The sequence below is a fragment of the Haliotis cracherodii genome, unplaced genomic scaffold, assembly GCF_022045235.1.
Source record: "Haliotis cracherodii isolate W230 unplaced genomic scaffold, xgHalCrac1.p SCAF_18, whole genome shotgun sequence".
Classification (NCBI taxonomy): Eukaryota; Metazoa; Mollusca; class Gastropoda; order Lepetellida; family Haliotidae; genus Haliotis; species Haliotis cracherodii.
In genome coordinates this window covers 27,656,530-27,717,477 of record NW_027266273.1, presented here as the reverse complement: position 1 = coordinate 27,717,477, position 60,948 = coordinate 27,656,530, and the positions used below count along the sequence as shown (strand labels likewise).

The 60,948-nt window shown below is 42.2% G+C and overlaps 1 protein-coding gene across 1 annotated transcript; it reads left to right on the top strand.

Annotated features, from left to right (window-relative positions):
* The first annotated feature begins 1,588 nt into the window (after window positions 1-1,588).
* On the top strand, window positions 1,589-38,095 carry LOC139465950 (zinc transporter ZIP4-like). The gene is made up of 15 exons (XM_071247962.1): window positions 1,589-1,916; window positions 24,441-24,839; window positions 25,282-25,390; window positions 26,400-26,504; window positions 27,003-27,199; window positions 27,411-27,591; window positions 28,265-28,434; window positions 28,895-29,003; window positions 30,031-30,089; window positions 30,649-30,705; window positions 31,179-31,230; window positions 31,863-32,015; window positions 32,661-32,848; window positions 33,154-33,283; window positions 36,137-38,095. The coding sequence occupies exons 1-14, from the start codon at window positions 1,671-1,673 to the stop codon at window positions 33,280-33,282; spliced, it is 2,154 nt and encodes a 717-aa protein (XP_071104063.1). The 5' UTR covers window positions 1,589-1,670; the 3' UTR covers window position 33,283; window positions 36,137-38,095.
* The last annotated feature ends 22,853 nt before the right edge of the window (window positions 38,096-60,948 follow it).

Sequence of the window (60,948 nt, the reverse complement as noted above, 5' to 3'; positions counted from 1 at the left end):
AGATGAGCGCTTATTGAGTTTAAGGGCATACCCTATTTAGGAACTGTTTCTTTGTTCCTTTGTATTTCATTATTTTGGAAGCCAGTTTGAGGATGCAGGTGGCTTTGGCTTTGACACTCATTTTTCTGCTTGTAATTTGGATCAATGCCATGGCAATGAACTCTACAACTTTGTTTGTGTTCTGAGCCTTTTGTTTACCATGAGCTGGTGTTTTCTATGCCTGACTGATTCGTTTGCTGTGTTCCTCAGTTTGAGGATTAGAAGGCATGGGGTTTGATTGGGGAGCTTGGGTCTTTTTCCCCTTGCGTTTTGCAGTGGCTTTGTGCCTGTGAGCAGGCGGATCAGTGCTCACAGAATTGTAGTAACTGTGTAATGGTAGCACATATATAGTAATGAACAACAATGGGCAGACAAAGAGACAATGACGTTGCTTTGGACATTGGACATATGGGCATGATTAACCAACACAGTTTCATGGGATGATAAATTAAGGCAATAAATGTCATACTATAAAAAGCAGTAGTTAAAGGGAAGTGATATGGTAGTCCAGGCTGACTGACAGTCAAAATACAATGAAATGTTGGTGAGGATTAACAACGGGGATTAGCGTCTTATAAATAATGACAATTAAGTTACGGAGACATATACATGTCATGGCTACAGGGTAATTAGCCTTTGCAATCAAATGTACTTCTCACAATGGTAAATCAGTCGCTATAACATACATATCATAGCCCTAGTATTACAGGATTAGGTTTATACCCCATTATTTATAGTTTTTTGGGTATGGTGATTTAGTTATATTTAACCATTATTATGTTTTTATTTTCCCCCACTTACCCCGACTGCGAAATTGCCTGTGGTAGAAGCGGTTGTTAAACTCCTAACATAGATAGAGATATTGAATCCTATGCAATCATGGCACACGCACAAGTAAACGTCGATTACGGCAAGGATGTCAATGTAGTGAACATTTAGTTTATAATGGGTAGTTTAGAGTTGAGAGAAACGTCACCTCAGAGGCCGGCAAACAGCAATCCAGTATGGTGATGTATCCTCCCTTGTTTGAATTCTGACATAATCATGATGTAAATATGTATGTGTTGTGAAACATAAAATATATGTGATCCGTATGGTGTTAAACATAAATTAAAACAAAATATATGTCTAAATGTTGTAAAACATGAATTGCAACAAAATATATGTGATATATAATTATGTTGTCAACCGAGACTGGTTACTGTTACTCAATATCTGTCATAACACCATGGCCTACGTACCGTTTCATCTGGTACTCTATTCTCATTTTAAAGGTTTGATCGTGATATAACTAGCTGCTCAAACAGAATATCTATTTGGACTGACTGTTGAGATCTCAAATTCATAAGTAGCTGTAAACTTATTTAAGCATATTTATTAGCGCCTGAATGGTGAAATGTGACACACCTGCGGCGCTTTGAGTGCAATAGGTCATGACTGAATGCACAACCCACCCCGTCTGACGAGTCATCTGTCACGTGACTGATTCACATTTCACCTAGTCACGAGTCTAGTGGTCCGCCATCTTGTGTCGTGAAACGTTTGCACACGGCTCACAGCTATCATCTCCGCGACAAAGTGTCTAAGTCGTCAGATGCAAACCCGACACGCAGGTGTAAACACGACCTAGGATGGCTTTTACTTTACTGGATATCGTTTTGATGGTTGCCGTTTTTTCGTCATCACAACTGATTGAAGCCGCAACCGAGGACCACCCAGAACACACCCGTCTTGATGTTTTTGAACAAGTTCTTGCTATAACTCAGGTTACAAATAGTACTTTTCTCAATGAAGCTAAAACAGAACGGTTCCTGGAACTATTGCTGCACAACTTTAAGTGTGAGACAACCCAGACGGCAGCCTGCGAAGATGCTGTGGTAAGTATTAGCTACTTTATTAAATTTCTTTCTTGAAGTTTATCAACTTTAATGTGAGAACACGACCGCGGAATGACGCAGCCGAAGAGGACGGGCTCGGTAACGTAAAGGTGAAAATCACCTGTTAAACATGATTTTATTTAACAAAGTACGATTGGTTTCTAATTTAGATCGAAATTCGTTAAGATACATAAACTATTTTTATTTATTTTGGTCAGGTAAATGAAATTTAACCTAAATTTATATATTTAACTACCAACAAGGGCGGTATCCTAGCAGTGGCGGGAATATATATCAGTAACGCCAGTGTGTATGCATGTTTAATTGCCACACACAGAAACACCTTATAACCTGGGCCCATCGTTCCGCATCAGTGATCGTCCTCAAACGCACTATGCAACCTGCCGTGTCACGTTTCTCCTGACGTCCCACCGTAAACGAGGATACACACTATGTAGGAAGATCGTGGCCCAGCGTAATGACGGCACACATCTCCCTTCGTTCGCCCAATAATTGTACCGTCAAAATGTTTAGACTGTTGATATGGTTGAATAAAATAAGCGTAGGTCTTGAAAATGCACAAGACTATAATTCATTATTTCTTAGTCGACATGCTCTTTTGAGAATTTGACAGGAAAGTTTATATATTTTTATCCTCTGTGACCCTAAACAATGAGAAAACATTACAGCTGTGTCTTTTAGGTAGCAAAACATTTAATAAATATGACATATGTCTGATAGAAATGTGACACGCCCTTGTGTAGCGCCACATGTTAACATACGTTTGTGGAATATGTCGGATATAAATGTAACACATCATTGTGAAGCACATCTCCAATACGTATAAAATATTGGAATACAGAAATGTGACAAACACCATGCATAAACGCATGGGCGGATACAGCTTTTTTTAAAAGGTGTGTGTGTGCGTGCACAATTAAGATCTATTTATTGTCTTTGGTGGTAACTTTTACAGAAATAAAGATTTTGTTCGAAATAAAAATTTTAATAAATAGAGGCGTGACAACACCATGCATCGTACTTATTATTATATTTGACTACTGACACGTGACAGAGCGCTAGACCGTTGACCCAGTCAGTTGACTTGGGAACTGAATGAGTGTCGGTGTTTCAGTAGTATCTGTCCGTGGCCAGGGTTGACATGAGAGTCAAGCAAGTGGTTGAGGCCGACCCACTCTGACATGCACTCCCTCCACATAATCCAGAGTGTCGTTCTTTCAATTTTGCCATGGCTCCACATATGCCATCCAACTTTTGATTTGGGTATTCTGGGTGTCGAGGTGAGGTCTGAATACTACACGATGCTTGGATATGTTGTCATACGAATATCATCGAAGTATGAATTTTACGTGTTTAGCTCCGTTTCATATTATAAACAACATAATCAGTTTAATATCAGTTTTGTTTATTTGTTTGTTGTTTAACGCCGCATTTAGCAATTTTCCAACTACATGACGACGGTTTGTATATAATCGAGTCTGGACCACACAATCTAGTGATTGACATCATGGGCACCGATACACGCGATGGGTAACGATGATATGCATCAACAAAGTCAGCGAGCCTGACCACAAGATTCCTTTAGTCGCTTCTTACGACAACCATACTCGCCTCTTACGGTAAATTGTGCTGAAATCTATTCTACCTCGGATCTTCACGGGTATTTATATCAGTATAAAGTATGTCATTATCCTTCTTATGAGTGGTATACTTACACGTCCGTCGACCAGCGTTTTATTATTTATAGTGATACAGTCTTATCGAATTCCACAGTAAGTACTGCTCTGGCAATATGTTACGCCGAGGCCATATATAATGACGGCACGTCTGTATTGAGGCCCCGTGTCTGGGGTATGTGTGTACGTAGCAGTGATTTGCCACCGACCGGGGTGTCAGCAGATTTCGGGAATCGCTACACAGAGACAAGTAGTTGTCCATGCTACATGACGGGAACTTGTGTTCTGCTCTGTTACGTGTCGTCAAGTGGCGGCTGGGTCAGCCGTCTCGGCGAGGCGGGACGAGGGCTACTGGTCTGTGGCAACACCCGTCTCGGCGAGGCGGGACGAGGGCTACAGGTCTGTGGCAACACTCGTCACACTGCCTGGCTGGGTCCCCAGTCTCGGCGAGGCGGGACGAGGGCTACAGGTCTGTGGCAACACCCGTCACACTGCCTGGCTGGGTCCCCCGTCTCGGCGAGGCAGGACGAGGGCTACAGGTCTGTGGCAACACCCGTCACACTGCCTGGCTGGGTCCCCCGTCTCGGCGAGGCAGGACGAGGGCTACAGGTCTGTGGCAACACCCGTAAAACTGCCTGGCTGGGTCCCCCGTCTCGGCGAGGCAGGACGAGGGCTACAGGTCTGTGGCAACACCCGTCACACTGCCTGGCTGGGTCCCCCGTCTCGGCGAGGCAGGACGAGGGCTACAGGTCTGTGGCAACACCCGTCACACTGCCTGGCTGGGTCCCCCGTCTCGGCGAGGCAGGACGAGGGCTACAGGTCTGTGGCAACACCCGTCACACTGCCTGGCTGGGTCCCCCGTCTCGGCGATGCGGGACGAGGGCTACAGTTCTGTGGCAACACCCGTCACACTGCCTGGCTGGTGGCGACATACTTCCTGAAAACCACAGACACAACATGCCTTCTGTATACACTGGATATGTTTATTGTTTGTGTGTGTGTGTGTGTGTGTGGGGGGGGGGGGGGGGGTGTAGCGGAGTAGCCTAATGGTTAAAGCGTTCGCTTGTCACACTGGGTTCGATTCCCGACATGGGTACAATGCGTGAAGCCCATTTTCCGGTGTCCCCCGCCGTGATATTGCTAATAGCGGCGTAAAACCTTACTCATTCATTATTGTTACTCACTCACTATTGTCTGTGGTGTCCTAACAATATCTATATACTTTATATTTGGCATGACTCAATTGATATCGATCGTATCGTTTAGTTTTGATGTTTTTACTGATTATGAATTCGTAATGAGGGCTAAAGATATTACGGCACTGTCATTGAAAACAACATCCTGTCCACCCTGTTATGTGTTATGTTAAGTTCCGAGTACAGGAAACACGCCATGCGGACATTTTTTAAAACAAAAGAACAATTTGATTAAATCCTGTATCAACCCATTGTTTTAAACTGAACACGTTAATTTATTTGATCATTCAGACGTGTGTTCGCTTGTTAATAGATGTCTGTTCAGCCTTGCAAGACTTAAAAATAGTGATTTACAATGCCTACGTATAGATCACCTGTTTCCTTAACATGTGTCTGACGGGGATGTCTTTGGCGTTGTTGTAAAGTATCGTGTTGAATTGAATGTTCTTCTAATCAATATCGAAATGTCAGGACTGGTCTGTGTGTTGTTTAACACCACAAGTCTGCGGTATACCGGTGCATGTCAATCGCGTCGAGACAAAAAACAATGTTTGGCATTATAAACAAAGTCCTATGCACGACGACACCTGGCCTCGCTACCCGCTCCTGTCACTTCGTGCCGTACGCCAGGCAACAGAGACCCGTTCTCGCCGGGCCCAACTGACGGGGCTGTCGGTGGGTATACGAGTTGGTCAGAGTGAGTGAGAATGGTTTTACGCCGCCTTTAGCAATATTCCAGCAATATCACGGCGGGGGACACCACAAATGGGTTTCACACATTGTACCCATGTCGGGAATCGAACCTGGGTCTTCGGCGTGACGAGCGAACGCTTTAACCACTAGGCTACCCGACCGCCCCCGAGTTGGTCAGATGCTTCAGGACCTTCCTTTCAGTTCTATCTTCCAGACTTCTTCCAGTCCCTCCTTTCTTCTTTTCCCTTCTTCCAAACACTCTATTTAGATATTTGTTGATGATATTTGTTGAAATATGTTAGAATATGTTAGAATATGTTAGAAATGTAAAAATAGGTTAACCTGTATCGAAGTCATCAACCGCCGTGACTCCTGGCAACTGGTACTGGGTTAAAATATGCATCTGTGCCAGATAACAATGTGAATGATGCACTTGATATACCCGGAAATATCCGACCAGGGTGCTGATCTAACAGTTGCCTTATCACCAGGCTCGTCCCCTTAACGCCTAGCACCACCACTCTGTGTGTGACAGACACACGTGTGTACATTACGTGTTATATACCTATGCGAACTATACAGATGACGTTTCTGGTCAGAGTACAGGATCAATATTTTCAAAACGATCGTCATGTTAAGTCCGCATCAGCGTCCATTGCTTCATCAACACGTTCGTTTTGTTACATTGTGTCTAACTGCGCATATTGGGTTGCAGCGGTGACTCATCCTACCCCACGATGAGGCGGATGTATGTATATATACCACACGTGTCATCGGAGAACCCTAGCCTTGCTGCAAGACTCTACGGAAGGAGACGGTCATTAATTCCGTTGTTGTATCATGATATTTAGCAAGTCTAGATTTGAAATGACGACAGTGTTCTATAGGAACAAAAAAAGTTCATTCATGAAAACATATTTAGCTGTTAAGTTTGATAAAAATAATTTCATGAACAGCTACTACTAAACAGCCTATTATAACTATCGCCCACTTTTGAGAGTTTATTGATGTTGACCCGCACCAACATGCAAAATTAATTTGTTTACGGCAAGCAGATTAATGTTTAGACCCGAGCTGTGCGTGCACAGGGAAAAAAACGTTTTCCCTATTGCAGTGCTACCTTGACACTCATACGTCTCAGTGACAGGAAACACCCCGCCCTTGTAATAATGAAGCATGATTCAAAAGTAGGTATGAGAACGTTATTCACACACACGTAATACATCATTGTGTGGCATGTGTCGTGCACTAACACAATACATATAACTCAGAGACCATATAATACATCATAAAAAATACGTCGACTGACGTGCTGCGATTCTAGAAATTAAAATATTCATTGACTTGAAGCACAGCGTGACACGCTAACTGACTCATATGCACTTAGATAGAAATATTTACTAGTGGCTTTTGATGATTTGATTGTTTATTTTTGTACCCGTCATAACGGGACCCCGTGTAAATGGGGCCTCTCAATCTGGTTTGTCAAATGTCTTTTAAGCCAAACACGAATTACCACGGACGGCATGGTTGCCCCCCCGCCCCTCACACACACACGCACAGATTTGACCCTGGTTAATTCGACCTGGCTCATCCTGTCCTAGCTCTGTAAATCCGGTTACAGTGTAAGGGCGACTTGACTTAATACGAAGTTTATGCCTCAGGGCGCTTTAATGCGGGGAATCTGTCTATCTTGAAAAGCCATATTGTTTAGCAAAGACGCCAATGTGTTGTGACAGTATTCCGTCTCACGTGTGTCACCGACTTCCCCACACCCACAGTGAGGTTGAGCATCTACTACTACTACTGCTACTACTACTACTACTACTACTACTACTACTACTACTACTACTAATGACGTCGATGGTGATGTTGATGGTGTTGAACCACGGGCCTTCCGCTCTCTGTGCAGACACAATCATGACCACTGAGGCGGTTTGATTTGTTTGTTTGTTGTATAACACCGTACTCAAAAATATTCCAGATATATGACGGCGGTCTGTAAATAATCGAATCTGGACCAGACAATCAGGAGATATGCATCATGAGCATCGATCCACGCATTTGGAATACGATGACATGCATCAAACAAGTCAGCGAGCCTGACCACCCGATCACCCAAGTCGCCTCTTACAAGCATAGTCGCCTTTTACGGCAAGCATGGATTGCTGAAGACCGTTTTGAGACGATGTTATTGCTGCTGATGATGATGACAACAGAAACAACATAAAAAAAAGATTCTATATCTGAACTTCGGTACATCTGAACTTCGGAATATCTAAACTTCGGGATATCTGAACATCGGAATATCTGAACTTCGGTACATCTGAACTTCGGTACATCTGAACTTCGCTACACCTGAACTTCGGAATATCTAAACTTCGGGATATCTGAACATGGGAATATCTGAACTTCGGTACATCTGAACTTCGGAATATCTGTACAAGGGACTATTTGAACATCGAAATATCTGAGCTTCGGTATATCTGAACTTCGGTACATCTGAACTTCGCTCCCCCTGAACTTCGGTATATCTAAATAAACTTCGGGATATCTGAACATCGGAATATCTGAACTTCGGTACATCTGAACTTCGGTACATCTGTACAACGGAATATCTGAACATCGAAATATCTGTACAACGGACTATTTGAACATCGAAATATCTGAGCTTCGGGATATCTAAACTTCGGTATATCTGAACTTCGGTACATCTGAACTTCGCTCCCCCTGAACTTCGGTATATCTAAATAAACTTCGGGATATCTGAACATCGGAATATCTGAACTTCGGTACATCTGAACTTCGGTACATCTGTACAACGGAATATCTGAACATCGAAATATCTGTACAACGGACTATTTGAACATCGGAATATCTGAGCTTCGGGATATCTAAACTTCGGTATATCTGAACTTCGGTATATCTGAACTTCGGTATATCTGAACTTTAGTATATCTAAACTTCGGGATATCTGACCTTTGGCATATCTGAACTTCGGTATATCTAAACTTCGGGATATCTGAACCTCGGGATATCTGACTTTTGGCATATCTGAACTTCGGTATATCTAAACTTCGGTATATCTAAACTTCGGGATATCTGAACCTCGGTATATCTGAACTTCGGTATATCTGAACCTCGATATATATGATCTTGGGTATATCTGAACTTCGGTACGTCTTCAATACTTATCTCTCAGTCTATCTCCCGTGAGCATCCATAGAGACCTGGGTGTCGTTGTACAAAACAACCTTAGTGCTACGACTATCGTAAGTCTGTTAAGGTATGGGAGTTAAGATCACCTTAGCGCTAAGATCGCTTTGTACAATGGCACCCATATCTCCGATTTAAGATGCATTTCGTCAAGATTTCACAGTGCCTATATACTTCTAGATAACGGCAGTTAGTGGCAGTATCCCTCTGCTGACTGATTAGTGTGTACATCATCATCACGGGAACAAAGACGCACTTGACCCGACTGTAACGTCAAGTCTTTGAACGACATTTAGAAGTGACACACGTAAGGAAGAGACATTCATGGATGTCATGTTCATAAATTAGGAACACAACGTTGTGTTCCTCATAATAAAGAAGTTGACATCCATAAATTTTCTCTTCCTTACTATAAAGTCAATTTTGGTTTCTTGTTTTGATTACATAACAATCTGACACCTGCCTCTGTGCTGAACCCGTTTCACACATATACGTCAAAGGAATACCTTCCCAAATTCTATAGATTTACCAGCAAAATGGTTTTCCGCAAGTACACGATAGAGGTGAAAGAATACACTGAGCATGCTCGGGAGAAAGTCAAAGGTTACAGGGAACGTGCCATCTCCCGCGGCGTGTCTCGGACATACACCATCTCCTTGAGCAAATACTCGGACACCAACGGCCGTTACTGTCGTCGCTCGGCCAGCTACTGTAGCAAGGACAAATGTTACCGACGTGTGGACATTGCGGGGGAATTAGACTTTTCACGCATGGCGTATTTACCTATAAAAATCTCCTCTGTCTTCAACACGTTCTACAACAAATACTACGTCATTACCGTGCGTGTAGCGATATAAGCTGATTACCTGACAAAGGTTCACAAGAAACCTGTGTTTGTTCTGCGGATGAAGATAGATTTGCCTTTGTCAGCAGTGTGTCCATCTCATACATGTCAGTTCTTTTCATATTTTTAAACACGATATGCTTGAAATCTGACCTTATAAAGATCCGAACTCAAATAAACCGCTTACGTCAATGGAAGATTATTCAGCGTTGTTCTTCCGTCAATCTGTTGAACCGCTGCCTCAGATATTGTGAATACTTCCCTGGGGCTTGAATGCAGGCGTTCGTTACGTTCTAAAAAAGTCAAAAGAAACGAATGGCCAAACACAAGTCTTTGAAAAACATTTAGAAGTTGGAAGAACATGAACACATGAATCTTTTTGTGGATGATAAACTTCTTTTATTGTTTGAAACGACAAAATCTTCTGTTCTGAGCTACGTTTTGCTCCTTGAGCAGGTGAATACTGGGGAAGCTCAAGGAGTTAATATATATTTAAAAAATAAACCACGAGTGGGCCGCGCCTTCATGGTTAACTCTCCCTGCATTGTATTGTTGTACGACAAACAAACGAACACGAGTCGTGTATTTCTTGTACATTTCAACATTTTGTACAGCCTCTTTAAGGTTCTTAATAAAATGTATATGCTTTTAGTTTTTTACACTTACTTAAATAACGATGACTCCCTGAATACAATCTGACTTCGGCAACGTCGGAGAAGTCTATGTTATGGACAGGGGGCTTACGTTTGGTATTTCTCCGATATTCTCACAATTGTCAAGTCGATTATCTGTACTTTTTCTCCAAACACCGGTTGTCTTACCTGTCCCACGTTTGAATGCGATCGCTCGGCCATTGCATTTATCTGCGTTACCTAGCTTCGTCTATGGGGAACAACTCTCTCAAAAGTAACGTCGTCCAATCACGAGCGCATGTTCGAATCTCCAGAAATAACGTCATGATAGAATAATGTTTTATCGTGAAATATAAGATAGCTACGTGATAAATCGCTAAGAACAATGAAGAACGAACCGTGGTTTATATCACAATAAAACATCGTTCTATCAAGACTCAGAGATTCAAATATTCGCTCCAAACTTGATGACGTCATATATTAGACCACGATTTCTTTTTGTCTAGTAAGTCTCAATGGATGTAGCTTGGCCGAACGATCGTATGCTAAAGTGGGAGAGATAAGACAATCGGTATTAGGAGAAAAGGTACAGATGGTCGACGTGAGGATTGTGAGAATATGTGGGAAATACTAACCATTAACCCACCTTTCGTAAAATGGACTTGGCCGACACAGCCGAGGTCGGATTCTATTCAGGGTGCCATCATTATTAAAATTTGGGTAAATATTTTTAACTTGTACTTTTTATGAACACCCTTTTAAGAGATTGTACATGACTGTTGATACCTCACATAAGAAATAAACAACTCGCAGTCATTGTTTATCGTACAATAAAACACTGCAAGGTGAATACGCTCTTCATTGTTCTTCGCGTATCAGCAGTTGGTGCATATCAGGATATGGTGGTATGGAACGTGATATACATCAGATATTCAGTCATGGCCACACAAGTAACTTGAACTCTCCGTCATGTTGTTAATGGTTCAGACATTTCCACAAGAACGTGTCGCAACATTCCATGACAGTTACTGGAACGTGATAGACGAAATTAAAATGATAAAAAACTCACAACTTTTAGATAATGTCATTATGATTTTATAAGTTGTTTTTTTCTGAATGAAAGGAAATGTTAAGAACATTTATATTTGCTATACATAATGAAGGTGTTTGAGGTTACCATTGTACAACGCTAGAGAGGTGGGACAAGATTGTCATGGAACGTTACCATGGTTACCACGACACGTTAATAATGTAGATGACTGTTAAACAAAACGAACCCGGGAATTAACTGACGACTGAATCGGATGGTCGGGTTCTGTGAGTTGGTAGATTGCTTGTTAACCTACTTCATAATATCAACCACTGGTCGAGACCGCCGTCATGTAGCTGGGCTATCGCTGGATGCGGCGTAAACCAACAATCAGACGGCACATAGATAAGTTCATCTGAGATTTTCGATTTTGTCGTGTTTTTGAGGCATACTGGTATTTTGAAGCATCGTGTTGGCTACTAGCCGGTCGGGCACCTTGGGTATTCCGGGGCCAAACACAGGTCGGCTGAGGATTGGGGGGTCACGATGGACGGGCTGGAAGAGTCAGTGTCGCCGTACCCCGGCGCGTGCATCGTCTTTGATACTGTCATAGCACTTGTTTGCTGGATTTGCTCGACTGTTCACAGGCCGCTGGCTACAATACTGAAGCGCGGCATAAAACGCCATTCACTCACCCACTCAACATAACATCGCCGTGGCGAAACAACAGTTCGGAAAACCAACAGCTCAAACTTCATTAAAGAATATATTCGCAATAAGTTTTAAGATGACACGTCGTCGTTCAAGAGGATACCCCTGACATAGTTGAATCTGTTTGGTCAGTCAGAGCTCAGAGATGTTATATTATACGTTGGTGGAATTTCTTAGTATGGCCGGTTTTTTGCTTTGCGCGGAGTGTTTTATAATTCCAAGTTCGTTTTTGTTGTTCTGCCAACAAAGGTGTCACACATACATGTTCACATTGCAGCACGGAACATAATTTAATGTTGTAATGCGAACCAGAAACACTGTCAAGCATGGTCTGGGAACAATGTGTCCACGCCAACATCAGGGTCAACTTGTTGTGTACAACGTCTGTACAACGGTTAAAAAGAATGAATGGTATTGATGAAAAGTGATACTGGTTTATTTGAGAATACGTTCCACATTCAACATAGTAGAACCAACTGCCTGTTTCACAAAGCTTGGATTTGCCAAGTTACGGTAACATCACGAGTTAATGTAATTCTTAGGAGTTTTTCTTTTATGTAGGTCGGATTAGTTTGGGTTTGAGAAATGAACCACACTTAAAGCGTAATCATATTTCGGATTTCTTCTTTGATAGGTTTTACAAGTTTCACTTGCTTGATAACGGTGTTAGAACCTACACCGAAACGTCGCTCTTAATTGTAATAAAGAAGCTGTTCATCCATAAATTCTTATCTTTACTTAGTATTTCGGCTTGGCAGTAAAATACGAGAAATACAATAATGCAAAATGTTCTCAAGGAAAACAGACAAACAAGAAAATTCCGTAATGAATGTTTAGTGTTTTATGCCGCAGGTGCGATAGCTCAGCCACCTCACGGGACACCAGGAATGGGCCTCACACATTGTACCAATGTTGGTCTCTCTCCTCAGCGTTAAAGATTCATCAGAAAAGCTGATGTCTTTTAAATCAAACACTGTATAATACAGTATCGTCTGAAAACCATAATGCGACTCACGATCGTCACGGCTATGTTGTGGTTGGCAGATGACGTCAGCAACTGTTAATACCAGGTAATTGACCTATGACCTCCCCATTAACAGCTGACCTGGCGGGACACTTATTGATCGGTGCTGTCATCACAAGCACCATCAACCTCTTCAATACATGATTTACGTCAAATGTCACGTCCTTGAAGGTCACGTGTCAAAGGTCGTAGAAAGTGAGTAATTTCCTTCTTTGTTGTTCGGCGGCGTCCGTGACAACACGTGAGAAAACGGCGACAGGGGAGATTCACAGCCCTGGTTTTACAGCTGAGAGTGGTGTTCTTATGTTCTACAATGATCTTGAGCTTTTTTACACTGACTTGAGTGAGTGAGTAAACGGGCTTTAAGCTACTTACCGCCGTCACGGCGGGGGATGTAAAGTATGGGCTCTATAGAATCTACTCATTTGGAGGAATTGAACCCATGTGGTCGGCGTGGCGAGTAAACACTGTCCCCACCGGGCCACCCTATTGCTCACTACCGTTACGATAGAAAGTCAAACCATCTGTCTATCACACCTATATTGATTTCATCTCTATGTTTGACGTTGGAACTTTACTTTTATCTCCCCGTGGTCGTGATGAGGAGTTCGCATGACTGAATTTCATTTAGTAGTACGTATGACATATTCCATTTAGTAATTCGTATGACATATTCCGTTTAGTAGTTCGTATGACATATTCCATTTTGTAGTTCGTATGACATATTCCATTTAGTAGTATGTATGACATATTCTATTTAGTAGTTCGCATGACATATTCCATTTAGTAGTATGTATGACAAATTCCATTTAGTAGTATGTATGACATATTCCATTTAGTAGTATGTATGACATATTCCATTTTGTAGTATGTATGACATATTCCATTTAGTAGTATGTATGACATATTCCATTTAGTAGTATGTATGACATATTCCATTTAGTAGTATGTATGACATATTCCGTTTAGTAGTTCGCATGACATATTCTAATTAGTAGTTCGCATGACATATTCCATTTAGTAGTATGTATGACAAATTCCATTTAGTAGTATGTATGACATATTCCGTTTAGTAGTATGTATGACATATTCCATTTTGTAGTATGTTTGACATATTCCATTTAGTAGTATGTATGACAAATTCCATTTAGTAGTATGTATGACATATTCCATTTAGTAGTATGTATGACATATTCCATTTAGTAGTATGTATGACAAATTCCATTTAGTAGTATGTATGACATATTCCATTTAGTAGTATGTATGACATATTCCATTTAGTAGTATGTATGACATATTCCGTTTAGTAGTTCGTATGACACAATTCCGTTTAATAGTTCGGGTGTATAATGGCCACGTCTGTAAAATGACCTCGGGTGTATAATGACCACGTCTGAAAAATGACCGCGGGTGTATGATGTCCACGTCTGCAAAATGACCGCTGGTGTATAATGTCCACGTCTATATAATGACCACGTCTGTATATTGTCCACGGGTATATAATGACCACGTCTGCAAAATGACCACGGGTGTATAATGACCACGTCTGCAAAATGACAACGGGTGTATAATGACCACGGGTGTATAATGTCCACGTCTGTATAATGACCACGTCTGCATAATGACCACGTCTGTATAATGACCACTGGTGTATGATGTCCACGGGTGTATAATGACCACGTCTATATAATGACCACGTCTGCATAGTGACCACGTCTATATAATGACCACGTCTGCATAATGACCACGGGTGTATAATGACCGCGCGTGTATAATGACCACGTCTACATAATGACCGCGCGTGTATAATGACCACGTCTACATAATGACCACGTGTGTATAATGACCACGTCCATATAATCACCACGGGTGTATAATGACCACGTCTATATTATGACCACGTCTGTATAATGACCACGGGTGTATAATGACCACGTCTATATAATGACCACGGGTGTATAATGACCACGGGTGTATAATGACCACGCGTGTATCATGACCACGCGTGTCTAATGACCACGGGGCGGGTGTATAATGACCACGGGTGTATAATGACCACGTCTGTATAATAACCACGCCTGTATAAAGACCACGGGTGTATAATGACCACGTCTGTATAATAACCACGGGTGTATAATGACCACGTCTATATAATGACCACGTCTGCATAATGACCACGTCTGTATAATGTCCACGGGTGTATAATGACCACGGGTGTATAATGACCACGTCTGTATTATGTCCACGGGTGTATAATGACCACGTCTGCATAATGACCACGTCTGTATAATGACCACTGGTGTATAATGACCACGTCTATATAATGACCACTGGTGTATAATGACCACGCGTGTATAATGTCCACGGGTGTATAATGACCACGTCTGCATAATGACCACGTCTGTATAATGACCACTGGTGTATGATGTCCACGGGTGTATAATGACCACGTCTGTATAATGTCCACGTCTGCATAATAACCACGTCTGTATAATGACCACGTCTGTATAATGACCACTGGTGTATGATGTCCACGTGTGTATAACGACCACTGGTGTATAATGACCACTGGTGTATAATGACCACTGGTGTATGATGTCCACGGGTGTATAATGACGACAGGTGTGCAATGACCGCGGGTGTTTAATGACCACGTCTGTATACTGTTGACGGGTGTATAACATTTTTATGCAACCCAACATCCCAATTCATGGCACATCTTTCCTTGACACTCCTATCCTTTTGTATCAATGCGCAAATTTATAACTTTTGTATTTGAACTGGTTAAACTTTTCATTTTTCATAGTTGTGATACAGCTTGGCGACCCCCAACTTTCCTCGTCATCTTGTCACTCGCAAGTCCGCGAGGTGTCACGTGATATGATGCAGCGGCCAATCACGAGCGTTGTTGTCAGGTCTTCTCCTCGCAGTCAGTGATGGAGACATTGCCGACTTAATACGAACACATTAGAAACATTCGGAATTGCGACTTCCGGTAATAGAACTGTTCAACTGACATGTTATTGATGATACAAATTATCTCTACCAACGTATGTCAATCAGAGTTGTGTCAATGTTGACAGGTTAAGTGACGTGGAGGAATCTATAGTTTACGACGTGTGGCATATTGTGGACAGGCCGTCATGCTTCTTGGCAGGTGATGGATTTGACCCGGAGGGCCTCAGTGTTATGTAACAACTAAACCTGGACAACAGAAACCTAGTGTATTCTTAATGCTTAAAACATTTCACGGTAAACACCACTGACTGTGCCGCCGCCTGACACACACAGGCACGCATACACACGCACACACATGCTTTTGTCGGTAAATCGTTACCTCGCGTTTCCAATTGTTGCACACGTGCGTGTCAATCCTACTTGTGAATGATATTCCCTTTTCTAGAATCTGAAACTGACTCCAGACCCAACTGTCTGATGTGCATTATTAAATTGTGACGAGGCAGGGCGCGATGTCGTTCTGAGAAACCGAGACTGACGTCTACCGTGTCAAGAATGAACACGAAAACAAGACAATATTTTTTGTTTCAAGAGAGACATTTAAAAAGTTCAGTGGCATGTGCCCGCCACGTTATAGGGTTGGTCTATCCGGATGTCAAGAAAAACAAGATCGGGACAGACTCGCTCTTAAATGGTTATGCAGAACAATAGCCACAAGTATGTTTGTCAACAAGGACGTTTATGTCGACTGTAGGGTTGAGGTTTATGGTTATGTCGAGTGTTGAAGTGAGATACATGGTTATGTCGAGTGTTGGGGTGAGGTACATGGTTATGTCGAGTGTTGGGGTGAGGTACACAGTTATGTCGAGTGTTGAGGTGAGGTACATGGTTATGTCGAGTGTAGGGATGAGGTACATGGTTATGTCGAGTGTTGAAGTGAGATACATGGTTATGTCGAGTGTAGGGGTGAGGTAGGTGACTATGTCGAGTGTAGGGGTGAGGTACATGGTTATGTCGAGTGTTGGGGTGAGGTACATGGTTATATCCAGTGTTGGGGTGAGGTACATGGCTATGTCGAGTGTAGGGGTGAGGTACATTACTATGTCGAGTGTTGGGGTGAAATACATGGCTATGTCGAGTGTTGGGATGAGGTACATGGCAATGTTGAGTGTTGAGGCGAGAAACATGGTTATGTCGAGTGTAGGGGTGAGGTACATGGTTATGTCGAGTGTAGGGGTGCGATACAATAAATTGTTGCAGGATCACTTATGGTACATGGGGTTTAATATGTCCTGCGCTTGGTTTTATACCACTAGCCGCATAGGGTTTTATGTGTCCCGCGTCAGGTTTTCTGCGTCGGGACGCTTAAAACCCCATGTACCCCGAGTGATCATGTTACAACAAATATATCTTACCGTTTACCACTACAGTGAAAAACACGAGCACGGGTATGGTGCTGACAAACCTAGAAACATAATCGGGGCGAACCGTGATTCGAACCCACAATCATAGGCTTCTGGTGTCCCAAGGGACGCAACTCAGCATAGCGAATCACGGAGCTTTAGACAACTGGGCCACCCGTACCCCCCATTGTCAAATAATTCAAACAAATTCAGTATTGATAGAAAACAGCTGTTTGTTTGAACTGAGGTTAACATGCACAATGGCACTCGACTTCCACTGACTCAGAAAAAGCCCGCGGTTATTGCTTTGAAGCGGGGTATAAGGGATTTTTTCTGCCTCTGAGAAATCCGGGTGCAGCCTGATTTGCTCGGGGCGGGGTATACGAGTTTGAGTCCCCCGTTCAGAAATCTATTTCTCTCCATGGCGGGATACATGGTATTTGATCAAGATCACGTGGACCAATCAGATCTTATTCTGACATGGAGGTATGATAAAGGATTGTGTCGAGTGTGGGGTGAGATACTAGTTTATGTCTAGTGTAGGGGTGAGATACTAGTTTATGTCTAGTGTAGGGGTGAGATACTAGTTTATGTCTAGTGTAGGGGTGAGATACTAGTTTATGTCTAGTGTAGGGGTGAGATACTAGTTTATGTCTAGTGTAGGGGTGAGATACAAGTTTATGTCTAGTGTAGGGGTGAGATACTAGTTTATGTCTAGTGTAGGGGTGAGATACAAGTTTATGTGGAGTGTAGGGGTGAGATACAAGTTTATGTCTTGTGTAGGGGTGAGATACAAGTTATGTCTTGTGTAGGGGTGAGATACAAGTTTATGTGGATGAAGTGCAGGTTTCCTCATGCTCGTTACGCCCAGCTTCGTCATATCCGAAGCTGGTATTCTGTGACTGAGCGACTTCAAACTTCAGAGAGCTTTCGTGAAACACTTCCTAATTGATTTGCCCAAGCCTGCATTCTACCTCAATATGTAGCGCCCTGACAAGATAGACACAATTTTTATAGATAACAACTTCTTTAATACTGTAAAAGGCGACGTGTATTAAAGAAGTTGTTATCCATAAAAATTGTGTCTATCTTGTCATCCGTCAACTTCTAAGTAATGCCTATCAAACAATGTAGCGCCCTATTAAACATTTCTTATTAACCTTTGTTTGGTCTTTACAACATAAACTTATCATTCATGGTATCTACACGTGAAATACTCCCGAACAGGGGACACGGTAATCGCCAGCCCATTGATCGTGACAGACAGTGCTCACCGCTGCTACCCTCCACAACCCGGTAGAGCATGGGTACAAAACTAAAATGTAAAAGGAATTTCACTGTTTCATCGCCTCAGGGAGCATTTGCATTTGAATACGCAACTCTAGTCACTTTATGCCGAGCCGGGATTGTAGTCGAGGGGTAATCCTGTTTCAGTTGTTCAAAGGAATGTTGGGCGTTGGAGATATCCCGCAGGGTGCCATCGTTTAAATAACATTTATATATAATAGAAGGTTTGATTCAAACACGAATGTATTTTGCTGTAGAGTTAGTTGTGTGGAAATTGATAAAACCAACATTTCGCGACGTGTTGGGTATGGGCGATGTTAAACAACCCTTATCATTATATAAGTACTCCTTGCTAAAAGTAGAGTGGCTGTACAATTCCTACTGTATCATGTGTTTGGGAATGAATCACTGTCAAATAGTGATGATACCAGGTGTTCGCTAAAAGGTTATGTCGAGTGTTGAGGCGAGATACATGGTTATGTCGAGTGTTGAGGTGAGATACATGGTTATGGCGAGTGTTGGGGTGAGGTACATGGTTATGTCGAGTGTTGAGGTGAGATACATGGTTATGTTCAGGCAAAGACATTTTCGGCAGATTGAGTGGCACATTTGGGTACATTTAGCTCGTTTCCATGGGTCGAGATCGCGAGAATGTCCCTTACAGTATTCAATACATAATACAGTCACAATCATTTTTGCCGGTATTTGCAAATGGACGACACTTAGTACGCTTCCCAGTTATGATGACCTCCCTCGTCTTGTATACAGAATACCTCCGTAGGTGATTGATTACGCAAAGTGTGAATATATATATAGGGCTATCGGTGGCTGTTGAACGCGAAACCACACACGCCTCCCTATTGTAAATATTAGTGTCTTAAACCTATCGTTAGTTGTTTTTACCACTAATGTACAGACATGTACAGAGGTGTCCTTTGTAATCGAAACCATTATAAAAGCAATAATAGAGGAATATACGTATGAACATTAAATAAAAGGATTTCAAAACCACAAACAACACGATCTTCTTCATTTCCGGTATAAATAATCGTCAAGTAGATACGAGTATGTTTATTCCCTGCTGTGAATGGGAACCCGGTAGGATGGGAGGGTAATGTGACTGTTAAAATATTTAGCGCCTCACGTGCAGCTTTGATCATCATCATTAATATTTTGTACAGATTAAATTAAAAAATGCAGCAAAGAGATTTTGGGTGATCCTGGCACAGTCAGACTGGTTAGGCTTATCATCAGCTCTGGGCCCTTGCGAATGTCCCGAATGTGACTTCTCCCATCGAGAACTGTTCAGAGAATGTGAAGACTCCCCATCACTGCAGCCTTCTGCATTACCCAGATTGTCAGAAGGGCTGTATTCCAGGTAGCAAACCCGGGTACTCTCACGATGTCAGTCAACAGATTGGGTGCTACCAAACCTAAGGCACCGAAAACAAAGGGGAGTCGGACAACTTGGTACTTGGGATTCAAGCGTGACATTTCGAAAGCGAGGTCCGCATATTTGCGATGTTTTTCCTGAATTTGTCAATCACATTAGTGTCAAACGGGACAGAAAATTAAGTGATATAAATGATTTCATTTGATTTATCAAAAAGGACAAGATCAGGTTTGTTGGCCTGGATACGTCTGAGGCTGTATACGGGCCTATTCCAAAGTATTTTTTTTTTATCATTTTCCATGACGCCCTCTACATATTCCGAGTCGTACCATGGGTGGACCTCTGTGTCAAAACCACATGCATAGCGAAGACGGTAATAAAATGATAAAATGATCGAGCTATACCATCATGTCGCTTAAGATACAGTGTTTGTGCCTAAGCTGGGTTTCCACTGACATGTGTTGGCCTGTCTCATTAAATTCATTACATAAACTACGTTTCATATTTACATTTTGATACAAAATCTCACATTGACGGTTTCGAGTGGGATGTGATTTTTGGGGCCAGCCGACTTCATCCAAGCGAAGGACTCTGCAGGGTTACTGAACTTCTCAACACACTGCACATAAACTCGATGCAGTGGTCGTTCAGATAACCTCTCCTTGAGTCTGGGCCGACTTGATATGGCACTTCGCTTGGTTAACACAGTGACTCATTTCTGTACCGTCCAGCAGTACAGAACCATGAACATAATGAACACTGACATTGAGATTATGTCCCGTATCCTTGGCTCGTTATAGAAAACTGTGGAATGCCTTGTTTTAACCATGAGTCTTGACAAGCTTCACAAGAGGATCATTATTATTATCATTTTTATTACAACAAGTGCTATTTATGAAGGGAGAGGCCATTATATACTACTCAACAAGTCGGGTGTTCTTAGCTTCTTTTGAGTAGTATACAATTTCGTCAGACTGGCTTGCTGCATGTTATAGTGGCCCTTCCCAGGCCCGCTTCCAAACGTCAACACAAAATACACCGTCTGACCCCTGGAAACAGCCAGACAACCTATCCCTGTCGCCAAAGCGGATCTAAGAAAAACCGTCACGGTGTTTTCCCTTAACAACAACAGACCAATCACTGCGTCGGCGTCTTGATGTACGGCCTTCCCGTTCTCCGACAGTAGCCAGTAATAAGACAAATGAGTCGTACATGACCGCACTGGTATGTACAGTGTGGCTAGAGAGGGGACATATTCCTTGACATCAGCACTCCGACACGTGGTTAATGTGTTTGTAACCCGGATGTCATGATCGACTCCGTAAACAATGACATCATACTCATTAGCACAAGGCGTGACCTCTTTGGCAGAAACGTGACGTCGTACTCATTAGTGCCATCATGCTCCTCATGTTCATGTGCTTGTTGGGGTAGCCTAGTGGTTAAATGTTCGCTCGTCACGCCGAAGACCCGTGTTCGATTCCCAACATGGGAAGCCCATTTCTGGTGTCCCCTGCCGTGATATTGCTGAAATATTGTTGCACTCTTGATCAATACAAAGAAGACACCAAGGGCTGCAGCTGCTGGAATATTGCTGGTCATAAAGTTAAAGTTGACTATAGGAAAGCTGAAGTCATCTGGTCATACAGTCTTTTGGAGAGCTTTTGTCACTCCGAATATATGAAAGGTGGGAAGGAAGACTTTTTAGAGACCAAAACACAATATTATAAAACCTTAGGACAAATAACTTTTTTTCAAAATTTTAAATTTATAGTATAAGTTAAAAATATATTAAATGGTTAAAAAGCCTTCTGAAGGTCTTCGTTGACATGGGTTGCCAAATGTCGTTTAAGCGCATGTTCAATTGTTCAGGATTCTATGTGCATGTCATTTTAGTGGGTGTGGCAGACTTTAATTGAAACTATTTCAATTCATGTTCAAGAGGCAAGATATATAATAACGTCGATACATAAGCACGAATAGCACTGCAATTAGTTTTTAGCTATTTTATGGTTGAAATGATGTCTCAGAATTGACAAAAACACCTGTGGGTTAGCACAGCTACACTGCTAAGTCATTCCACGCTATGTATGTATTCATGCAGATAGTGAAGCTATTGATAATATTAATTCAACCGAGTGACCCAGAGCTAATTGAAGAGGTTTACCGTGATGTTGTCTACCCCTTTTGAAGGTTAAAGCTCTTTCATTATAATACACATCTACAGACGCATATAAACACTACCGATGGGCGCGCTCAACAAACAATGTAACGATGCAAGTTCAGGTCGTAAAACACATGTAGCAATCACACGTAGTTGAAGTTACACAGTGCATGGCTTTGTTCAAACACCAGGGCTGTTTTTCGTGTCCAAATTAGGACGCGGGGATTGAATGACATTGATGGTATCCCGTGATATTCAGTGGGGTACACATCCATTTACAGTCGACGAAAACACTGATCCACTTCCTTATTGCTATTACTGGGTATAGATGCACGTCTGATGTTGACCAGTGAAGAATCGGGGTAAATTGGTCTTCAGCAACCCCTGCTTGTCGTTAGAGGAGATTAACAGGAGCGGGTGGTCAGGCTCTCTCACATGGTTTATATTCAATAGAAATCTCTGCATTAAGCAGAGTCGTTTGTACGTTTCCGACTACATCATGAGCATGTGTTTATGAATCACTATTAAATAGTGATGATGCCAGATGTTCGTGAAAAGGTGAGCGTATCATACCCCGCCGGAGGAACCCGTCACAAACGCCCGCCTCCGTGGTCTAGGAGTCATATCAAAAGACGTAAACAGATGGTACTTGTTATTACCCTGCCTAGCGCTGAAATGCATCAGCGAGCCTGACCACCCGATCCGGTTAGTCGCTTCTTTGTGACAAGCATAGTCACCTCTTACGACAAGCATGGATTGCTGTAGACCTATTCGCCACTTTCGGATGTTCACGGGTCAGTCGGGCTAGTACAAGCAGCCGCACACACACTTGCGTGCACGTCGCTGTATAAGTGCAACAATCTTGAACGCGAAGTTAAACCTCATAGCAGCTCACTTTTCCTCACCCGCCACAAACCCGTGTAATGGCGGGTGTTCACCTGAAAACAACCCGGGAACACTTAGAACAAGCAAAAAATGAGATCTGGATCAGATATCCTTTTTGTCACTGATGCGTCAAATTTGTCTACCATAAAACGTGTTGAAAGCATTACTGCCTTGAAGCTGTATTCTCTTTGAAATCTTCATAGCAAGCGCATGATTGATCAAGCAGCAAGCGAGGGCCTCAGGCCAGTTGCATGCATAATATGTAAGTTGTATATGCAATACCTTTATGTTTCTATACCTTACATAAGGTCGCTAGTAGTGGTTAAAGCGTTCGCTCCCGACATGGGTACAATGTGTGAGGCCCATTTCTGGTATTCCTCGCCCTGATATTGCTGGAATATTGCTAAAAGCGTGTAAAACCATACTCACTCACTCACCATGCCTTACATTGAACTGATCGCTAACGTCCGCATAAAAGGGAGTAATGTTTGTTTGTTGTTCAGCTCCGCACTCAGCAATAGTCCAGCTATTGACGGTTGTCAATAATCGAGTCTTGACCAGACAATACAGTGATTGACATTATGAGCATCGATCTACACAAATGGGATACGATGACATGCATCAACCAATCCAGCGAGCCTGACCACCCAATCCCGTTAGTCGCCGCTTATGACGAGCATACTCGCCTCTTACGGCAAGCATGGGTTGTTCAAGACCTATTCACGACCCGGATCTTCACAAGTATTGTTGTGTGGTTTCAGGCAACAAACAAACATTTACTTTTAAATGCAAATTGTGTGAAATATATGTGACTCCGGTGGGGCAGGACATGCTTACCTATTTTGCCTTTTGCTTCCCATACTAATTCTGAAAGCCTATTTCTCCACTAACTGGCCAGTCTCTGAAAAAAGTATTTACAAAGTTCCACATGCTGTTTTCATGGGTAAATACAAACTTGAAGGAAGATAAAATGAAAAAAAAAATGTTTCGAAACTCAAACTTTAAACCATGCGTGGGCAACCCATGGGCGAGAATATTTTCGTTTGCTCAAAAACTTGTTTTTGTTTTGCAAATACCTAAATATGTGTCTTCAAGTACCATGACACATTATTCACCTCATTCTAACTTAATTCAACTGATTTATAGGCGAAATAACCTGGTATAGTCCGACCTAATGCCGGTTTTATAGCGCTGAATCACTGAGATACCATGCCGCAATTTCACAAAGCCCAGACACAGTATACCAGTCCTTGTTTTATGCCCTTAATCCCGAGCGCCAGGCAGGGTAATAACAAGTACCATTTTTAATGTACTTTAGTATGACGCGACCAGAGGATTGAACCTTTATGTATATATCACATTGTGTTATCAAGCCCTTGTCTTGGTTTCAGTGCCTCAATATCTCTGGTCTGTTCAACGTCGTGGGTGCCGACATCAGCAAGGGTCTGACCGAGCAGCAGTTCCACAACGCCAGCCTCGTCATATTCTACTACATCTACAACATTACCAACTACTGCCGACAAAATGTCAACCCAGAAACCAACACGTTTGAGTTTTATCTCCAGAAGGTCAAGGCCATCCTCTTCGAGGAAGGTCATGGTGACATCGAGGCAGAGCCTATTGAGCATGCGTTGGAACACATTGCAAAGTCGATCAAGCTTCGGGAGGACCACCTTCAGGAGGCGAACCACTCCCAGTTCGAGCACAGCCACGAGCACGGCCACGAAGGGGACGAGCACGGCCACGAAGGGGACAACCACGAAGAACCCGTGAATGTCATTGATGCCGTGGTAAAGTTCAACATCTTTTAGATAGACACATATAAACACGTCTACAATAAAAACCTGGTTAACTCGAACATGATATCTCGTTTAAGTCCATATAAGTTACACTCCGCTTGGCTTCAAATGAAATCGATGAATTGCAAAGTAACCCAAATTTGGGAATAGTCTCTGTGTTCAGATATGTATACGTAGTTCTAGGAATGTATGTCACCACTTCATCTGACTCAGTGTAAGGATGTCAATACATGTCCCCCTTGGCATGTCAATACATATGGATGTTTCTCAGTACATTTTATATAGAAGGGTTGTCGATAGCACTGCCTCAAACAATGTATGTATCCACGAGTGCATCCTTGTGCATTTAGGAATGTATGTCTCTCCTTGTGCATCTAGGAATACATGTCTCTTCTTGTGCATCTAGGAATATATGTCTCTACTTGTGCTTCAGTGTTTGAGCCCGGACGCAGTATTTTACCAGCTAGGTGAGGAGGGGGAGCACATCGAGGGCGACAAACTTATAGATGTTGCCACCTTCATCGTGTACCACCTCCTGGAAGGTAAGTGATTATGTCACACACAAAGAGCACACTGTCACTCATTGTCACACACAAAGAGCACACTGTCACTCACTGTCACACATAAAGAGCACACTGTCACTCACTGTCACACACAAGAAGCACACTGTCACACACTCACACGCAAGGAGCACACTGTCACACACAAGGAGCACACTGTAAGACACACAAGGGGCACACTGTCACACACAAGGAGCACACTGTCACACAAAAGAAGCACACTGTCACACACTGTCACACAAAAGTATCACTGTCACACACTGTCACACACAAGGGGCACACTGTAACACACTGTCACACACAAGGAGCACACTGTCACACACTGTCACACACTGTCACACACAAGGAGCACACTGTCACACACAAGGAGCACACTGTCACTCACTGTCACACACAAGGAGGACAGTGTCACTCACTGTCACACACAAGGAGGACACTGCCACACACAAGGAGGACACTGTCACACACTGTCACACACAAGGAGGACACTGTCACTCACTGTCACACACAAGGAGCACACTGTCACACACTGTCACAAACAAGGAGGACACTGTCACACACAAGGAGCACACTGTCACACACTGTCACACACAAGGGACACACCATCACACACTGTCACACACAATGAGCACACTGTCACACACAAGGAGCACACTCACTCACTGTCACACACAAGGAGCACACTGTCACACATAAGGAGCACACTGTCACTCACTGTCACACACAAGTAACACACTGTCACACACAAGAAGCACACTGTCACACACGTGCATGCATGTCGCTTTTTAAGTACAATAATCTTGGACGCGACGTTAAACATTTCACCTCGCCTCAGAAATCTTCACAAAAACGTTTTTTTTTGAAAACCTGGGCTACAGTAGAGAACGTCGTAGGAAGATGAGTGACATTGTGTAGGTAATATTTCTGGTCACCGCGAACCGACATTGATGAAGTTAATACTAAAATCTTGTCATGTTGATGTACCCTGTAGGGTCGCCGATCAAGGAAAAGTGCCGCCTCCTTCCTTCTCGAAGGAACATCCTCGACGACCTGTTTTCTCGCCTCAACGCCGTCAATAACACCCTCACCGACACACGTACGTTATCTGGTATTTTGTTTGAAACGGAATATGTTTTCAATTAGAGTCCAAAACATGAAGCAATATAAATTATTTCAGAATTTTCGAACTGACAGAAATGATTTTGTTTAAGATAATATCCCAGGGCAACACCTTCCGATCCAGAAAAAAAGACAGTCTTCATGATATATCTGTGTATTGGGATTTCTTCTTTGTAGAAGCGGGCACGGGTGGCCCAGTCGTCTAAGGTGCCGCGGTTCGCTGTGCTGGGTTGCGTCCCTTGTGCACGCCAGAAACCTATGACTGTGGGTTCGAATCCCTGTTCGCCCCGATTATGTTTCTAGGTTTGTCACCACCATACCCATGCTCGTGGGTTTCACCGAAGTGGTAAACGTCTAAGACCTGCATCACTTCGGGCTTTCCTCACACATTAAGCTGACAGGCCGCGATATAACTGGAATACTGTTAAAAGCGGCGTTAAATCCAACTCACTCACTCACTCACTCTTCTTTGTAGAGCTAAGTGCATTGCTAGCTAAGTTGAACCTCGCTGGTGCCAAGAAGGAGGAGGACCATTCAGGCCACAACCACCGGAGGCGGAGAAGTCCTGGCCTTGTGTCCCGTGACCTTGTGTCCCCCGACCTTGTGTCCCCCGACCTTGTGTCCCGCGTGAAGAGACAGACTCATGACGGACACGACCATGGCGCGGTCACGGTAAGTTGACAATCTTAATCATAATTCAGATAATGTCACAATCATTAATAATTACGAAATACGTTACAGTGATGAAATGCGTTATGGCGATGCAAAACATAACGATGACGAAATACATTAGGGTTGTGAACTGTTTTACTAGTGAACCGTTCCATGTTTATGATCATTATAAATCATTTATAACTAGATAACCCTGACCTTTTTTCACCAGGTTCCTAAAGAATGTTACTCAGTTGGTGAGATCATGGCCATTCATGGCTTGGGTCATGATGACGTCATCACCGAGAGCAAGCTGGTGGAATTGTGTCCCACCCTAGTGTACATGCAGGTGGCAGGGTCGTGTGTCGCCACCCACAACACCACACAACCAGCCACGCCCACCCTGGCAGAACGTAAGTGTGATTCATCACCCCCAACACCACACAACCAGCCACGCCCACCCTGGCAGAACGTAAGTGTGATTCATCACCCCCAGCACTACACAACCAGCCACGCCCACCCTGGCAGAACGTAAGTGTGATTCATCACCCCCAGCACCACACAACCAGCCACGCCCACCCTGGCAGAACGTAAGTGTGATTCATCACCCCCAGCACCACACAACCAGCCACGCCCACCCTGGCAGAACGTAAGTGTGATTCATCACCCCCAGCACCACACAACCAGCCACGCCCACCCTGGCAGAACGTAAGTGTGATTCATCACCCCCAGCACCACACAACCAGCCACGCCCATCATGTACCATCCTGGTGTACATGCAAATCTCTGACAAACAAACCACACTTCATTGCGATGTCACTGCGTTGATTCATGCACGTTCTTGACAACAACTTGTGTTGCAGTTACTTATATTATGTGAAACCATAAAGCAAGCAATGGGGTGGTATCATAAACATATTTCCCACATAAAATTGTTTAAAAATGCATAATTCTCTTCATTTTTTTAAGAATATTTAATAAGTGTTTTGTGTTCTATTTATCTACCAGAATTTTTATTTTAGTATTTTTACGACAGAACCTAAATTATGTGTCATATGAATGTCTGAAGAACGAGGTCTGTTTCAGAATACGGATACGGTTCCCTAGCAACGCTGATCATCTGTCTGTGCGCTGTACTGGGCGCCATCCTCTTCCCCCTCCCTAAGGGCACCTGCTATGAGGCGTTTATGGCCCTCTTCCTGGGACTTGCTGTCGGCACGCTGTACACTGACGCCATATTGCATCTCATACCTCAGGTCAGCTGTGTACATGGGTACCCGGTAGTTATGCATTTCCTGATCATTATGAACATCAAGGATTGTCATCATGTCCCTTGGCAAAGTTTATTTGTTTGCTGTTCACACCGCATCCACTAACATTCCAGCTATATGAAGGCGGTGTGTAAATGGTCGAAAATTGATGGGCCTCGTGAGAACCCATCTACTGATTGGGACACGATGACATTCATCAACCAACCTGATCACCGTTCCGTTAGTCGCCTCTTGCGACGAGCATGGAATGCTGAAAGCCAATCCTAACCTGGATCTTCACGGGCTGACATTTATATCCTTAAGTCAGGGACAAACGCATCCCCCAGAAACGACATCATTGTCCATGGAAACAACTGCTACCAACTGCAACCAGTGACAGTGACAGACTGTCGGTTATAACAACAGTTATCTGTCAATCCGTACAACAATATCTATGTGATTGCAGGCACTCGGTCTTCACAACCATGGAGAAGGCGAAGATGCGCATGCGCACGCCGAGACATCCGGTCCAGTGATAGAGGAATACACGTGGTATGCCGTAGTTGTAGTTGCAGGTGAGACAATCTGCCACGTGGCTGGGACACATTGCTGTCGTGTTTACCTAGACCCTGACGTATGAAATAAATATACCTGCCAAAATTATGAAAATACTGCTGTGGAAGACATTCTTTAATTATCATCATTTTTTAGTGCCATAATCTTGAACGCCACCTTAAACCCGCAACGAGTACACCGCACCTCACGTCACTTCACTATATAACCAGTCACGCGTATTGTTTCTTAGGTGATATGGGATTTAACGTCGCGTCCAAGAATATTGCACTTATATAGCGACGTGCATGCACGCGTGTGTGGTTGCTTGTACTAGTTCGGGCAAATGCCGATTTTATAGTGCTTGCCCACTGAGATACCATGCGGCAGTTTAACATGAATACCCCACTCAGACACAGTATACTGACTCCGAGCCAACCAGTGCTTGTTTTAGCTGCTTAATGCCGAGCGTCAGACAGGGTAATAACAAGTACCATCTTTTAACGTCTTTTGGTATGACGCGACCGGGGCTCGAACCCCGGATCTGCCGCTCTCCGAGCGGACGCTCTACCAATTATTTCTTAAATACATATGAAAAACATATTAACACGAACAACATGTAAAGTGGGACTTGCCTTTGGGATTCCTTATCTCGAAAAAAGCTAGACTCACTGGGAGCCGACCCCTGAAGATCCGGGGTAGAATAGGTAGAACCCATGCGACTAACGGGATCGGGGGGTCAGGCTCGGGGACTTGGTTGATACATGTCATCGATCCCAATTGTGCGGATCTATGCTCATGATGGATTGTCTGGTCCAGATTCGATTATTTACAGACCGCCGTCATATGGCTTGAATATTGCCAAGTGCGGCGTTAAACAACAACCAACCAACCAAACAAACAAATATTGGGAACCTAAAACAATGCCATGATGTTGTTTAACACCGTTTGATCACGAAAAACAGCGTATTTCAACAGCGTGTTTACAGAGGGGGTGTGTGTTCTGTGAATGATATGCACTACAGTGTTGACTTTCATCTTTGCCCCCAGGTACATACGGGTTCTACTTGATCGAGGCTGTGATGAAGGTCGGCGGCGCGGGGCATGGTGTAAGTGTCTTCATCTTTAAGTGGCAATGGCGCGGGATACCTTACAACTCCCTTTATGAAGAAATAGAGCGTAGAAATGTATATTTGGAAAAGATTATGTCTTTGCATTGAGAACCTGGGAGCTATACAATTGTCCCCGAGGTCGGTCACGGGGTGAAGTTCAACTTACAGCCTGTATTTATGTTTGTAAGAGTTTCGTTACACACTCACGCCTGTATATCAGTCAGTAAATGTGTGCGCCAGTAGATATCGGTGTATGTGAGTTAGTGTTGAAGACATCCATGACATTATGATCAACTGCACACATAGAAATACAATAAACTACGTTTATAACGAACACTCTTATAACAGTGACCGATATAACGAACTTATTTTTTAGTTCATTTGTTATATGCTGTATATATGCTTTTAACGGATATTACGAACTACAAATAGTGGTCCCTTTGAGTTCGTTATAGCCGTAGTTTACTGTAGATATAAAACTCTACTTTTCATATTGACATAGACGTTTAATACTATTGCACACATTGAAATAAACGTATTTCGTTTGTTGTTGCAGCACTCCCACGGGAACCCTTCAGTGGAGCTCGTCGGGGTTGAAGATATCAAATATGTCGTGAGTGATTACCATGGATTATCGACCGTAAAAAATGCCATAAAATATATATAAAACTAATAATACTTATTTAGTAATGTGGCAGTCTTTAGAACGGTGACACATGAAGCTGAAAACAGAAATTCCAGAGGAAGTTGAAATCAGCCAAGCAAGAAGTTTGTTTATTTGTTTGTTGTTTAAAGCTGAACCAGACAATCCAGTGAATTATCTTGAGCTTCGATCCATACAATTGGGATACGATGACATGCATCAACCAAGTCCGCGAGCCTGACCACTCGATCCCGTTAGTCGCCTCTTACAAGCATAGTCGCCTCTTACGCCAAGCATGGGTTGCTGAAGACCAACTCTCACCCGGATCTCCACGGGTCAAGTAAAACTTCAGTGGCAGACCCTGTGAGGATGGACCGTCGGCTCGAGTATGAAGTTTGATATACCGAGGGTCCACTGTGTACAGATATTTACTTTTATTTCAGAAAAAACAGCCGGGCGGCTATGCGGTCGAAGAGGAGGGAAAGAAGAACTCGGGTACGTAGAAGTAGAACGAGCTGGTGGAGGCCCCGCAACACTCCAGCAATTCTTCACACATGCTCTTAAGGCATCGTATGTCGTATTACTAGATAAACTCGACTCGAATATCAGGAATATAGACAAAACACAAAATTCAAGTCACATTTTATTTCATCAATGCTTAGTCTGATATTTACGCTTATGAATAAAAGATCTTAAATTGCTTCCCAGCAAGACTGTCGAGACGAGTGGGGCATTCGAACATTTTTCTCAAATACTACGTTTAGCTGGCTTCACTGGTACTCCAAACAGGGTGTGCGAACACTTATGGAAGGTATGGTAGCTCGGCTGTTAGCGTGTTCGTCACTTAGAAGATCCGGTTTTACTTCCCAAGTGGGTACATTGTTTGAATCTCATTCCTGGTGTCCCATATGTGATATTACTGGAATATTGTGAAACACTCGCTCTCTCAATCGTTTACTCAATCGTTTACTCACTCACTCGCTCAAGTGTACTGTAGGTTATAGCTGTCGATGCACGTTTCTCTTCAACATATACTATTTTGAAACCTGACCCCGTGATGTACGCCTTCACAACATCGTAATGACACTGCCTTGTTCAAAAAGAACCTTTCCTTGGCGTTTCTACAGGATTCACGACGCTTGCCTTCATGGTGATAATCGGGGACGCTATTCACAACTTCGCCGACGGTCTGGCAGTGGGCGCCGCCTTCAGTCTCAGCGTCTCCAGCGGCATCAGCACCAGCATCGCCGTCTTCTGCCATGAACTGCCGCACGAACTGGGTACATTTGTTTGTTTGTTGTTTGACGCCGCACTCAGCACTATTCCAGCTATATGACGGCGGTCTGTAAATAATCGAGTCTGGGCCAGACAATCCAGTGATTGACGTCATGAGCAATCTACGCAATTGGGATGCAATGACATGATTCACCCAAGTCTGCGAGCCTGACCATTAGTCGCCTCTTACGAAAAGCATAGCCGTCTCTTAAGACAAGCATGGATTGTTGAAGAACTATCCTACCCCTGATCTTCACCGGACACAGTACAAAATACCGCGATTCTTAGAACATTGCTATTGAATGATAGCAAATACAATGTAGCACTCAGTTGTTTTCTTGTGGTACTGGAATAGTTTATACTGATAGGAAACTGAGAGGAAACTGATAGATACTTGTCCCCTTTGTATATTTTTGCTTGAAATGAAGCGTCAGGCTATGGCAATATCAAGATTAATCAGTCAACCACCCGTAATGATGGGAAGATCGCTGTGACGAACTTAATAACAAACAGTATCCAACACCGAAATATTCACATGTGTCGTTGGCTGCTTCATGCCTTGACTCAGTGAACACATGTTTAGCATCAGCGTTAATATATGTATCTTCTTTAGCATTTGCGTTAATATATGTATCTTCTCTCTGCCATAGGCGACTTCGCTGTGCTGCTGGCGAGCGGGATGTCGTTCAAGAGGGCGCTGTGCTGGAACTTCGTGTCTGCCTTGACGGCGTTTATAGGACTTTATATCGGGCTCTCCATCTCTACAGACCCGCTGGTCCGACGGTGGATATTTACGGTCACGGCCGGGATGTTCATCTACATCGCCCTAGTCGACCTGGTCAGTAACGACATCAATTACGACTTGTTTCAAGCGTTGTTAGAACTTACGAGTTGCGGATGTATGACCCAGTATCTTGTCATGATAGCATATAGAGTGGGCGGGCGGAACTGCAGCTTCCCGAGGCAAGGGAGGTAACTGACTGTAAAAGTCAAGTCAGGTAACGCCCTTGCGGAGGAACTGTGGCTTTGGGCATTCTGGTTCAAGGGTTGGAAGATGTAGCAAGTTGATCGGGGACATCTGCAAGGTGTTAGTATCTGTACGTGAGTATTCACATGTTGATGAATAACTTCGTGTATTTTCAGTTGCCGTCTCTTATTAACAACGTGACCAGACACCAGAAGTTGTTGTTTGTGATGCACAACGTGGGGATGTTGATAGGTTTCCTCGTCATGCTGCTCATCGCGTTCTATGAAGAGAAGATTACCATCTGAGGTGAGACGGACTTCGGTTTCACGCCGCCTTCTGCTACAACTACTACTACTACTACCACCACGACAACTACTACTTCTTCTACGACTACTGTTACTACCTACTACCTACTATCTACTACCTACAACCTACTACCTACTACTACTACTACTACTACTACTACTACTACTACCTACTACCTACTACCTACTACTACTACTACTACTACTACCTACTACCTACTACCTACTACTACTACTACTACTACTACTACCTACTACTACTACTACTACCTACTACCTACTACCTACTACTACTACCTACTACTACCTACTACCTACTACTACTACTACTACTACTACTACTACTACTACTACCTACTACTACTACTACTACTACTACTACTGCTACCTACTACTACCTACTACTACCTACTACTACTACTACTACTACTACCTACTACTACTACTACTACTACTACTACTACTACCTACTACTACTACTACTACTACTACTACTACTACTACTACTGCTACCTACTACTACTACTACTACAACTACCTACTACCTACTACAACTACTACTACTACTACTACTACTACTACTACTACCTACTACTACTACTACTACCTACTACTACTACCTACTACTACTACCTACTACTACTACCTACTACTACTACCTACTACCTACTACTACTACTACTACCTACTACCTACTACTACTACTACTACCTACTACTACTACCTACTACCTACTACTACTACTACTACCTACTACCTACTACCTACTACCTACTACTACTACTACTACTACTACTACTACTACCTACTACCTACTACCTACTACCCACTACTACTACTACTACTACTACTACTACTACTACTACTACTACTACCTACAACCTACTACCTACTACTACTACCAACTACTTACTACCTACTACTACTACTACTACTACCTACAACCTACTACCTACTACTACTACTACCTACTACTACTACCTACTACTACTACTACTACTACTACTACTACTACTACCTACTACTACTACTACTACTACTACTACTACTACTACCTACTACTACCTACAACCTACTACTACTACCTACTACTACCTACTACTACTACTACTACCTACTACTACCTACTACCTACTACTACTACCTACTACTACAACCTACTACCTACTACTACTACTACCTACTACTACTACTACCTACTACTACTACTACCTACTACTACCTACTACTACTACTACCTACTACTACTACCTACTGCTACCTACTACCTACTACTACTACCTACTACTACTACTACCTACTACTACTACCTACTACTACTGCTACCTACTACTACCTACTACTACCTACTACTACTACTACCTACTACCTACTACTACTACTACTACTACCTACTACTACCTACTACCTACTACCTACTACCTACTACTACTACCTACTACAACCTACTACTACTACCTACTACTACCTACTACCTACTACTACCTACTACTACTACTACTACCTTCTACTACTACCTTCTACTACTACTACTACCTTCTACTACTACCTACTACTACTACTACTACTACTACTACAACTACCTTCTACTACTACTACTACCTTCTACTACTACCTACTACTACTACTACTACTACTACTACCTTCTACTACTACTACTACCTTCTACTACTACCTACTACTACTACTACTACTACCTACTACTACTACTACTACTACTACCTACTACTACTACTACCTACTACTACTACTACTACCTACTACCTACTACCTACTACTACTACCTACTACCTACTACTACTACTACTACCTACTACTACTACTACTACTACTACTACCTACTACCTACTACTACCTACTACTACTACTACTACTACCTACTACTACTACCTACTACTACTACCTACTACTACTACCTACTACCTACTACTACTACTACTACCTACTACTACTACTACTACTACCTACTACCTACTACCTACTACCTACTACCTACTACTACTACTACTACTACCTACTACCTACTACTACTACTACTACCTACTACTACTACCTACTACCTACTACCTACTACCTACTACTACCTACTACCTACTACCTACTACTACTACCTACTACCTACTACTAACTACTACCTACTACTACTACTACTACTACCTACTACTACTACCTACTGCCTACTACTACTACAATAATAGTGTCAAACAGTAGGTTTCTGGTCCAGACTGGCTTCGTATAGCTGGCATATAGCTGCGTGCCGCGTGAAATAATACACGCACGAAGTGCTGAGAAGTTGATCTCAGTCTGACGCGGACTTCATCACAGGTACAAAGGCCGTGCCTGGAGTCTAAACGTCGTCAAGGAGTGTATATTTTACGGGCGCTTCCCAGATATTGACTGGAACACGCCTGTGCGCCCATGGAGACATGGAGACTTCATATCGTCGACATTTTCTTAGACGTAATGCTGTTGGCAAAAAGTAAGAAAAGTTTCATGTGTTGATGGTGTGTTTAGTGAAGGACTTGTTTAGATTAACCATATGAAACACCAGTTTGTGTGCATCACTTGTTTGTAACATCACCTGTTGCCATAGCAATTACGCAAATCATGAGCTCGTGGGACCGTCATCACAATAAGTTGAAATAACATGTCAGTAACTTGATATATAAGTAGGTTGGTATATCGGTAACTGATATATAGTAGGTCAGTTTATCAGTTATATTCGTTTTTTGCTATTACATACGTTGTTTATCGTTTTAGTAAAACTTTTTACTGCAAATTCGTTAAATAAGTAGTTCGCTATATCAGTAGTTTGTTGTGCAAGCAGTATTGATGTAAGCTTGTTTTGTTACAGGGATTAAGGAAGAGACTGGATGGGGAGTATCGATGTTGGGTCACGTGGTGATGCCAGCCGATAACTTGGCACTAACAGACAGACAGCAGAAAATATTATTACTCAACCAACCAACAGTGGTACATGAGAATTTGAATTATTTACATCATTTAACAAATATATACATGGCAAGTGTCAGGACAGGATAAAATGAATATAGCCTTAACAAATTATATAATTATTCAGATATTCAGCTTAAGATTCTTTAAATCCTTCGTGGTTTTATTACAAAAGAGTTTTCTAATCATTGGATAATTTTGGAAATGACATATTTGTATCGAGAGGTAGGTATTTCGGTGTTGGAGAAGGGCTTCACACCAGAAGAGATAGTGAAACTCATCTCCAACAGCATTAGCATTACATAGTTTACATAATCTTTCTTCTTTTGGTATAGAATGCCATCGGCCGTTTCAATAGGTAGATTATGGTTACTGTTTCTTAGTTTTAATATAGGAAAATATATGTCTTTTGGTAAATATAGGTAATTTTCAAAACATAGATTATATTTAAAACATTTATAGAATTGACCTTTTAAACTGCTTTCTATTGAGCTACGCCAATGTTGTAAAAACTGATCTTTTAGAATAGTCTCAAACTTTAAAACCAGCCATGACGTAGAGAAATAGTGTGGGGTTGAAAAAACATTTGATAAACCAAAAACGTTAAGAATTTTTTTTAACTAAACATCATCATTTGCATATTCAATTTTCACACCCGTACATCCCTTTCCGAAAAGGGAAGATTCAAGATCATTTACGAAAATAAAGAACAATAATGGTGATAGGTTTTCACCTTGTCTAACACCTTTTCTACACTGAAAGAATGGCGACATTTCATATCCAACAATAACAGATGATTTGATATTATGATACATGTTTTTAACAAGTGTTAGGAATTTGGCCTTAATTCCACATCGTATCATTTTGTACCATAGTCCTGTTCGCCATACCGTGTCAAATGCTTTAGTAAAGTCGATTACAACGCAATAAAGTTTCCGTTTGGATAATTTCAGTATCTCTAAAATTATATTCATAATGAACATATTATCAGTTGTTGAAAAACCCTTTCTAAATTCTGCTTGTGCTGGTGTAAGGATATTGTTGATTTCTGTAAATAACGTTAGTCTTTCATTCAGAATACTTGTGAACAATTTACCCAAGCAACTCATGATCGTTATTGGTCTATACGAATTTGGATTGGGTTTTATCGCCATTTTTCTTATAGATAGGTCGAATAATACCACTGAGCCAGGATTCTGGGATGTATCCTGAGGTTAGCACTAGATTCAAAAGCGAGGTTAGAATAGGCGTCAGTATGTTCGCTGCATCTTTGAAATAATCGTTTTCGATACAATACTTGTTATATATACTAGTGCAGCAAGGGGAGACAACTCCCGGTGAACCACATCCCCGTGACAAGAACATCGCGGCCACAAGCATTACTCCTTTCAGTCTTTGAGGAGGGAGTTCTACATTTTATAACTTATAGGTGCTGGACAGGGGTCTTACATTCTGAACAGAATACGTTAGGCGTCATGAATATTTGGGGAATATTTGATGAAATTGTGTGCAAATAGATTTATGTTTTGTAACTTTCATTGTTCAGTATATGACCTACTGTGGGAAACATGACAGATATTACTCAAGCGGTATTATCTTTTTAACGCCATATCGATAGGTAACGTTGCAATTCACATGATAAACGAGGCTGGCTTCCTTGCGGATACAGGCGGATATTTACAGACATCAGGTGCATTCTGGGTAAGTGTCCGATGATGTCCACAAGGACGCCAGAAGATTAAAATCTCTGGGTTTTTTCCAGTGTTAGTAGAATAAACATTGAAACATGTTTGTAACTCGGACGTAACGTGTGTCATACAGTGTGACTAGGTGACCCACTGCTGTTTTGGGGGTGGGTGAGAGGGTGAGGCAGGGAGGGTGGGGTGGGGTGGGGTGGGGTGGGGTGGGGAGACCGTGTATATAGCAGAACTTGTCAACGTGTGCTAGTTCCATTTCATATATCCCCGTGCTATTGGTTTTCGGACTCTTAAGAAACATTTGTAATTTACTCGTTAATCACAAGAACAACTGTAAACATCTCATTCACTGAAAAAAGTCGACTTTATCTTAAATAAACCTAGATCATCATCTGTGTGACGCCACTCTCCCTGTTATAGCGCAAGTCCTCGCTGTAAAGAGGGCCGTCCGATAACCCGTATACCTTCCCTTGTATATACCCCGTGTAACGATGCACTGTGTGCGTGGATGCTGGGTGGTTGCGATCTCCGTGATGGAGATGCTGCTGCTGCTGGCCCCGCCTCATCAGCTACTCTGCCACGGTTCTATGTACATGTGTACATTGGATACACGTACAATAATACAACACAATATAATTGTATTCAGAATGTAGGCCTTCCAGCTCACAATTCTCAGTACAAGCAGTTTATGTGATAAATTATAATACATTATCGTAATTGCCATTTCAAATTCGTACAAACAAAATACAACATACTGCTAACACCTCGGCAGTTACCTGTCCCGAGTGATTACTTCACATAATCTTTACATTGAGAGATACCCTTACAAATTCAAGTGGCTTAGGGGCATTCACACGATACGACAAATTGTATACAATTTGTTGCATGCAACACATTGCATCGTGTGAACAGCAAGTCTGTCCAACTTTTGACGTATCTTGTTGGAAGTGAGTTGTACGACAAAGGACATGCTCTAATTTCACGCGACAAGTTGTATACAACTAGTTGTACCATGTGAACCCCCCTTTAGATTGCTATGCTGTGTTTGAAACATCATTCGTAGATATGAAACCCATTCATCCTCAGTAAATACAGTCATTTAAAAACGTTACTCTATCCAATTCTTCCTTTGGATAAAACTGAAATATAAAATATACGGACCACACGTGGACATTGTGGTATGTGACTTGTCTGTAACATATGTATCAGAATGTTGTATATCATCACATAAGTGCATCTAGCTTCTTTGTTTGTTTGTTTATTGTTTAACGCCGCACTCAGCAATATTCCAACTATAAGACGGCGGTCTGGAAATAATCGACTCTGGACCAGACAATCCAGTGATTTACATCTTGAGCATCGATCCACACAATTGGGATACGTGACATGTTTCAACCAAGTCAGCGAGCCTGACCACCCGATGCCGTTAGTCGCCTCTTACGACAAGCATAGTTGCCTTTTATGTCAAGCATGGGTTGCTGAAGACCTTGGCTTCTGATTGTCCTGAATGCATAATATATTACCTCATGCATGCACCAGAGTGCTAGGACTCAATGTTGTACAGAATTATACAGAACCACAGACAGTGATTGGTGCGGATAATTTTAAAGACAATTGTAAATACGTCCACACATTGGCCCTACTTACGTGAACACATACTGTTGTTACTGTAACACATGTAACTGTCTGACGCCGCCAAGGCGATTTGTATTGTGTATAAATGCATATAAACATGTTCATTAACTCATGAATGTTGTAATATTGACGTTTTTAAATGTTTACTTTTCCTGTATATTTTGTTTTCTCAATAAACAAATTTTGAAATCTTGAAAATACCAATGCTTTAATATGAGCAAGGGAGGTAACTCAGTTGAGTCTCTGTTCCTGCCCTACAGACGCGATGGGCGGGGCGATGTTCTGAATTATGTTTTCTTCCGAGAATGGCGTAACACAGAAATTAAAAAGGACTGGAGTAATTGTAAATATATTTGAAACCCGACGTCTGAAGGCAGATAGTGTTAGTCATCGATAACAACGACGCGACTTGGACAATATAACTGAAGCAGTTGGGGGTGAGGTGAGGTGAGATGCGGTTTAACGTCGCGTTCAAGAGAAATACAATTACATATATACGTCCATGTAAGTGCATGCACGTGTGTGCGTGTGCGTGTGCGTGTGCGTGTGCGTGTGCGTGTATGTATGTTCGTATGTGCGTGGCTGCTTGTACTGGTCCGGACTTAAGCCTGTTTTATTGTATTAGATCACTGAGATGCCATGTCGAAGTTTAACATGGATGCAGCATACGGACCCCAAACCAGACAAACCAGTGACTGATATTATGAGTCACGCACGATGACAAGCTATCAGCGAAGTCACCGAGCCTGATCACCCAATCCATGCCCCCCCCCCCCCCCCACACACACACACAAGCATAGCTATCACCTAACCCGGACTCCCCACGGGCGTACAAGAGAAGTATTTTTTATGTCGTATTTCATGTATTTAATTACAATATATATTCTACAGCCCCCCCCCCCCCCCCCCCCCCCTCCGTGTCTTTCTAAACAAATAAAACTCACACGCAATATTTACGAATGCTATTTTATTTTGTAGTTTACAAGTATTTGTTTATTTATCTGTTATCATGCTCAATTCACGTGGACTGGATCAAATAACATCAGTAATCGTATATAGTTAATAATCGAGGAGTAGTTACGTGACAAAATGTGTTCACAGTAGGGGAGTCAGCATGTCTCAATGAAAATAGGGCTTGTTTACTGTAAGGTGGTCGAAGGTCGCGTAGCAACATAATCACAGTCAAACAGTCCGTATTGTAGCAGTACGATTTGTAAAGGTGCACTTTTAGTTTGCTTGTTCTTTGTAAGGGGCGTATCTACACCCCGAGTGCGACCCGGCGATGTACGCCCCGTCCCCGCCCGAGTCACTGTTTTACTGACTTCCATTAGGGGCGTATGGGGCGTATCTACACCCTGGGTGAGACCCGGCGATGTACGCCCCGTCCCCGTCCGAGTCATTGTTGTTCTGACCCCGTCCTGGGGCGTATGGGGCGTATCTACACCCTGGGTGGGACCCGGCGATGCACGGACCGACATCTCCTCCAGTAGTTTGATCAGTTGACACACCCTGGTGAGAGATAAGCACAAAAAATCGAACTGAAAAATGGTACAGCAAAATACCTGCAATGTGAGTAACAACATATATCTCTTTCTGAGCTGTTGCACGTGGCGGATCGATAATCAACCATCGGCAACTGAGATGATAATGAGTGAGTGAGTGAGTATGGCTTTACGCCGCTTTTAGCAATATTCCAGCAATATCACGGTTGGGGACACCGGAAATGGACTTCACACATTGTGCCCATGTCGGGAATCGATTCCGGGTCTTTGGCGCGACGAGCGAACGCTTTAACCACTAGGCTACCCGACCGCCCAGAGATGATAATGAGGTAAGCCGGGGAGCTGAAGAAAGTTTGTTTGTTTGTTTGTTGCTTAAACGCCGCGCTAAGCAATATTCCTGCTATATGACGGCGCTCTGTAAATAATCGAGTCTGGACAAGACAATCCAGTGACTGACATCTTGAGCATCAACCAAGTCAGCGAGCCTGAACACCAGACTCCGTTAATCGCCTCTTACGACAAACAGGGGTTGCTGAAGGCCTATTCTCTGCCCGGATCTTCACGGGTCGTGAATCAAGTTGTGGACGAAATCTCGCTACATAGTGGTATTTGGACAACTGTTTTTTTCTAGTATACGTCGAGGGTGAACATGTAATCACGTTTGGGGGTCGTTGTTGAAGTCCCTTCAGCGATTAAAAGTACCTTCATCACTTTGCGCTTTCATCGTGATATGCCTGGAATACTGTTCAAAGCGGCGTTAAACCCACCTCACTCACCAATTCACTCAAATAATCGATAACATCAGTACAACTCCCGATTCTTAACTCGGTCAACAGTGGAGAAAACTGACTACAAAATACACACCATGTACTGAAATAAATTCATCTTTTACTGTAATGAATACTTTATCAGAAAGACAGTTTGCAGTCTGATATATTTATATTACAATGAACACAGCGGAATAGCCCGAGTCAGACGTTGCGCGAGATTTTGACATTTATTCCATATATTCTGATTTAAATATGTGCTAAATGTCCTGAATACCCAGCCGACATTGCCACTCAGCAGATACGAAAAAGAACTAACAGACAGGATGACCAACCTTCGGGACGGACCTGGTAGTTTTCGACTGGGAACTCATGTTGATCCTGAAAAGCCGCGAGCGCTGTCGAAATCTGACGAGGTTCAATCGATGTCGACCCAGCACAGACTACCAGCTAGCTGGCTATCCCGGGTGTTTTTAATACTATGTCAACGTGAATCAAACTGCCTTGTTAGCATTATTGCAAAACACCCACACAGAGTAGATCCCTATTTAACAATTCGTGACATTTGCAAATTTCTAAGTGCATTATTTTAATGAAAAAGACTGACTTCTCATAGACAAATAAGAAATTAATTGCACTGGTTTGTATATCGTGGGCTTTGGTTTCTGTTAATATAACGTAACGCTGCGCAAGGGAACGTTCGAGAAACTGCCGAGGTAAGCAGCCATGACTCAGACAGGCGAGGCATGTTTACCAGAGTCAGCAATCGATGTCAGCTATTTTTATACGCTGCTTCATTCAGTCTCGTTATAAAAACATATTTCTCCCGCTATAGCGCGGATAGGCAATTCACCTATTTTTTAGTGTAAAGAGAATGAAAAATCCTTTAAACAGTGGTTATAACCATATCTAACGAAAAATTACTTTCATGCTTCAAACGTTTGTGTGAAAAAACCCATACCTCTGTGGCAGTATCATTTACATCTCACTTCGTTCATCTGGCGAATACCAGGCAATAAACAGACGTTCCCAAGTTCATTTGTTTTACTGACTGTTAACACAAACCCTTCTAATGTCTCACGTCATCTTCTTGTCACATCACAATTAACTGTCAGGCGCAGACATGGCTACGTTCCGTACACAAGAGAACATCTACTACTACGACTAATTCGACTACTACGACGACTACGGCTACAAATACGGAAACTTGTGAATATCGGAGTTAGAATAGGTCTTCAGCAACCCATGCTTGTCGTCAGAGACGACGTATGGGATCAGGGGATCAGACTAGCTGACCTGGTTGCTGCGTGTCATCGTATCCGAAGTGATGTCAATCACTGGATTGTCTGGTCCAGATTTGATTACCTACAGACTGTCGTCATATAGATGGAATATTGTTTAGTGCGTAGTTAAACAACAAACAAACAAAAAGTCAGACAGACAAACATTTTACACCACGTGAATAGCACTTAAGGCATTGATCTTTTTACACGTGCCTTTGAAGCAGAAATATTCACTGTTAACATGTTGCATAATGTTTTCATGTGATTCTGAGTAAGAACTTATAAATATTGTATAATACATTATTCTTGTTCCCCTACTGTCAACAGGGGGCACGGGTGGCCCAGTCGTCTAAGGCTCTGTGATTTACTGTGCAGAGTTGCGTCCCTTGGGCACGCCAGAAACCTATGATTGTGGGTTCGAATCCTGGTTCGCCCCGATTATGGTTCTAGGTATTGCCAGCACCATACCCGTGCTCGTGGGTTTCATCAAAGTGGTAAACGTCTGAGACCTGCATCACTTCGGGCTTTCCTCCCACATTAAGCTGACACGCTGCGATATAACTGGAATACATTTTAAAACGGCGTTAAACCCAACTCACTCACTCACTCACTCGGAGTAAACATAACCTCTCTTCATTTTGATGTCTGTCATGTTAACGTTTCACGCCCGACATAACATATTCACAAAACATTGTTTTTAAAAACAACACTTGTTCCAGAAGGTAATTTGCCACAGGCCGTACATTTATCAAACAAGAAATGTTAGTGTTACATTCCTGAAAATAGTGTGCAAGTCTCTCTTACTGATTATAATGTACCACACAACTGTTCACAGTGATGCTACTAAAGATTTACTATTTACAAGTCAATTAAGCGCAACGTGAAGTGAAGAAGTTAACTCTGTCAAACCATGTAGCGCCACAGCAGACACACACACGCACGCACGCACGCACGCACGCACGCACGCACTCACACACACACACACACACACACACACACACACACACACACACACACACACACACACACACGCAAGCAGGCAGGCACACAGCCAGGCCCGCACGCAGCCACGCACTCAAACGCACAACACATTTCATCTGAAATTGGCTACGTAGAGTTCGTACCTTCATCTTGTCAAACACGTACACACGCGGGTTCGAATTCCTGATGTAAGTACTTGGGATGACATCACCATACCGCAGACAACAACGTGGTAAACGGCCTGGACCTGCAACACTTCGGACTGCCCCTATAAAGTCTAAAACTGACACGCTGTCCCATATTTGTCTCTGTGATATAAATGTAACTGGAACCCTTTGTGAAAGCAACACTTTGTGATTTAAGTGTCATTGTTGCTCTTTGTGAAACCAACACTTCGTCTCTGTGATTTAAGTGTAACTGGAACCCTTTGTGAAAGCAACACTTTGTGATTTAAGTGTCATTGTTGCTCTTTGTAAAACCAACACTTTGTCTCTGTGATTTAAGTGTAACTGGAACCCTTTGTGAAAGCAACACTTTGTGATTTAAGTGCCATTGTTGCTCTTTGTGAAACCAACACTTTGTCTCTTTGATTTAAGTGTAACTGGAACCCTTTGTGAAAGCAACTCTTTGCCTCTTGTCTCTGTGATTTAAGTTTAATTGGTACCCTTTGTGAAAGCAACACTTTATCTCTGTGATTAAATTTAATTGGTGCTCTTTGTGAAAGCAACACTTTGTCTCTGTGATTTAAGTGTCATTGTTGCTCTTTGTGAAACCAACACTTTGTCTCTGTGATTTAAGTATATTTGGCGCCCTCTGTGAAAGCAACTCTTTGTCTCTTGTCTCTTATCTGTGATCTAAGTTTAATTGGTGCCCTTTGTGAAAGCAACACTTTATCTCTGTGATTTAAGTTTCTTTGGCGCCCTTTGTGAAAGCAACACTTTGTGATTAAGTGTCATTGTCTCTGTGATTCAAGTTTATTTGGTGCCCTTCGTGAAAGCAACACTTTGGCTCTGTGATTTAAATTTATTTGGTGCCCTTTGTGAAAGCAACACTTTGTCTCTGTGACTTAAGTTTATTTGGTGCCCTTTGTGAAAGCAACACTTTGTCTCTGTGATTTAAGTGTCATTGTTGCTATTTGTGAAAGTAACACTTTGGCTCTGTGATTTAAGTGTCATTGTTGCTTTTTGTGAAAGCGACACTTTGTCTCTGTGATTTAAGTTTATTTGGTGCCCTTTGTGAAAGCAACACTTTGGCTCTGTGATTTAAGTGTCATTGTTGCTATTTGTGAAAGCAACACTTTGGCTCTGTGTTTTTAAAAGTCATTGTTGCTTTTTGTGAAAGCGACACTTTGTCTCTGTGACTTAAGTTTATTTGGTGCCACTTATGGACTAACGCGTTGTACTTAACACATGTACTTTAACAGTAGTGGTAATAGATCGCTTTGTCGTCCGAGAACCAGACAGATAACATCTCCTTTGACGGGGGTTCTTGATTCGGTTACATTTTGCGTATTGTAATTAATTAAGTGCGTGTGCACTGGTGCAGTTAAAAGGGTTCTAGTAATGAGGATATCTTGATTGGGTTACAGTCTGCAGCGTGTTATCAAATATCACGTATGGTATCTGCTTGTGATGTAGAGCAGATATAACAGTACCACACCATCTGTCCTACAAGGAAAACATATGAAATAGTTCTTTGAGGCGTTAAAGTACACCCGCTGCAAAAACATATCGACCATGTGATGAAGATTCGAAGAGGATCAGGTGAATACAATGTCTGCTGGGTGCAGACAGAACCCGGATGACATATGTCCCGGGCAATCTACATTATCGCCATACATTCCTCTGGCACGGCATATCGATGTCACACTTCTCTCTGACCTTTCGGGAAACTGATCATCATGTTAAATATTTACGAGATGGAACCATTCTAAATGATCTCTGGTATTTGAACCCACATCCCACTGAGAAAAGACCAGACTTATGCGGAACCATGATTACCCACAATGCACGCGTTATTGTGATGCGTTCGGTCTATTCTAAAAGCGACAGGTCCCTTTCCATGTCCATAAGACATCTATTCTAAAAGTCCATTGTACGATTCTGATTATATCACAAGCACTCTGCTAAATTAATTAGAGAAATAATATCAGATGTAAATGCTGTACTATTTAACTCTTGTTCTAGGGTAGCAGTATTTCGTGTGACCTCGTCCCTTGCATTAAGGTAACAACGGCCTACAGAACTTGGGGCATTGTGGGTAATGATGTATGTTGCAAGAGTGATATTTGGGCCAGTTTATTTCATTTTTGGTTTTGCCAACGGACGCAAAGATCCGAAAGTTTGGTTAAAATTTCATTTTTGAAAAACCAATTTAAACATGTTTTACATAAATAAGCCTACAGAATGCACAGAAATAGATCCGTCAGCTGGACAGCGAGCACTCTTCTCTCAGCACCATACCCATGCTCTGCTTTCACCAAAGTAAAGTGAGTGAGTGAGTTGGTTTTACGCCGCTTTTAGCAATATCCCAGCAATATCACGGCGGGGGTCACCAGAAATGGGCTTCACACATTGCACCCATGTCGGGATTCGAACTCGGGTCTTCGGCGTGACGAGCGAACGCTTTGACCACTGGGCTACCTGACCGCCCCTCACCAAAGTAGAGTTCTGTGTCGGCGTGCCTTCCCCACTCGCCCACGGAATACAAGGCGCCTTCTCACCAGCGTATGGAGAATATGAAACTTAACTTCTTTTATTATGCACGGTCGATGTGCATCTCAGGCCCAAAGGAGCTGAACTAAATTCACTGCAGAATTCACGACCGATCTGAACTGAACTTCTAATTACACTGAGCGGCATCAGAGGGACACACTTATTTCAAAAACATAAAACATATACATGCAAATATAGAATAGATACAAAACAGGGTGGTTGAAAGGTTCAGGGTCTGATTATGATGGACTGCGTTGATGTTAGATGCTCGTGACTTTTCTACATAATCCCACATGGGTACACACAGTTTTTCCAACGACGCTGGAGTGCCTTGATCCTAGGTTTAGAAGTTTTCCTCATTGACAGAAATAACGTCATCATATGTAAAATGCTTCCTAGACAGTCCTTTCTTGAAGTGAAAATCTGACGGTGCAACATTTCAGTAATACTGTGGATTATCAATGATTTTCAATGAGTTCAAAGCCACAAGCATGCTTTGTAACCAGAACGACAACAGAGATATGCCATGATCAATTGTCCCCTTGGATCAACGCACCTTTAGTAAATTTCCCACGACGTTTAGCCTTGATATTCTCACTTGGTCCGGTTCTGATCAGGAGTCAGAGTCTTGGAACCCAGCGTGCTGAAACCTTTGTCATGCCAAATTCATTCCTCATCTGGTCTCATAAGAGATAATGTATTGACTGTGCGACTTGTGGTGAGTCGTCCATCATCCCTTATAACATCATGCTTTGTACTCATATAGGCCTTCAGTGGCGGCAGTTGAAGGTCAGCTGAATCCCACTGCCCACCACTGAACTATGGCAAAGGGACGAGCATCATCTCCGAAAGTTGACCCCATGTCCGCATGAATGACTGTTCGAGCTCACCCTTTCAGTTGGAGACAAATGGATAGCCATTTTGTCATTATCAGCAGAGAATATCTAGTCACTTTGGTGCCTGCAGGCATATGGTCGTGGATTTGGTTCAAACACAGTCTGTAACCATAGAAAGTAATGTGCAGTCATACCTCGTTCGGGTTATCCGGGATTCGAGACATCAGCTAAATTGAAAGCTTAAGTGGATACTTGGGACTCCCAAATGAGTTCAAGGCAACCGAGAATTCGTTATGTTTTATGTGAGGGCAGACGAATCATTTGACATCGTGAAGGACGCTATCGTTGACTTCGTCAAAGAACGGGGTGTGACCATTACAAATATAATTCTGCTTCGACACTGGGAAGGCTCGAACCTAACCTTTACCATCCGTATTGCAGTTCCTGTACAGTGTGTCAAGATAATACTGGACGACAACACATTCTGGCCCGAGAACGTGAACTGTAGAGAATGGGTTCCCCGCAACACATGGTCCTCTAATGATAAACAAGGCGAGAGTGAGTATTAACTGTGATGCCTCATCCTGCAACTCTAGCCATCAACGTATGTACACTGATGACCCTACTGAACCTAGCTACATGGAACATTCGTGGTATCAAACATGGAACGACAGAGCTGTGCAACAAACTCGGCATATGTGACGTCGTGCTTGTTACAGAGCACTGGCTAGACAGGGAAAATCTACAGTTTCTGGAAACATTCCACGACAACTTAAATGTGTATTCGAAATCCAGTTGTGACTCTAACCTGCACCATCGAGGTTCTGGAGCTGTATTCATGTTTGTACGGAGAGGTGACTGGGGCAAAGTTACTCCTGTTGACACCCACTGCAGCCACCACATACCGTGCATTAAAAAACACATTGGCACTAGCCATGTGTATGTACTTGGGACTAGACTGCCATCAACAAAAGTCCTAGACAGTGCAATATGAAACCCAGGGCGAGGTGCCTATTACGACTGCATAGCGAACGTCACCTTTATTCGGTGGTTCCACTTGATGAGTACAGGTACACTTTCCATAGTAAATGTAACAAAGTAAAATCATTAATTGACTACGTCTTTATAGATATTGATTCACTCAGCAGTGTTACTGGATATGCCATAGACACTAGCATTCCGTATAACATCTCAGATGACCTGCCAATACTTGTTTGTATTCTTCTCCCTGTAAATATTGGGAACTATCATGGAGAGAACTTACACAGGACTAAAGCAAGTGAAACTGACCTAATGCTATATCGATATGAAACGGAAAATTAATTCCGTGGCACTCAAATTAACAACGCTCACTTTGATAGCAATGCAGAATACATTGAATACTATTGTAACTTTACCACAGGTTCTCTACATGCTTCTGCCGCCGGTAGTATTCCATCCACACGCTTTAGACCATATCTCAAACCTTACTGGAAGAAAGATGGTCTTAATAATCTGCATAAAGAAATGCGAAAGTATCGCCGACAATGGGTTACTTATGGTAAAGCTAGAGACAAAAACGATGCTGCCTATGAAATATATAAAGAAAGTAAACGTCTCTTCCTTAAGAAACATCGCTATGCAAAGCACTAGTTATCTAAAGATAGATTAAATGAAAGCAGAAGCAGATGTCAAAGAATTCTACAAAGCAAAAAAACGTTACAAACGCTACAAAGGTAATACTGAAAAGCTTGTTTGTGGCACTCAAACTTGTTATGAGGGAAAAGATATTTGCAATCTGTTTGGACTTTATTTTTATACACTAGCTACTACTTGCCCTGACGTAAAATTTGACTATGCACACGCTCAGAATGTTAAAGAGCGAGTTGCTAATATTGAAACAACAGAGGATATGGATAACGACACCAGATCCCAATTGCATTGTTCATTCACTAAAGATGAAATCCATTGTGCAGTAAAACGACTTAAAGTTCAAAGGTCGCTACGCGTTAGTGCTACATGCTACACGTTAGTGCTACATACTACACGTTAGTGCTACACGCTACACGTTAGTGCTACACGCTACACCTTAGTACTATACACTACACGTTAGTGCTATATATCATTCGTTAGTGCTACACGTTAGTGCTACATACTAGTGCTACACGCTACACGTTAGTTCTGAACGCCACACATTAGTGCTACAAGCTACACGTTAGTGCTACACGCTACACGTTAGTTCTACACGCCGCACCTTAGTACTATATACTACACGTTAGTGCTACACGCCACACGCCACACGTTAGTACTATATACTACACGTTAGTGCTATATACTACACGTTAGTGCTACACGCCACACGTTAGTACTATATACTACACATTAGTGCTATATACTACACGTTAGTGCTACACGCCACACGTTAGTACTATATACTACACGTTAGTGCTATATACTGCACTTCAGTGCTTCATACTACAAGTTAGTGCTATATACCACACGTTAGTGCTATATACCACACGTTAGTGCTATATACTACACGTTAGTGCTACACGCCACACGTTAGTACTACATACTACACGTTAGTGCTACATACTACACGTTAGTGCTACACGCTACACGTTAGTGCTACACGCTACACGTTAGTTCTACACGCCACACCTTAGACCTATATACTACACGTTAGTACTATATACTACACGTTAGTGCTACACGCCACACCTTAGTACCATACACTACACGTTAGTGCTATATATCATTCGTGAGTGCTAACATGCCTACCATATGCTTTACTGTCCCATTTATAGTGGCCAACTTGGGACATTGCTTTCTCGCGTTATAGCAAATAGCCCCTCTATAGGGGTCGCATGGGTTTAGGTGTTTCTATACGATAAAAAGTACATACGTAAAACAACAGTAATGATTGGTTAAACCTGACCTCAGTATCATTAATAGGCTGACCATTTATATACGGATATAAGTGGGGCAAGGAAGTAGGGTGTAATGTGGCAATAGATAGTTCTTTGTTTTTTTTTCGTTGTGTGCAGTGATACCGTCTCATCAACAGTCCCTTCTGAGACAAACGTGTATCTGCAAAATTTAATCAAATAAGTCCACTCGCATTAGTGCATGTTATTAACTCTAGCGTTAATTTCAAGATTTACAGTACAGCCTATTCACCCGATTCTTTCACATGACTATGGTTCGTCCATCTTCCCGAGGCAAAAGTGAGTGAGTGAATGTGGCTTTACGCCGCTTTTAGCAATTTTCCAGCAATATCACGGCGGGGGACACCAATGTGGGCTTCACACTTTGTAGCCATGTCGGGAATCGAACCCTCGGCGTGACGAGAGAACGCTTTAATCACTTGGCTACCCGACCCCCCACAGAGTGAACTGACTTCAAAAGTTCAGTTTCCACCCTTGCCGAACTAGGCTGGAATTACTCGGCTCGATCGTAGCGCCACCAGTGGCTAATACCTTCTGAGCCTCTCCTGTTGACCAATCAGATTCCACTTCTCCTATCATTTGCATTTGCTTCAAACAAAATGGCGGCGCCCAGTCAGGACAATCTGCACGACAGTTTACGAACCGGCGCGATTTTGATTGGGCTATGCATAGACACGTTAGTCCAGCTAAAATGTAACTCCATAATACCAGCCTAGTTCGGCAAGTGTTGAAACTGGACTTTTATAGTCAGTTAACTCTCTTGCCTCCGGAAGATGTGGTTAGTCATAAAAGAAAGCGATAGAGCGATAGAGAGAGAAAGCAAGAAAACGATACTTCCCATAATGCCGTGTATGACGATGTTTTTTGCTGAAATTCTGTGATCCATTCCAATAATTCTCATAGCTATTTTGCCTGTTATACCTAGCATTTTTAAACATTTTGTAGAACATAAATACAGAATGGTATCTCGTTTAGTTTGTATACAAACATGTGTTTATTTTCTTGTAGTGTAGTATATTAGCAAGATTCACAGACTACAACAGAATAGTCGCTGTTCATATTTCAATTTTATTCATTACACGACACCATTCTCCCTTCAATCTCAAAACTGAAATTTTAAAAGGATACATTGAACTGCAACATATATTGAATTACATACAGATCATACATTGACAAATAATTGTCAGTATTATCAGCCACTGTTTGTATTGTTTGCATTGTCCAAAGAATTATTTTGAAGGTCAACAGCTTTGGAGTGAAGCTGAATGCGTGCTCGTCCGATTTAGGGATGACAATTGTATTGATAAAGATGCACGTACATTATGCAGACAAAAGTTATATACTGAACAACAATGTCATTTTACAAATAAACAGCGTGTGTGTCCACCTCTGGTTGCGATGCAAGCAACACATCTTCGTCTCATGGAATGGACCAGGCGTCGCACAAAGTCCTATGGGATATCTGTCCATATCTGCTGGAGCATGTTCCTGGAGTGTGTGTGGAACACGAAGTTGACGACGAAGGCGCTGATCCATCTCATCCCAAATGTGCCGGCCAGGGGCATGACATTCACATTGTTTTGTTGAAGGGAATCCTGAACAAGTCGAGCAATATGAGGCCGGGCGTTGTCATATTGAAAGGTAATGCCTGGGCCATTACGATGCAAAAACGGTAGAACAACAGGGCCGATGATCTTGTCGCGGTAGCGCTGTCCATTGAGATTTCCCTCTACCACTATCAAACGGGTCCTCTGTCTTGCTGTAATCCCACGCCACACCATAACGCTGCCGCCCCAGAACCGATCTTCTTCCATGACACAATGATTGACGTAACGTTCACCTCGACGTCGGTACACTCGAATCCGTCCATCGCTGTGGCTGAGGTGAAAATGAGATTCGTCAGTGAATAGAACTTGTCCCCATTGCATGGCCGTCCAGCGTAGACACTGTCTGCACCACTCTAGACGTGCTTGTCGGTGGTTTCCTGTCAAACTGGGATGTCTGGCGGGTCTTCTGGCGACAATCCTTGCAGATCTGAGGCAACGACGTACGGTTTGTGAAGATATTCGTCAAAGGCCAGGGATGCTTCTTGCAGTCACTGTTGCTGGCTGGAATCGATTTCGTAGGTGTGTTGTTCGAATCCAGTTGTCTTGTCGATTATTGGTTACGCGTGGCCTGTCACTCCGAGGAAGGTCTCTGACTGCATTTGTCTGTTGCCAACTTTGCCACAAACACCATAGTGAAATGCATGGAGCTTGCATAAAAGTCAACTTTTGGAGGGAATGCATGCTTTTCTGTAGCAGTTGCATTTTTGTGACTTGATTCCATACATGTACTACAATACTGAAAACCAAACTTTACTTGTTTGAAAAATACACTAAAATATTGGTGTCACAGGAACTTTTGTTGTTGAGTATATATATAATTATAAATGTACACTGTTATGTTTCCCTTGCAAATATAGATCGATTAGATATATGTCTTTACCCTTAGTCACATAGACACTATTTGAGAGCGTCATTAACCCGGAACGCCATTCCTTGGACAAAAGAAATGTAATGCGCTGTAAATATTATTTTAAGACAACTTGTTTCTTGTAATAAATTATTACTTTCGATCACGGAATGACATTTAATGCTAATGTGCTTGTAAAATAGAGTTTAACTTTCCCGCCAGGTGAGACTAGATATCCGATTATAGTATAGGCTCTTTGTTCAAGCAGCAATATTCATATTTATGTAACAATTCTCTATCTATTAAAGTGTATGGATATTAAAGTGCACGCAATTGTGCCTTCTGATGTGCCTTCTGATGTAATTATCTACCACATGTATACACAGATACACAGACAGTGAGTCAGACATACACACACACACACGCACCCCCCCCCCCCCCCCACACACACACACGCACCCCCCACCCCCACCCCCCCACCCCCACACATACGCAAGCACGCACGCACGCACGCACACAGCATGAAAGCTTGACGGAGGTAAACAGACAACTAAACCCATATACATAATTTTGACAAAACAGTACATATAATATTTTAATGCTAGCTGAATTAACACATGTTATCGTAGTAATGAAATTCTTGTGTTGTCAAAGTTAACTGTGTGCCCTCACTAATTAGGATGTCACTCCATATATGTAGTTTACCCAAGTACACATATACACTGTGATAACACCGTTGTCAAGGGGCGACCTCGTTGTTAAAGCGTACGCTCGTCACGCAGGATACCCAGGTTCGATCTCCTACATGAGTTCAATGTGTAGAGCCCTCAGGTGTTGCCCGCCCTGATATTGCTGGAATATTGTTAAAAGTTACGGAAATCCATACTCACTCACTCTCAGCGATGTTTATCAAATTACTATATCCAAGTACAAGAGACACAATACAAATTGATCATAAACAAATGTCAAAAGGAATATTTACGGAAAAAAGTATGACACGCTGTAACATCATATTATTCCACTGAACACACACAATAATAAGATTGAATTTTGCAATACAATCAGCCATGACTGATAAACCATAGTCTTCTAAACTTCTTTTGAAAAGTATATATTTATATTTTAACCAGATGTATTTGGAACGTTTGGCAATAAATCGGGCCATAAATAAATTAATCAAATTTATGCAGAAATCCGAGTAACTCTCCATTCCGTAAAAATAATGGAGCAGTGGCCCATTATCTTTAAGGATGGAGAGTTACGTGGATATTCCCCAATACTCATCCCTACTATTACACTTTGACAAAATATTCTGTTGTGGAAGATATTTGAAAAATAAACTCTTTGTTGTCTGTATTAATAGTGTATTAGTGGCCCTTGCGTGATGCACGAGCAATACGTTCTCTGCCGCTGTTGCACGTGCGCCAAGCTCTGTCGCGAGCTGACATTTTCAATGAATTGTACACGGCTCTTCGTAATTAAGTATTTACCAATCGCTTGCATATTGTCAATATCTGCTGACGGGAAATAGGAAATATAGAGGCCCCAACAAGTATATATATATATACATGCCATTTAGATAAATTCGTTCGCGAAGAAAATAATTGTAATAAAACGAAACTACGATAATTACATTATTAATTCCGTTTAACTGAAATCCAAACGAGCATTTCTCTCGAAGAACCTCTATTTTTATTGTATTTCTCGTCAAAGGTTTATCTAATTGCTGCAAATATAAACATTGTTGTAGATAACCTGTTCTTACACAATATTATATATATATTATTTTCAGCTTTTAAGCTTATGCAAAATTATGAAAATGTTTAATAGTTAATTTCACACGACTCCTTCATGTGCCGCCGTAGCTGAGGTTGACAATTACTCGTTCTCAAATCAAAAGATGCGGGTTCGAACCCCGCTGGCAACACATGTTTTCAGAAAGAAATTGAAATTATTTACTTGTCTATAAATGTTAAAAAAGAGACTTGATGTTTTCCAAGTGGAAATTAATTCAAATGTTGGTAACGTCTGAGACCTGCACCACTCCGGGCTTTCCTCCCACATTAAGCTGACACGCCGTGATATAACTGGAATATTGTTAAACGCGGCGTTAAACCCAACTCACTCAAATGTTGGTTCAAGATAATGTATAGTTGACAAACAACTCTCCATTCCTGAAAAGTAATGGAGCGTTCAAACAATAGAATGACGTCACAGATATGTTTTAACTTTGTTTCATTTGCCCGACGTCTTCAGAATGTCCTTATCTTCAAGGAGGTTACGTTCATGTTCCTGGGTGAGCTGGAACACCTCTTGGTGATCAACCTCATCCATTTGTGTGAAGAACTGTTCACCCCAGAAACTCGCCCCCAACTCATCACCCTAACAGCTACCTCCAATCTGAATTCGAACCAATGACCTTTACAATGAATAGTCTGTGTATCCTTTGTAACATATCCAAAACAGGGCTTTTTATTCAAACATTAGCCTTAGAAGAACATTGTACAGTCCAGCAGATCACTTCAGTAACGCCAGACTGCGGTTGTTCATGTTACACGTGCAAAACATGTTCTCTCATAAGCTTTTAGTCACTAATTAATAACATTTTGTATTTTGTTTAAAATCTGTAACTCGTACTTGCCATTATACAAATACTATGTTTAAACAGTCGTATAATCGACCGAATCGGGATATAAGACCATGAATTTGGAAACTACTCGATTGTGATAAGTCAATCAGAGGTATTAAATCACCATAAACCGCTTCTGATTGAAACAGCCGATATGACGACCGCATCACCGCGATAGCTTATATTCTTTTACAATGGTACTTCTTTCACTATCATTGTCGGTAGGCATATTTAAATAGTTATGTGTACAATTATAGGCAATGAATGCAAATTTGCGGTTACTACAATATTCAAAGGGTGTTTGTCAATACATTTAGCTAAAAAACAACCACGATAAAAATCAGCAAAGAGAATGTATTTCAAGTTTTGAGAACAGCAGAGAGCTTGCTACTTGACGTTTTTCTATATACGACTAAGATGTCATATCTTTTGCGTCACAATGAGCGATATGATGCCAGAATTGTGACGTCCGGTGTAGAACGAAATTGAAAGGCTTGCTAAGTTTTCTTTTGAGGTGCCAGCCTCGTGTCAGCGTACGGCGTCGCCGTGCTACATGCTTGCAGTGCCTGTCATGTGTTTGTGTGAAGTATTCGGTGTTAACAACAAGCTTGAACATATAGATCGCCATTTGTTTAAAGGCTGTTGTTCGGTGATTCCGTACGTTCTGATCGACAACCCACTCAAGACACTGAACTCAACTCATGCCGCTTCACTAGATATATTTGCTAACGCCAAAGAGTTCGCGTTTTATTTAGTCATGTTAGAATGAAGATAACATACTGTGTGTAGAGCTAGGTTACCTGTAGATTTAACAGCGCTAAATTGAATTTGGAACCGAACCCTCGTAATTAATACCCACAATTCCTCGGTGTATCGGTTGATATTCCACAGCTTTGCCTGTAAAACCTCCCCTGATGATATTTCCTCCGATATATTATATATATGTAGAAACCTCTACCTTGACATATAAATGTATACTAACAATGTATTGGTATTGTACAGCTTTCTGCAACATATGCTACGATACCAAGGGGACGTAGAATTCATCACAAGTCCAGCACGCACTTATCATCCACCAGATCCATGGTGTGTGTTACCCGTTTTCTCCGCAGTGACCAACGATGTGTGCAGTAACCAGCACCATGGCAAACATACATTGTTCATGTCGTTTTAGCAAGGCTTGGATCATATTGCACAGGTAATCATGAATATGTTATGGGTCACACTAAATAGACAGCATGGCACATGCAAGAACAATTCAATACGACAGGCATTCATAAATAATAAATAATATCAAATATGGATGTTAAATTGTGATCCCAACTTTACTGCCAGAAATGCAAAAAACAAGCGAATAACTAAACTTGTTAAAAATGATTCATAGTGGTCATTGGAAAACAGAACATGCCATTTAGATAAATTCGTTCGTGAAGAAAGTAATTGTATTAAGCCCGTTTATCTGAAAGCCAAACGAGCATTTTTCTCGTAGAACATTATATTATTCCACCTTCTTGTCATCATCATGTCATACAGGAAGTGGTCAATATAGTGTCTTAAAAGCTTTCTTGTACGTGGCGTTAGCCTAGTGGTTAAAGCATTGGCTCGTCACGCCGAAGACCCGGGTTCGATTCCCCACGATGGGTACAATGTGTGAAGCCCATTTCCGGTGTCCTCAACCGTGATATTGCTGGAATATTGCATAAAGCTGCGTAAAACCATACTCACTCACTCGCTTTAATGTACACAGTGTCACTTATGCTTTGAGCGCTTGTGCTTTCTGTGTTTGGTCTTCTGTCTCCGCGTACTAACAGTTCCGTCTTCTGTTTCTGATGTCGGTGTCTCTAACTCTGGATGGACTTGTCCACCTTTGCGAAACTTCTTCTTCATCTTCTTGCTGCCGGCTGCTCCATCTTGATCTGACATCTCAGAAGCAGATTTGTCCACTTCCGGAGCTATTTTACCCTTTCTTTTATGTTTTGTCTTTCGTGAAGCTTTACCATGTCCTTTACTCACTTTAGGTTTTCTCTTCCTACCTGTAATACGGTGTTGATGCCGTGCGTCACACTCCTTAGCTTTCATTTCACATCTTTCCTCCGTCACACGAAATCCTTCATGAACACTTGTGCTGGGAGGTACTAATGGTTTTTGAGTAGCTTCCCATACATACTCACCGTTGCCTTCCTCTGGAATAGGACCGCGTGGCCATCCTGTGTCTACATCCAGTTGGCTATCCCCACTGGACTCCGTATAAGAGTCATCTGATTCGTCACTTTCTGTGTCATCATCATACCCACACGGAATCCTTCTAACATCCTGCTCTTTGTCAGCATCACTGATTCCGTGCATCATAGGGTGGTTCCAGTAGGACTTTGTTTCCTTGGTTGATGCCACATCCATGGTCTCAGCGACATCAGAAACTGCATTTGGGTATGTTGAACCCTCTACTGCAGCTGAACGTGAGCTCTTAGCAGCAGAGACAGGTTCGGTGTCACTTTTATTTGAAGTTGAAATGAAAGACTCACAGTTTCCTTTCCCTGCATTTAATGATAATTCTTGAAATTTCTTTTTCAGAAAGTAAACTTTTCCATCGGTTTTGTTGACAGCCAAAGCATGTTTCTGTAGAAGCTGTGAAGGGTTCCCTTTATCCCCCTCGTGTTTCAGTATTTCTGCAACTTGGGACTCATTAACAGCCACTATGTCACTTTCATTGTTGTTGAAGCTTGAAAAGTTCACTGATTTTCTTGCAATATCAGTAAATGTCTTTCTTGCCTTGCCGTCTGTGTTAGGAACAGGGTAGATACCAGCTGTGTCCCTACTGGACTGGACACATTCACCTGCAGATATGATCTGTTCCAGACGATCCTGTGATTCATACACTTTTTCCCTTTTCCCTCCTGTAATCATGGACGACCCTGCATGCTTATCTTTAATACCGTTCAGAAATCGTTTTTTTGCAAGGTAAATGTTGGAGTCACTTGTTTCCTCGCTATCAGTTCCTGAATTTGTACCTGTCTGATCGTCTGTCTCCTCATCAGGTAATGCCGTTTTACTGACTTTGGTACAAGTTGATTTAATACCTGCCTTGTTCAAGAACTTGTCCTTTGCCTCCCTGGTTGTCGGGTTAGTTTCTTTTGGATACTTCTTTAAGTCTCCTGATGCTTGATCTTCATTTGTCAAGGATTCCTCGGGAATAGATACTAACACGTCTTCACAAACTCCTCCATCGGCCTTAGGCTCCGAGGACTTACACAATTTCAGAAATTTACTTTTTGCAATGAATGCTGTATTGGTATCACCTGAAAATGCAAGTGCAAATTTTGATAAGTCCCGATTGGACTCTCCAGTCTCAATTACAATCTTATCAAGCTTCTCTTTTGTGACAGCAATCACCTCATCGTCTTCTTTTCTACCAGATAAAAAAGCATTCTGTTTACCAGCAACGTCTAGAAACTTCTTTCGTGCCATAAACACAGCACCAGTTGCTGGGTTGAATGCTTCTGCATGCGCGCGGATAAAGCTGCTTGCTCTATGAGTGCCCGTCGTGGTTAACATCTCTGTGAGTTGTTCTCGAGGGACTGATACTAACTCATCACCTTCTGGGTCACATGTCTGCGATCTTGACTGTTTTTCTTTCATCATATTGACGAATTTCGATCTAGCAACGTAGACTTTGCCAGTGGTAGGCGTAAAGGCAAGAGCGTGCTTCTGTAGAAACGTCTCATTGTCTTCATCTGGATCAGCAATTTCGGCAGCTTTTTCTTTTGTCAACACAATCATGTCACTTCCTTCATAATCGCAACTTGATAATTCAAGAAATGATTTCTTAGCTATGAACACACTGCCTCTCTTTTCATTTACAGCTATCACTTGAACGTTGCTGTTGCCAGCTTTTTCAGACATGTCATCCATGGTATCTTTTGACACTTCAAGCATCTCATTTTCCTCTACAATGCTTGACCCCTTCCCAGATGTAGACGTCAATTTTAGGAATCTGCTTTTTGCAAGGAATACACGTTTTGTTCCTGGCAAGAAGCCAAGGGAGTGTAGTTTCAAGGCAGTTTCTACACTGCCTGGGTCTGCGCCATTGGATGCCATTAGTGCCTCCAGATTGTCCTTCTCAATTTCTAATACATCATCAATATTGCCAGGCACCTCTTTGGGATTGGATAGCTCCATGAACCTTTTCTTAGCCATGTAGACGACACCAGAGGCAGGAGAAACAGCCTTTACAAAGCGGTTGAGAGTTTCGTTGCATTTGGGATTTTTGGAGTTCTTCTGCAACAACTCGGCGAGTTTGGGTTTTGGGATAGCAATCATACCATCAGTATTATTGTCATATTCCTTGTTACTATTGACGAGGTCAAGGAAAGTCTTCTTAGTCATAAACATTGCTCCACTTTCACCGTCCACACCTGATACAAACTGCATGACTGCACTACTTTGTTCAGCCCATGGATCCAACTTGCTCTGTATTAATTCCATCACATTGTCTCTGGGCAAGACCAGCATCTCTTCCGATTCTTCTTCTTTTTCTCTTTTCCCCATAACATTTAAAAAACTTTCTTTGGCAATATACACTATATTCTTGCTAGGATCAAATCCTGATGCATTTGTGCGTATTGCATCATTACTTGTGAGAAACGTGTTTGATGTCTGGCTTTCCTTCAACATATCAAGAAATTTGTTCTTTTCGAGAGCAACCATGGCATATTCACTGCTGTTGAAACAACTTTTATCAAGAAGGGACATCACATTCAGAGGACGAGCCTTCTTTAACAAATCAAGTTCAGTGTGATGTGTAATGATACTGTGGAATTTCTCCTTTGCAACCGCAAGAAAGTCTGAATTCTGTGAGTCCAAGTGACACAGTAGGTCTTCAGGTGCTTCCAATGGACTTAATTTGAGAAAGACTAAAAGTTTATCCTTGGATACATACACTATTCTAAAAGTGTCACTGTCGGCCTGTGGAGATGGCGCCTTCAACACATCAACAAATTTAGACCCAGCCACAGATGCAATGTCCTTGTCAAAGAAAGTTACACCAGAGGGGTCTGAATATATCTGAACTGCAGCAACAGTTTCTTTTCGCCGTAGTCCTAGGAACTTGTTCTTTGCATCCAGTGTCTTATGGATTGTCATCAAGCCCAGACCTGGAGACAATGCGTCAATAGCCGAACCCTTACCAGAGCCATCAGGTGGGCCGGGCACCTCATTGATAACATCAAGATGACTGTGTGTGGGACTTGAGGAAGAGGTCTGTTCCTTTCTCTTCTCTTTAACACTTCCATA

Bases quoted from the DNA above. Each gene is read 5' to 3' on its own strand.
- LOC139465950 (XM_071247962.1), top strand. From the start codon at position 1,671: ATGGCTTTTACTTTACTGGATATCGTTTTGATGGTTGCCGTTTTTTCG. The intron at 25,391-26,399 runs GTAAGTGATTAT...TGTACCCTGTAG, and splicing joins CGTGTACCACCTCCTGGAAG to GGTCGCCGATCAAGGAAAAG. The intron at 31,231-31,862 runs GTACGTAGAAGT...GCGTTTCTACAG, and splicing joins GGAGGGAAAGAAGAACTCGG to GATTCACGACGCTTGCCTTC.